At 48.4% G+C, this 69,420-nt stretch overlaps 3 protein-coding genes across 10 annotated transcripts; all 3 read right to left on the bottom strand.

Moving 5' to 3' along the window:
• Positions 1 to 2,819: 2,819 nt before the first annotated feature.
• C5AR1 (complement C5a receptor 1) lies at positions 2,820 to 13,061 on the bottom strand. The gene is made up of 2 exons (XM_066371883.1): positions 12,957 to 13,061; positions 2,820 to 4,523 (listed from the first exon to the last, which is right to left on the bottom strand). The coding sequence occupies exons 1-2, from the start codon at positions 12,972 to 12,974 to the stop codon at positions 3,477 to 3,479; spliced, it is 1,065 nt and encodes a 354-aa protein (XP_066227980.1). The 5' UTR covers positions 12,975 to 13,061; the 3' UTR covers positions 2,820 to 3,476.
• A 21,953-nt stretch (positions 13,062 to 35,014) lies between these two features.
• Positions 35,015 to 35,794, bottom strand: INAFM1 (InaF motif containing 1). The gene has a single exon (XM_066373840.1). It carries the CDS (start codon positions 35,783 to 35,785, stop codon positions 35,354 to 35,356), a length of 432 nt encoding a protein of 143 aa, XP_066229937.1. The 5' UTR covers positions 35,786 to 35,794; the 3' UTR covers positions 35,015 to 35,353.
• A 904-nt stretch (positions 35,795 to 36,698) lies between these two features.
• CCDC9 (coiled-coil domain containing 9) lies at positions 36,699 to 53,020 on the bottom strand. Of its 8 annotated transcripts, XM_066373837.1 has the most exons (15): positions 52,911 to 53,020; positions 51,183 to 51,256; positions 50,948 to 51,052; positions 49,090 to 49,191; positions 48,659 to 48,907; positions 47,103 to 47,186; positions 46,849 to 47,022; positions 46,123 to 46,304; positions 40,164 to 40,210; positions 39,925 to 40,057; positions 39,390 to 39,480; positions 38,874 to 39,303; positions 38,392 to 38,484; positions 37,346 to 37,395; positions 36,699 to 36,834 (listed from the first exon to the last, which is right to left on the bottom strand). In XM_066373837.1, exons 2-15 carry the CDS (start codon positions 51,183 to 51,185, stop codon positions 36,817 to 36,819), a joined length of 1,761 nt encoding a protein of 586 aa, XP_066229934.1. In that variant the 5' UTR covers positions 51,186 to 51,256; positions 52,911 to 53,020; the 3' UTR covers positions 36,699 to 36,816. The 8 variants fall into 8 exon arrangements, with proteins under 8 accessions (XP_066229934.1, XP_066229936.1, XP_066229929.1 ...); XM_066373839.1 differs by lacking the exon at positions 38,392 to 38,484; XM_066373832.1 differs by lacking the exon at positions 36,699 to 36,834 and having other exon boundaries at positions 36,973 to 37,395.
• Positions 53,021 to 69,420: the final 16,400 nt, after the last annotated feature.

Genomic DNA, 69,420 nt, shown 5'->3' with positions numbered 1-69,420 from the left:
ACCCAGGTTCAAGAACCTGAGGTCGCCAGCTTAAGCGCGGGCTCATCTGGTTTGAACAAAGCTCACCAGCTTGGACCCAAGGTCGCTGGCTCAAGCAAGGGGTTACTCGGTCTGCTGTAGCCCCTTGGTCAAGGCACATATGAGAAAGCAATCAATGAACAACTAAGGTGTTGCAGTATCGCCACGAAAAACTGATGATTGATGCTTCTCATCTCTTCGTTCCTGTCTATCTGTCCCTATCTATCCCTCTCTCTGACTCTGTCTCTGTCTCTGTAAAAAAAAAAAGAAGAGTCAACCAATGTGCTGACCAGTAGTGGTGCAGTGGATAGAGCGTCAACCTGGAGTGCTGAAGTTTTCAGCTTGAGCCCAAGGTCATCAGTTTGATCCTTAATATAATTATATATTATATTGATGTTCATATAATATACAGTGTGTCCGTAAAGTCATGGTGCACTTTTGACCGGTCACAGGAAAGCAACAAAAGACAACAGAAATGTGAAATCTGCACCAAATAAAAGGAAAACTCTCCCAGTTTCAAACCTATTCAGTGCAATTCGATGTGGACTCACACACAGATTTTTTAGGGCTCCTTAGGTAGCTATTCCGTATAGCCTACAGACTTGTCACTGACTGATGGCCTACCAGACCGGGGTTTCTCCACCAAACTGCTGGTTTCCTTCAACTACTTATCCCACCGAGTAATGTTATTCCTATGTGGTGATGCTTCGTTATAAATGCGCCGATATTCATGTTGCACTTTGGTCACAGATTTGAATTTAGCGAGCCACAGAACACATTAAACTTTCCTCTGTACCGTCCACATCTCGACTGGCATGGCCGTGGGCTGCTCCGCTGTATACACAGTGTTATGTCATCATCTGAGCATGCGCACATGCTGCCACATCATCCTACAGAAACTGGGAGGGTTTTCCTTTAATTTGGTGTAGATTTCACATTTCTATCGTCTTTTGTTGCTTTCCTGTGACCGGTCAAAAGTGCACCATGACTTTACAGACACACTGTATAATCACATAATATACAATATCCATATATATATAATGAATACAGCATTTGTCATTGTTAATATAACATATAATTATATTACATTATTCAGTCTATTACTATTATTTCAATCAGTTTTTAATTTTTAATTAAATTTAAAACTACCTACTTAGTTCACATCATATTTCTGTTGGCCAGTGCATGTCTGTACAGAATTTCTAGCCAACACACACTTGCACACACACACAAAATACTAAACAGATTATGTTTTTGTTGTTGTTGTTGTTGTTGTTGTTTTTAAGTAAGAAGAGGAGAGATAGAGAAATAGACTCCCACGTTTTCCCTGACTAAGATCCACCCAGGAACTCTCATCTAAAGTCAGTGCTTGCAACTGAGCTATTTTTAGTGCCAGAGGCAGAGGTTTGACAGAGCCATCCTCAGTGCCCGAGCTGACATGCTCAAATCAACTGAGCCATGGTTGCAGAAGGGAGAAAGAGAGAGAGAGAGAAGGAGAAGTAGGGGAGAAGTAGGTAGTCACCTCCCCTGTGTACCCTGACCAGGAATTGAATCTGTGACTTCCACACTCCGGTCGTTGCTCTACCACTGAGCCAACTAGCTGGGGCCACAGACATGTTTTAAAGTCAATTATACATAACATTTCAACATTTATTTTATTTTCATTATTCAAGTGATGCATCCTAGCTTTTACATGCTGTATGACTCCATTAATAGAACATTCACAAAAGGAAAAAATTATAGAGATAGAGGTGGATCAGCCCTGGCCAGTTGGCTCAGCAGTAGAGCATTGGTCTGGTGTGTGGAAGTCCCAGGTTTGATTTCTGGTCAGGACACACATGAGAAACAACCATCTGCTTTTCTACCCCTCTCCCTCCTCTTTCTCTTCCTCCTCTCTCTCTCTTCCCCTCTCCTGCAGCCATGGCTCAAATGGTTCAAGCAAGTTGGCCCCGGGCACTGAGGATGGCTCCATGGCCTCACCATAGGCACTAAAATAGCTCAGTTGCTGAGTAATGGAGCAGCAGCCCCAAATGGACAGAGCATCAGCCCCAGACAGGGGTTGCTGGGTAGACCCCGGTTGGGGCACATGCAGGAACCTGTCTCTCTGTCTCCCTACCTCTCACTTAAAAAAGAAAGAAAGAAAGAAAGAAAGAAAGAAAGAAAGAAAGAAAGAAAGAAAGAAAGAAAGAAAGAAAGAAAGAAAGAAAGAAAGGAAGGAAGGAAGGAAGGAAGGAAGAAAGGAAGAAGGGAAGAAAGAAAGAAAGAAAGAAAGAAAGAAAGAAAGAAAGAAAGAAAAATGACGTCTGCTTCTCTCCCTCTCCCTCTTCCCCTCCTGCAGCCAATGGCTTAATTGCTTTGAGCATCACCCCAGGCACTGAGGATAGCTCAGTTGGTCCTAGCATGTCAGCCTCAGGTGCTAAAAATAGCTTGATTGATTCCAGCATTGACTTCAGTCAGGGATTGCTGGGTGGATTCTAGTCAGGGTGCATGTGGGAGTCTGCCTCACTATCTCCCCTCCTCTCACCTAGAAAAAAAAAAGAAAGATAGAGGCGAATCTGTGGTTACCAGGGGTTCAGGACAGGCTGAGGAGGGTGGAGGGAAGTGGGGGTAGCTAGGAAAGGGAGTGACAAGGGATCCTAGTGATGAAAGCATCCTGTACATGGACTGTATCGATGTCAACACCCTGGGTTTTGTAATGTCATTTTACAAGATGTTTCTACTGAAGGAAACAGGTTAAAGGGACACAGGACCCCTCTGTCTTATTACTTAATAACTGCACGGGAGTCTGCAATGATGTCAAAATAAAAAGTTTAATCTTTTTAAAGTGGAAACAGACAGTAATTTACAAACTAAATGTCAAATTCCTCTGTGATCCCGTAGCCGGAGGTACCCAAACAGCAATTCTCACCCTCGGCCTTCAAGAGGCCTTCCTCACTCTTCTCTCCACAATCACATGCCATCTTTTTACTTAAAACTGTTTTTAAAAACCCATTTAAGGGACATTTTAACTTATTGTTTTTCTTGAAACCACCTCACTTACAAAAGCTTAATAGGTCCATCTACTTTTTATTTGTTCTAAATAAAAAGCCAGTTATATTATTTTTTCCAATTCTCCATAAAATAAATACATTCCTATTTTTGAAAGTTTAGAAGGCTTCCATTCCTCTGTATTCTGTGTCTCTAACGTCCTCTCTTCACACCTTCTCTGCCTGCACCAACATGCTGCTGTCTGGGCGTTCTCCTGGTGTGTTGGTGTCTCTTTGTTTTTCAAAGTCCTTAGATGAAGAGAAAGGTGTGTGGCCCCAGGAGGAAGTGTTTGTTGATCTTGGAAATGAGAAAGGATGGAGGAGAAATCACTAAAACACCAGCTCCCCCAAGGAGGAGTTAAAATAAGCAGAAGAGAGTGGACCAGAAGGAAGGTGGAGCAGCAGGCAGAAGGTGGCCTGGGAGTCCTCCCCTCACACCATATGGCTCTTCTGGGCATTGGTGTCCCCCGTGGAGAGCGTGAAGGACTTGGACTCCCTGACCGTGGACTCCTCGGACAAAATATTCTGGAGCCTGGCAGGGAGGGACTTGAGGAACCGGGCATGGAAGCCCCGGGCGGCGACCACATAAATGATGGGGTTGATACAGCAGTTGATATAAGCGAAGGAGACAAACAGGGGATCCCATTTGGACAAGGCTTTGAACCTGCTATCCTTCCTGTCGAAGTAGGCCAGCAGCATCCCTGTCACCTGATAGGGCAGCCAGAAGACAAAGAAGCTGGTCACTACGGCCACCACCACCTTGAGCGTCTTGATGGAGCGCGTGGCGCTGCGGCTCCACGCCCGGATCAGAAGGAACGTGTAACAGATGCCAAGTGTGACCAGCGGGCACAGGAAGCCCACGACCAGCCGGAGGACAGCCACCACCCTCTCTTTGTAGATACCACCGCTACCATAGTCAGTGACGCACTTTACCTTGTCTGAAAAGGCGTCTACGTGCACCTTACGCAACATGAAGGAGGGTATGGTCAGCAGCAGGGCCATGCTCCAGGCCACACCACAGGCCGCCCAGGCCATGCAGGGCCTTCGGTAGCTCTGGCACCAGATGGGTTTATACACCAGCAGAAAGCGGTCGGCGCTGATGGTGGCCAGAAGCAAGATGCTAGTGTACATGTTGAGCAGGATGACCGAGGGGAAGATGTGGCAGGCAGCATTCCCAAAGATCCAGGAGTTATCCTGGAGGTTACTCACAAACAGGATGGGCAGGGCCAGGCAGGAGAGGAGGTCGGCCAGTGCCAGGTTGAGAAACCAGATGGCATTGATGGTTCGTCTGGCCTCCAACCCTGTCACCCAGACCACCAGGCCGTTTCCTGGTACTCCCACCAGGAAGACAGCTGCAAAGATCACCAGAGAAATCACATTTGGAGCACTCAGCTTTTTGGCGGGGGAATAATCCACTGGGGTGTCAGGCTCCATGCTGCCATAGGAACTGTAGTCGGGGGTGTTGTTACTCATGAGGTCCTGGTGGAATCAGAGAGGCAAGGAGAATTTGAGTCTGCACACAGGTGCCAGGGGGTCCATCAGAGCCACGGGGCTTTGAGCCCATCACCCCACTTCTCTCAGCCTCAGGTTTTTTCCCAGGAAATGGGGGACTGCTGAGGGCTGAGAGTCAGCAGGGGTGTCATACCACTTATTAAAATATTGGAAAGCCTTCCATGCTGATTGGACTCCCTGCCACCCTGCTGCCTCCCCATGAAGTCTCTGGACTTCCCCATGATTCAGCAATCAAATGATTAAAGCCTACATTTGCTGCAAGTTGTGGTCACTATCTGCCCCAAAGGGGCAGTACCTGCCTGTGTGATTTTTTTTTATTTTTTTTTCCTGAAGCTGGAAACGGGGAGAGACAGTCAGACAGACTCCCGCATGCGCCCAACCGGGATCCACCCGGCACGCCCACCAGGGGGCGATGCTCTGCCCCTCCGGGGCGTTATTGCGACCAGAGCCACTCCAGCGCCTGGGGCAGAGGCCAAGGAGCCATCCCCAGCGCCCGGGTCATCTCCGCTCCAATGGAGCCTCGCCGCGGGAGGGGAAGAGAGAGACAGAGAGGAAGGAGAGGGGGAGGGGTGGAGAAGCAGATGGGCGCCTCTCCTGTGGTGCCCTGGCCGGGAATCGAACCCAGGACTCCTGCACGCCAGGCCGACGCTCTACCACTGAGCCAACCGGCCAGGGCCCCTGTGTGATATTTTTAATATCACCAACAAACTGAGATGCTATAACTAGAGTTACCCCACCACCACCGTCACCCCCTTCCTTTCTTTCCTAGTTAACTTCTTTTTTTTTTAAAAGACTTTATTTATTTATTCATTTTAGAGAGGAGAGAGAGAGAGAGAGAGAGAGAGAGAGAGAGAGAAGGGAGGAGCAGGAAGCATCAACTCCCATATGTGCCTTGACCAGGTAAGCCCAGGGTTTTGAACCAGCAGCCTCAGCATTCCAGGTCGAAGCTTTATCCACTGCGCCACCACAGGTCAGGTCCTAGTTAACTTCTTGAAGCCCATTCCAAACCCTCGGTCTCAGAGCAGAGAAAAAATATTTGGGAACAAGAGGAAGAATAAATAATAGGCAAAAGAAATAGATCTTTACCTTGCTAGAGGGAGGACGAAAAGGATGAAAGGAATAGAGAAGGGTATGAGTTCAAGTTCAAGAACAAAGATTATGGTCATTACCATTGGTCATTCAAAGGAACCAGGATTCCTTGAAGAAGGGTTGACTCTTGTTCTGGGACAGGAAATAGATAAGATGAGCTCAGAACATTTCAGATTAGAAATTAAGAAAAATGTTAAGGGGAACAGGTCAAAGAAACACAAGAAACAGCCTGAAAGGGCTTCCACTAGTCAAAGATGGGACAATTTGAGGTTCTGATAAAAATAAGAATTACGATGGAATGAAACACTAATATATAAAGAGCTGAGTTCATAATGATAATAAAAACAAGCTAACCCATTAGTCACCATTTTGTTCTGGAAAGGGAAAGAGTCAAGCATTTATCCTGCCATCTCTATACAGAGTATATTTCGGAGAAATAAAGAGCCAGTGTGAGGGCCCTGGCCGAGTAGCTCAGTTGGTTAGAGCCTCATTCTGACAGGATAAGTTTGTGGGTTTGATCCCTGGTCAGGGCACGTACAAGAATCAACCAATGGTAAATAAGTGAAATAGCAAATTAATGTTTATCTCTCTCTTCTTTCCTCTCTTTCTAAAAACATCAGTTTAAAAAAAAAATTTTAAACCCTCCAGCCAAAGAAAAGTGGGAGGGGAGGGAGGAAAGTTTCAAGGAGGGAGGGAGACTCTGGATGACTGAGAATTGTAGAATATTGATGACTGTTGAAGCTGGGGGATAGGTACCCTCAGAATTCATAATATCAGTCTCTCTGCATTTGTATGTTTGAACTTTTCCATAACAAAATAAAGAACAGAGGGGTCCTGAGCACTTCTTCTCAGACAGAGCTCCCGGCAATTGTCAGCCCCCCAAGACAGAAAAGGTGCTGAGGTGGCAGCCCAGCTGGAGTGAGCCTTGCAGTCCATGCAAGGAAGGGAATGATCAAACTAAAGCAGCCAGTATTTACTGAGCACCTAGTATGTGCCAGGCATGGCATTAACTCTTTCATTCCTGACCATCACCCTACAAGTGGGCACTAGTCATATGACCATGTTATTGATGAAGAAACAGAGGCCAGAGGGGAAGTAGTGTGTTCTGGGTCAAGTAGATAGGAAGTCAAACCTGGACAGGTGGGCTGCAAATCCAGGCAGACTGCCCCCAACCATCTCCAATGGGGGCTGTGGATGGGGTGCTTCCCCACAGGGGTGAGCTCTGTGGTCCTTGAAGCTAGTCCATCACTGGAGGCCACTTTTGTCACAAAGCCAGGGAAGGAGACAGACATAGAAGTCACCCTTACAGAAATACTCAGAGCTGGATTTTTAGTGCACCTGAACTTGTGGGCTGAGGTTTATACCCACTGAAACACCCACCTCATGGATTAAATAACATAAAAAATGTTCAAGCAGGTGGCAGAGTGCCTGGCGTACTGTAGGGGACCAAGAAAGGGCAGCCAATGCTATTATTATTTATCAATATTATGATTACTGAAGAACTGAGCTCTTTCTCTGAACCAACAGTTTTTTATTTTTAGTCCCTTTGCACTACCCTAAAGTCAGGCAGGCTGATGGCCACGGGTACTTGCTGGTAGAGCCATACCAATGATTAAATAATTCAAGGAAGGATGCTAATGTCAGCAGATGAGCAGGGATGGAATATCTGTGCAATGGAATATTACTCAGCCATGAAAAAGAATGAAGTACTAATGCAAGCTTTGATGTGCTGTAGCTTGAAAACATTTGCTGAGTGAAAGAAGCCAGACACAGAAGGTCACATACATTATAGGACACCATGAATATGAAATGTCCAGAAAAGTAAACCAATACAAACGGGACAGGTTAATCGTTTCAGGAGCTGGAGGAGGGAGACATGGGGAATGACTGCTAATGGATACAGGGTTTCTTTTTTATTTACTTTGGGTTTTTTTAGTGAGAGAAAGAGACAGACAGACTGGAAGGGAGAAAGATGAGAAGTATCAACTCATAGTTGTGTGAACTTAGTTGTTCATTGATTGCTTTCTCATACATGCCTTGACCGGGGGCTCCAGCTGAGCAGTGACCCCTTGCTCAAGCCAGCAACCTTGGGCTCAAGCCAGCGACCATGGGGTCATTTTAATGATCTTACACTCAAGCCAGATGAGCCTGCCTTCCAGTCAGCAATCTCAAGATTTTGAACCTGGGTCCTTAGCATTCCAGGTTGAAGCTCTATCCACTGTGCCACCACTAGTCAGGCTTTATTGCCTTTGAAAAGAGAGAGGAAGGGGGAGAGAGAGAGAGAGAGAGAGAGAGAGAGAGAGAGAGATCAATTAGTTGTTTCACTTATTTATGCATTCACTGGTTCATTCTTGTATGTGCCCAGACTGGGGATTGAACCCTTAACCTTGGTGTATTGGACAACACTCTAACCAACAGAATACCCAGCCTGAGCCTACAGGGTTTCTTTTGAGGGTGTTGAAATGTTCCGGAACTAGCTAGAGGTGATGATTGCACAATATCATGAATGCACTAAATGCCACTGAAATGCAGACATTAAAAAGGCAAATTACAGCCTAGCCTGTGATACCACAGTGGATAAAGTGGTAAACCTGAAGCACTGAGGTTGCAGGTTCGAAACCCTAGGCTTGCCAAATCAAGGCACACATGACAAGCAATTAAAGTGAAACAACTATGAGTCAATACTTCTTGCTACCCCCCTTCTGTAAAATCAATAAACAAAATCTTTTAAAAAATGGCAAATTACATATTATGTGAATTTTATTCAATTCAAAAAAAATGCCACTGCCATAAAGACAATAAAGGGCTAAGGGACTGTTCCAGATGAATGGGGACTAAAGAGCCAAGACCATGTCATATCACATCCTGGTCTGAAGCCTGAAGCAGGAATAATGATTCACTCTAGCGGGCACTAGTCGGACAATTGAGCATTATTCGGACATTGAGTTTGAATGTGGTCTGTAGATGAGATAATTGTACTGCATTGGCTGTTAAGTTTCTGACATTGATCATTGTGCTGTGCTCACATAGGTGAATTTCCTTGGTCTTGAGAAAAGACAAATTTACTCTCAAATGGTTCAGGAAAAAAAATGATAGACAGATGATTGATAGATAGATAGATAGATAGATAGATAGATAGATAGATAGATAGATAAATAGACAGATAGACAGGCAGATAGATAGACGGGGCAAGCAAATTTGGAGAATCTAAGTTAAGAGTATAGGGGAGTTTTTTATATTATTCTTGTAATTTTTTGAAAAGTGTGAAAATATTTCAAAATAGAAGTTTAAAATTGCTGAAATATTTCCATTGGTAAGTAGCCCTGCCCTGAGCCATCCACACTCCCCAGCCCCTGTACCCCCAGCACCCTGGCTTCCCATTCTCTACTCGGGGACCCTACCCTTCCAGGTCCCCACGCTCCCATCATGGAAGGGTTAATGCCACACACAGCAGGAGGCCGACACCCTGCTCAAGGGGACCCTGCAGGTTGTTAAATATGTTGAATGTCCCCATGGGACACAATCCACAAAGCTAACATTTTCTCTCCCGGTTTCACAGACTATCTGTGATCCTTGGCTGCAGAATGAGTCAGACCCCAAAAAGGGAGCCTTCCTGCATGCTGACATCATCCTTCTTCTCATCAGCTGACAAAGTTCACTCGTGAATGTAGAAAAAAGATGCTGATTCAAACACCCTGTGGTTTCTATCCGGGACCTTGCACAGGGCTCACAAAGTTTGGCCATAACTGAAGTGTCCAGCAACAGGGGTCTGGCGAAATTAATGATGGCCCTACAGGATGTGCTGTAGGCTTGGGAGCCTGACACTTGTATAATTACGTTAACCAGTGTCACTCTAATAAAGTCAATTGTGAAAAAGTAAGTCATATTAAATTTTAAAAAATTAAATGAATTAATAATGGCTCATCCAAGCAACAGAGTATTATGCAACTGCTAAAAACAATGAGGAAGTTTGTGCAATGATGTGGAAAGTGCTCCATGGTGTAGGTTAAATAGAAAAGGCAAGGACCACACCATGTGTAAAGCTACCAATAAAAGAGGAAACTAACTCTCTCTCTCTGCCCCTCTGCCCCTCCCTCCTCTATCTCTGTCTATCTATCTATCTATCTATCTATCTATCTATCTATCTATCTGTGTGTGGGTGTGTGCGCACAGTCTAGCAAACAGAGGACTCCCATAACAGTCGTCCCCTGGAAGGGGCAGTACTGGCCGGGGGCAGGCATCTGAAGGAAGCTTTTCACCTATAGTCTTTGTTCTTCTTGCATGTACAACCATACCAGTGAGTGCACTGCCCATTCCAATAAATGGACATTATATAGAATCTATGAACTAATTCATGATTCTAGGCCCTGACTGGGTAGCTCAGTTGGTTAGTGTTGTCCCGACATGCCGAGGTTGCAGGTTTGATCCCAGGTCATGGCACATATGAGAATTAAGCATGCCTGACCTGTGGTGGCGCAGTGGATAAAGCATCAACCTGGAAATGCTGAAGTCGCCAGTTCGAAATCCCGGGCTTGCCTGGTCAAGGCATATATGGGAGTTGATGCTTCCTGCTCCTCCCCTCCTTCTCTCTCTCTCTCCCTCTCTCTCTCCTTTCTAAAATGAATAAATAAAATAAAATAAAAAAGGCTTATCTTTAAAAAAAGAGAGAATTAAGCATGATGGCATGAAAAAGTGAAAAAACAAATCAATGTTTCTCTCTCTCCTCCTTCCTTTCTCTCTAAAATCAATTTTTTAAAGACTTTTTAAGGAAGAATTAGTGGTTCTACATTCTAGGAATTTCAGAAGATTCTAAGAATATGTCTTCACTGCATAAATATTAGCTGACACACCTGGCACCTGTCCCCAGAGAGCTTTCAGTCTGCTTGGGAGAGAAACTAATCCCAGGTGGCGAGAACTGGGGGTGTTCAATAGAGAAATAACATGACAGCGCCATCCATAGAACTTTCTGTGCTGATAGGGATGTTCCAGATGGGTGCTGCCCAAGATGGTAGCCTCCCATATGTAGCTGCGGAGTGTGTGAAATGTGGCCAATGTGTCTGAGGAACTGAACCTTTAATTTTGTTATTTTAATTAAATTTCAGGAGCCATATGTGTCTTGTGGCTGCTGTATCAATTGGTGCAAGTCTAGGGGCTACTGAGACATTCCTAAGTGCCAGGTACTGTTCTAAGCACTTTCCAGGTGTTAGTTCATTCATTAACTAATTACAATATTTATGTCACATTGACCAGAAGGACAGGGTACCGTTATCGTTTCTAAGTTCCCAGGCTCATTTTAAGAGCTCTTGTCTGTTGTGTAGAGAAAGGGTTCCAAAACAGTAACCAGGGAGAGGGGCTGTCAGGTGAGGTGAGGGACGGCGGTGGCCTGCCCTAGGGTGGTGGCAGTGAGAAGACAGGGACGGATCGGAGGACAGGGTGAAGGAGGGACACTATTTATAAGAAGAACAATTATAACTAACAAGATGTGTCCTAAGCCCTTTTCATGTATTAGCTCACCTAATCCACAGAACAACCCTCTGAATATTGTTGCTATTGCCACACCCATTTCACAGATGAGAAAACTGAGGCGACAGAGAGCTTAAGAGACCTTTCCAAGTCTTCGCAGTGAGCGGGTGGCAGAGAACTTCTGAGAGTCGAACACCACAACCTTCTCTGAGTGGCCACCAGATCTAAATTGTGATGGGAACGGGGATCATGGGTTCAAGGTTAGAGGGAGGGATTGGGCTACAGCGGAAATATGAAAAGTCCGCGTGGCTGGCAGGTGGCCAAGATGAGGTTGGAAGACCCACAGACACCATGTTAAAGACTTTGCCTTTATCCTGGGGTGATGAGCAGCGTGAGTGGTCTTGGGGCTGCAGAGGAACTCAGCGTTCAGTTTAGAAAGCTCCCTCCGGCTGCTGTGAGCAGGGGAGACTAGAGGCTGGAGGACCAGAGAGGAGGCTGATGCAGGGATCCAGGCCAGCAAAGATGGCAGCTTGGAGTAGGGGTAATGGCCGGGAAGAGAAAGAAAAATGGGAAGACTTAAGAGCACAGGGAAGAGTTAGGACTTGGCTTCTGTCCTTGAGCACCTGTGGGCTGTTTCTGGAAGGATCTACCTTGAACTAGTGTTCACTGTTGCCTTGAGGGTCAGTGATAAGGAGCCTGAGGCTCTGGGGAGGGCACATGACCTTTCACTCTATACTCTCTGGTGTTTCGACTATTTTGTAGAAAGAAAAAGAACTTGAAGCTAATGGCGGGCCTTGTTCTGAAGTCCTGTTGCCCAAGCCGGGTCTCACAAGTGGGATGAGAGGGATAAAGCAACAGCAGACCCTTCCATGGTCCAGCCAGGGCGCTGTCCCCATTCCCCTTTGCCCAAGGTGAAGCAAGAGGAGACTGTTTAGCATAGCAGGTGCTAAATCACAGCCCTGCCTCAGCCTCCCGGGGCCTCGGGGCACAAGGGTGCCCCTCAGGTAGCCTGGACAAGGTCTCCCTCTGACGCTCACAGAATCCATGGGATAGCCTGCTTCGGCCACTAACCACTGAAGGATCTGGGCGCTTAAATAGGACAAAGGTCTCACTGTCTAGGCAGTGCTTTCTAAATATTATTTTTGCTAATAATGTTAGAGAACAGCATTTTGAAGACTGGCTGTTAACAGGGAAGCTTGACAGGAACCCCACCTGTTAAGTGGAGCCAGCTGCAAAGAATAAATCAACATGCAATTGACCAAATAGTGTAGATAAGCCGCCCTTCCCAGAGGAAGAGCTTTGGATATAAATCGCATCTCCTTTACTTGCTGTAAGTAAATAAAACTACCTTGTGACAACCACATCTTGTTCTTGAATAGAGTACTCCCAAGCAGCAAACCCCTTGAGTTCAGTAACAGGGCCATCTCCACTCCTGCCTCAGTTTTCTCATCTCTGCAGTTTAGAAGCCCTGAATGTCCAGCTGAGTAACTTAGCCATTCTCCCAAACTGGCTCTTTTCAGCTCCCTACCTTCGCTCCTGCCATTCTTGTTGCCCAGAAGGCCTCTCCTGGATTCTCCACTGGAGGAAGAAAGTCACCTTATGAGACCCAAGGCACAAATTTCCTGCCTCGGGGACTTTTGGATCCCAGCCTCATGCATGGCCTTGAGGTGGCTCCTTGACAAACCCTTGACAGTCTCCTGAGCGCATCCCAGCCCAGGAGTGGGACAGATTGAGCTGAGGACAATAGAAGGGAGGAGATGGAAGACAGGGAGAAGGGGAGAGTTGAGGGGGGGGGTCCCAGAAAGGAGAGAGCAAAGGGTCTAGTACCCACTCCCCTTCTAGACTCACCATATTTAGGTCTCCCATGAGTTCTCCTCTGCTGATTGAAGGTCCTCCTGCCTGAGGGCTGTGGTTTTTAAAGCCCAAAGGGAGGGTGCAGATAGCCACGGAGGAAATGACCTGTGTTCTCCCTTAAGCTTCTCATTGGTCTGTACACTGGGCACCCTGGCTGGGGTTCCTTCTGTGGGACAGAGACAGGAATCAGAGGAGGGAGATCAGGGCTCAGAAAACTGAGGAAGTTCCCTCCTGTCCAAGGTGGGAGAAAGCCAGATGAAAGAGATATCTGTCCCGATCTAGATTTGGCTCCTCTCGGCCTAAATTTCCCCATTTGAGACCATCTCCCTCCTTCCAGGGCCCCTGAGGGGAAAAGCTCAGGGATCCTACTGGCTTAAACTCCCCTGGGGTCCTGGAAAGTGGGGATGGTGAGCCCCAGCTTCCCAAATAGGTTGCTTTGAGGCCCAAAGAGGCTAAGCAGGTGTGTGGAGGTGGTCCAGTGCTTGGAGATAGTTATATCTCCCTCCCTGGGGCTTTGAACTAAGTATCCCCCTCTCCCCGAGGGCCATACCTTCCTATCCAGCCTCATTCTGGGCCCTCCTGGAACCGTGGGTTGAGGAAGGAGCCTACATTAGTGTCCCATTGCTGCTGACACAAACTCAGTGGCTCTTAAAACAACAGAAATGTAATCTCTCCCCGTCTGGAGGTGGCATTCCAAACTCAGGCGGCCAGCAGGACCATGCTCCTCCCCCTGCAGGCTCCCAAGAGGCTGTTTCTGCCTCTTCCACTTTCTGGTGACTGTCAGCGTGCCATGGCTGGTGGCCATTACTCCAATCTCTGCCTCTGTGGTCACATCTTCTCTCCTGCTGTGTGTCACAAACCTCCCTCTGCTCCCCTCATATAAGGACCCTTGTGATGACATTTAGGGTGCCCTGAGAACCCAGGATTAGCTATCATTTCAAGATCCTTAACTTATCTGCCAAATCCCTTCTGCTGTATAAGTTCATGCTACAGGGTCTAGCAATTAAGTGTGGACATCAGTGGGAAATCCTATCCAGCCCACCACAGAGAGTATGGTCACAATGATGAGGACAGATACAGGCTCCTTTTCCCCACATTCTTCTGCAACTCAACAACCTGTCACCCACATCTTTCCAACACAAATAGTATTTTTCTACAGCAACCTCCAACTTTTCAAGATCTAGCTTTCCTTTTATAGCAAAGATAATTCATGCACCTCGCAAATTTGAACAATCAGAAATGCACTTCCCCTCATCAAAAAAAAAAACCCCTTCTGAAACTCCTCCCATTAGCAGTTTGGAGTGTATTCATCCAGACTTTTTAAAATGTGGTGTTTGTGTTTGGGAATGTTCATGCAGTTTTACAGTGTACAGCAAAGTTTAGGTCCACTAAATGAAGCCATGTAAGGACTTTGAAAGCTCATTTGTGGGGATTTGGTGCTGGTAGGAATGCAGTGTTGTTATACTGATCCTAACCTCAAGGGGGCGCTTGACTAGAAAGAGACTCAAGGGGCCAGGCCACATCCGGGCTTTTTTGTTTGTTTGTTTTTAAGATTTTATTTATTCATTTTAGAGAGGGGAGAGGGAGAGAGAGAAGAGGGGAGGAACAGGAAGCATCAACTCCCATATGTGCCTTGACCGGGCAAGCCCACGGTTTTGAACTGGCGACCTCAGCATTCCAGGTCATCACTTTCTCCACTGCACTACCACAGGTCAGACCAGGCCACACCCACCTTGATATATATTTTAGGATTTGGGATCAAAGTTGAGTATTGCATTAATCATGGTTTCTTAACATTTGAACTGCTCTGGACTGTTGGTAAAGTTATGAATCGCTTCTCAGAATAATTTTTTTTGCAACTTCTTATTTTTATGTAATTTCAAACTTAAAGGAAAGTGGCAAGGATAGTGAAAGCGACTCCTGCATACTCTTCACCTAGAGTCCTTCATTGTTGCCTGTTTGCTTTAGTATTCTCCCACTGTATACTTGTGGGGGGCAAGGCTTTTTCAGAGAAACATAATCAATGGAGGATTGGAGGAGAGAGACAGAGAAAAATTTGTGGTAAGGAATTGGATCACGAAATTGTGGGGACTGGCAACACCTAGGAAGCTAACACAGGAGCTCTATAGCTACATATCTATGTATCTATTGGCATTGTCCCCTGAAACATTTGAGAGTAAATTGGAAACATCATACCCCTTTCCCATAAACTCCTCAGTGTGTATCTCTTAAGGCCAAGGCTATTATTGTCTGTCATAACCTCTCTGCAATTTTGAAATAAGGAAATGTAATACTAATACAACACTTTTATGCAATTTGTAGTCCTTATTCAAACTTCATCGAGTGTTCTGATAATGCAATTCTATCACTATTTTTTTTTCAGAGTAATATTCTTTTGTAAATATATTTCAGAAACACCTTGTTTTGTATTAACAGTATAATAAAAACCATCATTCATTTGACAGCCATTTATTTAATCCCTGCCCTGCTGGTGGAATTTTAGGTGGTTTCCAATGTTTCTTTTCAGACCACACTGAGCACCCTCGGACATACGTCCCGGTGCCTGTGTACAGCAGTTATGGCCGCAGACTCTCTAGAGATGGGATTATAGCCTTTATGTTGATGTCTCTTCATTCTCTTTGTCAAGACCCAGCCCACACTAGCCACCGCAGCAGCCACGAGTCGCTGTGGCTACCGAGGAGATGAAATGTGGTGAGTCCAAAATGCGATCTGCCATGAGTATAACACACAGATTTAAAAGACAAGCCAAAAAAAAAACATTGTAAAAGATATCAATAATTTTTATATTGTATTACATGTTAAAATAATATTTTGGATAAATCAGGTTAAGCAAAATATATTATCAATCATATTGTTATTATTACATATGTATATGTCACTGTATGTAACAATATAATATAAATATGTAACATTAAAATTATTAATGACTATAATATACTAATATGTCATTAATATTGATATTAATCAAATATATAACAATACTATTATTAAGTATGTTACTATTATTATTTAATATTTCCTTTTACCTTTTTTTTTTTTTTTTTTTTTTTGTATTTTTCTGAAGCTGGAAACGGGGAGAGACAGTCAGACAGACTCCGGCATGCGCCCGACCGGGATCCACCCGGCACGCCCACCAGGGGAGACGCTCTGCCCGCTCTGCCGCGACCAGAGCCACTCTAGCGCCTGGGGCAGAGGCCAAGGAGCCATCCCCAGCGCCCGGGCCATCTTTGCTCCAATGGAGCCTTGGCTGCGGGAGGGGAAGAGAGAGACAGGGAGGAAGGAGGGAGGGGCGTGGAGAAGCAAATGGGCGCTTCTCCTATGTGCCCTGGCCGGGAATCGAACCCAGGTCCCCCGCACGCCAGGCCGACGCTCTACCGCTGAGCCAACCGGCCAGGGCCTCCTTTTACCTTTTTAATTCAGCAATTAGAAAAAAAATTTAGGATTTTATTTATTCATTTTTATAAAGAGAGAGAAAGGGGTAGGAGCAGGAAGCATCAACTCCCATATGTGCTTTGACTGGGCAAGCCCAGGGATTTGAACCAGCGACCTCAGTGTTCCAGGTCAACACTTTATCCACTGCGCCACCACAGATCAGGCAGAAAAAAATTTTTTTTAATTTATTGATTTGAGGGAGAGAGAGAGAGAGAGAGAGAAACATCAATGTGCTCCTCCTGTATGTGCCCTGACCAGGGATCAAACCAGCAACCCCTGCCTTGAGACGTTACTCTAACCAACAGAGCTATCCAGCCAGGGCCACTACTAGAAAATTTTAAATTGCACAGGAAGTTCACATTTGTGGCTTACATTAAATTTTTGTAGCACAGCACTGCCCTAGAGCTGCCACATGCCCAGCCAGAGCCTTTGTGTGAATTAAAAAGAAGTGCCCTTTCTAGGCAGTTGAGTGTCTGAGCCAGGACACACATCATCATTAGACAAGGAGACTCATTTCTGACTGTTACCCTTAAGTTCATTTTTCTCTCACATACCATGTGCAACTCATGGGTTCCCCTTTAGAGTTTAAAGTGGCTGTTTGAGGTCTCACCACATGCCAATATAAGGGGGAAAGGTGTAAGAAGTACAGATGTCCAGCGTTTCAAGGGTGAAACTCAGAAGTGGCACACTTTGCTTCCCACTAACAGCCCATTGACTAGAATATAGTCACTGGGCTGCCCAGCTGCAAGGGAGGCTGGAGAAACTAGTCCTGAGCTGGGTGTTCTTATGTCCTATTAAAACTCTATTCCAAAAATTACCATGTGAGCCAGCAATTCCGGTCAGGTGCAAAGATTTTTAAAGTAGTTTTAGTAGCTGAATTTCTGGGCATTTTGGGAGCATATATTTTGTTTAATAAGATGAATATAGCCTGACCAAGTAGTGGTGCAGTGGATAGAGCGTTGGACTGGGATGCGGAGGACCCAGGTTTGAGACCCCGAGGTCACCAGCTTGAGCGCGGGCTCATCTGGTTTGAGGAAAAGCTCACCAGCTTGGACCCAAGGTCTCTGGCTTGAGCAACGGGTTACTCAGTCTGCTGAAGGCCCATTCACGGTCAAGGCACATATGAGAAAGCAATCAATGGACAACTAAGGTGTCGCAACAAAAAACTAATGATTGATGCTTCTCATCTCTCTCCATTCTTGTCTGTCTGTCCCTATCTGTCCCTCTCTCTGACTCTCTCTCTGTCTCCGTAAAAAAAAAAAAAAAAAAAAAAGGATGAATACAAGCTAGGATTTCAGGCAAACAAAAGCAAGAAGTTTCCATCCATCTTGGAAGTTTATTACAAATCCATGGAATATTCTGGAATGCATGGAGTCAGACAGCAAGATCAAGAAAAATGGTTGAACAGCAAAAGTTAAGCATTTGGCCACTGATCAAGGTTTATCTTATTTTTTAGTATCAGGCAAGGTAAAATTCCAAAGGTGACACAGATGGATTTTGGTATATTTAAGGCAACATGTAAATTCTAATTATGCCAGAGGTTTTATTCAGACTAATTGTGAAGAAATTTATAGAAAGGTATGTTGATTATGTTACAAATAAATTTTTGTTTATACTACTCAAAAAAGAAAAGAAAAAAAAGAATAGGGATTAAAACCAGCCAAGGGAAGAGAGGCGTGGAGCAGGGGCCGGGAGAGCTCCGTACCACGGCTTCAGTGTCCTCGCCCAGGTGTCAGGCACAGCTCTTTCTCACAGCAGTGTGCGACAGCACAGACGGGGCACTGCCGCTCAGGAAGCTCACCCCGGCTTCTGGCCCAGTCTCGGCTATGATTTGGTCACATAGACCTGGTTAGGTCACCAACAGGGCTGGTCTTGGTCGCCAGCCCCCTCTGGAGGTCTAGCTAATACCATATGACCCAAAGTCCTCACTTTAAGTCACAGGAGCGGAGGGCAAAGGACAGAGCTCTCTTTGGGTAAAGTTAAATTTTTTACTACACAACAATCATAATGACAGCCTTTTCAGTGGTTAAAAAGTTACTTACAGCCCTAGCCAGGTAACTCAGTTGGTTAGAGAGTCATCCCCATACACCAAGGTTGCGCAATTCCTGGTCAGGGCACACACAAGAATCAAACAAGGAATGTGTAAATAAGTGGAACAACAAATCAATGTTTCTGTTTTCTCTCTTTCTCTCTCTCTCTCTCTCTCCCTTCCTCTCTCTCTCTAAAAAAAAATCCCTAATAATATATACAGGGGCATTTTTATGATGCAGAATCATGTCTGCTTTCCTAATATCATGGAGGAAGAAGGAAACTCTTTTTCTTCTTATCTTACTAAAAATATTTTCACCAGAACCTAGAAAGACCCACAGCTCCAAAGTAATTGAAATGGAGCTCTTAGCTAGCACTAAGAGAAAAAAATCAATCAGCCTGACAACCCACAGGATGGGAGGAGATACATTACATGTCTCCAGAAGAGAATTTGTACCTAAACTATAAAGAATTCTTACAGGCCCTGGCCATTTTGCTCAGTGGTAGAGCGTCAGCCCAGGGTGTAGATGTCCCAGGCTGAATTCCTGGTCAGGGCACACAAGAGAAGCGACCATCTGCTTCTCCACTCCTCTTTCTTCCCCTTCTCTCTCTCTCTTTCTCTCTTCCTTTCCCACAGCCATAGCTCAAGCAATTTGAGCGAGTTAGCCCCAGGGAACCGAGGATGGCTCCATGGCCTCTGCCTCTGGTGCTAAAAAATGGCTCTGGGCCCTGGCCGGTTGGCTCAGTGGTAGAACGTCGGCCTGGCGTGCAGGGGTCCCGGGTTCAATTCCCGGCCAGGGCACACAGGAGAAGCACCCATCTGCTTCTCCACCCCTCCCCCTCTCCTTCCTCTCTGTCTCTCTCTTCCCCTCCTACAGCCAAGGCTCCATTGGAGTAAGGATGGCCCGGGCGCTGGGGATGGCTCCTTGGCCTCTGCCCCAGGCGCTAGAGTGGCTCTGGTCGCAACAGAGCGACGCCCCGGAGGGGCAGAGCATCGCCCCCTGGTGGGCAGAGCGCCCCCCCCCCCCGTGGGCGTGCCGGGTGGATCCCGGTCGGGTGCATGCGGGAGTCTGTCTAACTGTCTCTCCCCGTTTCCAGCTTCAGGAAAATTAAAAAATAATAATAATAAAAAAATAAAAAATAAAAAATGGCTCTGGTTGCAACAGAGCAAGGGCCCCAGATGAGCAGAGCATTGCCCCCTAGTGGGCTTGCTGGGTAGAACCCGGTTGGGGCGCATGCAGGAGTCTGTCTCTGCCTCCCCACCTCTCACATAATGAAAAAGGAAGGAAAGAAAGAAAGAAAGAAAGAAAGAGAGAGAGGGAGGGAGGGAGGGAGGGAGGGAGGGAGGGAGGAAGGAAGGAAGGAAGGAAGGAAGGAAGGAAGGAAGGAAGGAAGGAAGGAAGGAAGGAAAAGAAAGAAAGAAAGAAAAGAGGGAGAGAGGGAAGGAAAAGAAAGAAACTGAGTGTAACAAAGGACCACAAACAGGGTGGCTTAAAACAGCAGTGATTTATTTTATTTATTTCCTCAGAGCTCTGGAGGCCAGAAGCCATGAAATTGAGGCATTGGGGAGGGCCGTACTCCCTTTGAAGACAAGAGGATCACACAGTGTGCCCTGACCAGGAATCCATTCTGGTCTCCTCCAGCTTCTGGTGGTCGCAGGCGTTCCTTGACTTGTGGCTGCATCACTCCAATCTCTGCCTTCATCTTCACATGCCTACTCTTTTGTGTGCCTGTGTCTCCTCTTCTGTTTCTGACAAGGACACTTGTCATTGGCTTTAGGACCCACCTGGGTAATTCAAGATAATATCATTGCAAGAACCTTAATTATATCTTCAAAGATTGTTTTTCCAAATAAATTCTCATTCACAGGTTCTGGATGAATATATCTTTTGTCGAATGTATCATTCAACTTATTACAGTTTTCCAAAATGCCTGCACCAGCAGATTCTCTTATTTTATTTTATTTATTTATTTTTATTTATTTATTTTTTTTTTTTACAGAGACAGAGAGAGAGTCAGAGAGAGGGATTGGTAGGAACAGACAGACATGGAGAGAGATGAGAAGCATCAATCATCAGTTTTTTGTTGCGACACCTTAGTTGTTTATTCATTGATTGCTTTCTCATATGTGCCTTGACTGTGGGCCTTCAGCAGACCGAGTAACCTGTTGCTCAAGCCGGCAACCTTGGTTCCAATCTGGTGAGCTTTGCTCAAACCAGATGAGCCCGCGCTCAAGCTGGCAACCTCGGGGTCTCGAACCTGGGTCCTCCACATCCAGTCCGACGCTCTATCCACTGTTCCACCGCCTGGTCAGGCAGATTCTCTTATTTTAAAGATCTTAAACAGAACTGGGTTGGGGAAATGGGTCAGGATTAGCCATCTTTCAGGCTACCTTTAGCCTCTTGGCCCTAAAGTGCAATCCCCCGTCCCCAACATAGGCATCTCCTTGATATGCAAGCAATGCAGGATCTCAGTTCCCGCCCCTGCCCTGCTGAATTAGATCCTGCATTCTAACCAGAGGCCCAGGTGATTCTGAGCACCTTAATGGCTAAGATGCGCATTGGAGTACGGCTGCAAGAGGTCAGAGGCCTCCTGTGTGGATGTTTTAAGGCCTCTCCTATTCAGGGTCTATACGGTCTGCCTCTTCTGTCATTTGGTCATGAGTACGTACATCTGCAATCAGATTTCATATACTTCTCTAATTTTAAACTGTTTAGTATCCCCTCCAAGAAGAAGACAGTCTAAAATAAAATGCGTGAGGCCATGGCCAGTTGGTTCAGTGGTAGAGCATGAGCCCAGCATGTGGACATCCCAGGTTTAATTCCCTGTCAGGGCACACAGAAGCAACCATCTGCATCTCCACCCCTCCCCTCTCACTTTTCTCTCTCTCTCTCTTTCTTTCTCTCCCTCCCCCTCCTGCAGCCTTGACTCTATTGGAGCAAGTTGGCCCCTGGCACTAAGGATGGCTCTATGACCTCCTCCTCAGGCACTAGGAAGAGCTTGGTTGTTGAGCAATGCCCCAGATGCATCACCCCCTAGTGGGCTTGCCAGGTGGATCCCAGTTGGGCCACATGAGGGAGTCTGTCTCTGCCTCCCCTCTTCTCACTGAAATTTTTTTTAAATGCATGAGAAAAACTAAAATAGAACAAGATCTAGAGAGAAGTGGCAGTTTTACTTGACTTTCCCAAAAACAGACTCTTAGAAAAAGTTTTGGGTAATGGTCATTTATTTAGGAGGTGGTCTCGAGTCTCAGGATTGAAGAGGGAGAGAACTGCCTGACCAGGCAGTGGCACAGCAGATAGAGCATTGGACCAGGAAGCAGAGGACCCAGGTTCAAAACCCCGAGGTCGTCGCCAGCTTGAGCATGGGCTCATCTGGCTTGAGCATGGGGTCACTGGCTTGAGCATGGGATCATAGACATGACCCCATGGTCACTGGCTTGAGCCCAAGGTCGCTGACTTGAGCAAGGGGTCACTCGCTCTGCTGTAGTTCCCCTGGTCAAGGCACATATGAGAAAGCAATCCCTGGTCAAGGCACAACTAAGGAGCTGCAACGAAGAATTGATGCTTCTCATCTCTCTCCCTTCCTGTCTATCTGTCCCTATCTGTCCCTCTCTCTGACTCTCTGTCTGTCTCTGTCAAAAAAAAAAAAAAAGGAGAGAACTGAGTCAGATTAGGGAGGAAAGTCAGTGATAGGTGTGTCTGTCAATGGGGTACCGCTGGGCACAACTGGGCTCAGTCCTGCTGGGGACCTACTGAGGAACCAGCAAAACATGCCTCCACTTTGGGGGCTGTGCCGAGAGTCCAAGTAAGCTGAGTGGTACCAGAGAAAGCCGCGAGGAGAGACATGGGTGCTGAGCCCAAAGGCTGCGCATGTGCCAGACTGCCAGCCCCAGTGGCAGATGAGTCTAGCTTGGTGCCCGGGGGGGGGGGTCGGTCCGGGGGGGGGGTGTCCACAGTGTTTACTATACACAGGGATGATCCTTGACAATTTCTTTTTTAACCAGAAAATCGCCTTTACTCTGGCCAGAAGCAGTAATTCTCTTTCTGTCTTTTTTCTTTTTCTTTTTTTTTATGAATAGAAATCAGTTTCTCGGCCCTGGCCGGTTGGCTCAGTGGTAGAGCGTTGGCCTGGCGTGCAGAAGTCCCGGGTTCGATTGCCGGCCAGGGCACACAGGAGAAGCGCCCATCTGCTTCTCCACCCCTCCCCCTCTCCTTCCTCTCTGTCTCTCTCTTCCCCTCCCGCAGCGAGGCTCCATTGGAGCAAGGATGGCCAGAGCACTGGGGATGGCTCCTTGGCCTCTGCCCCAGGCGCTAGAGTGGCTCTGGTCGCAACAGAGCGACGCCCCGGAGGGGCAGACCATCGCCCCCTGGTGGGCAGAGCGTCGCCCCTGGTGGGCTTGCCAGGTGGATCCCGGTCGGGCGCATGTGGGAGTCTGTCTGACTGTCTCTCCCGTTTCCAGCTTCAGAAAAATTAAAAAAAAAAAAAAAAAAGCAGTTGCTCTAGACTTTTCAATCAATGCTCAAAGAAAAATAATGTAATACTATCAGGCTTAAGAAGCACTGAATTGTTACCTTTTCTGAAGTATAAAATTGTCGGCATGCCCAGGAGGCTCAGCCCACTCAGTCAGGCTGGGAAGAAACTTGACCCGGTGAAGTGGAGCTAATAAGACATGTAAAACAAGCATAATAAATGCCCTTCTAGAAATAAGGAAGGATATTGAAAACTTGAAGCAAGGAAGGGATGTTATGAAGAAGAACATAACTGGAGATAAGAAATATGAACAGGGCCCTGGCTGGTTAGCTCAATCAGTTACAGCATCATCCCAAAACAACAAGGTTGGGGGTTAGATCCCTGGTCAGGGGAGCAACCAATGAGTGCACAACTGAGTGGAACAACCAACGACTGCTTCCCTTCCCCCTCCCTTCTCTCTTGCTTCCTCTTTCTGTCTCTAAAAAAAGAAAAAATTAAACCCTGGCCACATAGCTAGGTTGGATGGAGCTTCATTCCTGAGCGTGGAGGTTGCCAGTTAGATTCCCTGGTCCAGGTACAAACAGGAGCGCTCAATGTTCCTTCCTGTCTCTCTCCTTCCCTGCTTCTCTCAAAAAAAAAAAAAAAAAAAAAAAAAAAAAAAAAAGAATAAAAGAGTGAAAAAAAAATTCTTACATATTGATTTTAGAGAGAGGAAGGAGAGAGAAAGAGAGAAACATCAATTTGTTTTTCTGTTTATTTGTGCATTCATTAGTTTATTCTTGTATGTGCCTTACCTGGGATGGAACTCACAACTTTGGCATATCAGGATGACGCACTACCCAACAAAGCTACCCAGACAGGGTGAAAAAATTTTTTTCTTAAGAATGACCTAATAAGGCCCTGGCTGGTTGGCTCAGCGGTAGAGCGTCGGCCTGGCATGCGGGGGACCCGGGTTCGATTCCCGGCCAGGGCACATAGGAGAAGCGCCCATTTGCTTCTCCACCCCCCCCCTTCCTCTCTGTCTCTCCCTTCCCCTCCCGCAGCCAAGGCTCCATTGGAGCAAGGATGGCCCGGGCGCTAGGCATGGCTCCTTGGCCTCTGCCCCAGGCGCTAGAGTGGCTCTGGTCACAACAGAGCGACGCCCCGGATGGGCAGAGCATCGCCCCCTGGTGGGCGTGCCAGGTGGATCCGGTCGGGCGCATGCAGGAGTCTGTCTGACTGTCTCTCCCCGTTTCCAGCTTCAGAAAAATACAAAAAAAGAAAACTACAAAAAAAGAAAAAAAAAAAAAAAAAGAATGACCTAATAAGAGATGATGACATCGGATCACTTACGGCAAAATGGTGGGATCTTGATAACATTATACGGAGTGAAATAAGTAAATCAGAAAAAAACGAGATCTGCAGGATTCCATACATTGGTGGGACATAAAAACGAGACTAAGAGACATGGACAAGAATGTGGTGGTTAGGGGGGGCGGGGGGGGGGAAGGATGGAGGGAGAGGGGGAGGGGGAGGGGTACAAAGAAAACTAGATAGAAGGTGACAGAGGACAATCTCTCTTTGGGTGATGGGTATGCAACAGAGTTGAATGACAAGATAACCTGGACATGTTTTCTTTGAATATATGTACCCTGATATATTGATGTCACCCCATTAAAATAAAAATTTATTTATTAAAAAAAAAAAGAATTTTTTTGTAATCAGATCAAAAAAAAAAAAAAGAATGACCTGACAAGTGGCGGCACAATAGATAGAGCATCGAACAGAGATGCTAAAGTACCCAGTTAGAAACACCAAGGTCTCTGGCTTGAGCAAGGGGTCACTGGCTCAGCTAAAGCCCCCCTCTCCTGTCAAGCACATATAAGAAGCACATAAAGTGAAGCAACTACGAGTTGTTGCTTCTCATCTGTCTCCCTTCCTGTTGCTCTCTCTCTCTGTGTCTCTGTCTTTCTTGCTAAATAAATAAATCAAAATTAAAACTAAATAAATATTTGTTGTTTAAGTCAATGGTTTTCTTGTGTGTGTGTGTGTGTGTGTGTGTGTGTGTGTGTGTGTGTGATAGAGACAGAGAGAGGGACAGATAGGGACAGACAGGCAGGAAGGGAGAGAGAAGAGAAGCATGAGTTCTTCATTGAAGCACCTTAGTTGTTCATTGATTGCTTTCTCATATGTGCCTTGACCGGGGTGACTCAACCTGAGCCAGTGACCCCTTGCTCAAGCCAGCAACCTTGGGCTCAAACCAAAATTTTAGGCTCAAGCTAGCGGCCTTTGGGCTCAAGCCAGTGACCATGGAGTCATATCTATGATCCCACGCTCAAGCCGGCAACCTCAGGTTTTTGAACCTGGGTCCTCTGCATCCCAGTCTGATGCTTTACCCACTGTGCCACCACCTGGTCAGGCTTAAGTCAGTGGATTTTCAACTGCCATTCCACAGAAATTTCATTCCAGTTCAGGAAAGAATTAACTACCCTGATGTTGTATGAAGATTATAAAGTCTATAATCACTAGGTCTATGATCTTCATACAATATCAAGGTGGTTAACTCTTTCATAGATCAGCACAATATTTCTGGTGGACCAGCGATTGAAAAGCACTGGTTTAAAGCTACCCAGTGTTATTTGTTACAGCAGCCCAAATTAGAGTAAGACCACTGGGTCTCATCCCCAAGTACTAATAGCTTAAAGTAGTACCTTGTGTTGTTGCTCATGAGTCTACAGGTCAGTTGGATGGTTCTTTGGTCCTGGATGAGCTCAGCCATACATCCCCCATCAGCTGTTGGCTGGGCAGGTGGCTCTGCTCCTGGGAATTAACTAGGTACCAGGTGGGAGCTTTAGATGAACTTGGTGCCATCCCTCAGCCTCCAGCAGGCTAGCCTGGGCTGTTTCCCACGGTCGTGGGTACTTTCCAAGAGAGCGAACAGAAGATACAAAGACTTTTGAGACCTAGACTCACAACTACACAAGGTCACTTCTGCCATATTCTATTGGTCAAGGCCAGCCAGACTGACTCCATCCCTGGAGAGAAGGAACTACAAAGTCACAAATGAAAGGGCATAGGTGGAGGGACTATGGCCACTCTTGTTTTATTTTTCACCCTAATGGGCAACTGTGACCCTATTGTTTTATATAAATATAAAATTAAAAAGCAAGCCCAGTTTCTAGTCCAAATTGGTGTCTTTCACAGGAGATCTGTAGAATGAGTGACTTGTGTTCCACACCCAGGAAACAACCCACCTGACACCATCATTAGAGATGTCCTCAAACATTCAGCTCTCCTGGGCACACAGTAGAGATGTACACCCCTGCCTGTTTGAAGTTGAGCAGAGCCAGGTGACTAACTTGCCTGGTAAAATGTGAGAAGAAATATGCACCCCTTCAGTGTGGGAATTTTAAGAACTAGTACATGCTTGACTATATTTTGAATTTTCCCTTGGCCAGGGCAATGATAGTGGCCACTTTATTTCAAATCTTTACTCCATCCACTTCATCGCCTTGGAAGGAATGGGCTTGGTCATGTGACTTGATTGGCCAATAGGATGATGGCACACAACACACACACACACACACACACACACACACACACACACACATTCACACAGACTTGAAATGTACCTGTGCAGTTGGGCTCACACCTCTGTCTTCACCATAAAAAGAATATTCCTGGGACAGCCCTCTAGTCCCAAGCGTTGGATGCACCTGCCAAGGCCAGTCAAGATTCAGCCACCCACAAACAGTCAAGGGAGCCCAATCAAGATCAGGGAGCCACCCATTTATGACCAGCCCCAGTCAAGCCCTAGCTGACCTCAGACATACGGGAGAGCCCAGCCGAGATCAACAGAGCCACCCAGCCACAATCAGCTAACCCTCAGTCAAACCCCCAGATGCACAAGCTAGGAAGTGTCCATAGGTGCACATCACATAGGCTTTGGTTGTTTATTCCCAAAGACGGTTAACTAACCCATGGCCAGCGGAATAGCCGCAGACTTCATCATTATTACACACTTGCAATGTGAGTGTATGACCGCCAGATAATTTTTTATTTTCTTTATGATCCAGGGATCACATAGCAAGATGGTGCTGGCAAAATATTAAGAAATTATACCCAGAACAAGATGTTAAATGCAGATGGCTTAAAAGACAAAAGTCAGTTTTGCAACTACAGAATTTTCATGGTGATGTGGTTGAGGGTAATCATGCTTGAAAACTCCATATCAGGACTTCTCGTGACTTGGTTGGACTTCACCCAAATTTTTTTGGAAGCTAGATAACTTCTAATATTGCAGCAGAGCAAATGCAGAAGCAGCTCTGAGAACCCCATTGTCTTCTATTGAACAGATGTTAAATATTCTCAAAAATGTAAAACAATGTCATTTTTCTCATGATTTTTCTTATTTTGGAAAATATAGCATTTCTAAGTGTTAATTATGTTCAAATGCAAGGTGTTTCCAAATGTGCATCAATAGATGAATGAATAAACAAAACGTGGCATCCATGGAATGGAATATTAGTGTTAAAAAGGAAGAAAATTCTGACCTGGCCGGGTAATTCAGTTGGTTTGAGCATCGTCCCCATACACCAAGATAGTGAGTTCAATCCCTAGTCAGGGGACATACAAGAGTCGGCCAGTGAATAAATAAGTAAGTGGAACAAAAAATTGATGTCTCTCTCTCTCTCTCTCTCTCACCCTCTCTCTATCTAAAATCAATAATTTTTTTTACAGGAAGGAAATCCTGACACATGCTACAATACAGATGAACCTTAAAAACTTTGTGCTAACAGCCTGACCTGTGGTGACGCAGTGGATAAAGCGTCAACCTGGAGATGCTGAGGTTGCCGGTTCAAAACCCTGGGCTTGCCTGGTCAAGGCATATATGGGAGTTGATGCTTCCTGCTCCTCCCCCCTTTTCTCTCTCTCTCTCCCCTCTCTATAATGAATAAATAAAATCTTAAAAAAAAACAAAACTTTGTGCTAAGTGAAATGAGGTAGATGCAAAAAGACAAATACTGTATGATTCCATTTGTGTGAGATAAGCAAAATAGGCAAATTCATAAGGGCAGAAAGTAGAATAGAGAATACCTAGGTGTGGGAGGTGGGAAAATGGGGAGTTATTGCTTAATGGGTACAGAGTTTCAGTTTGGGAAGATGAAAAAGTTCTTGAGTCAAATGGTGGTGATGGTTGCAGAACACTGTAAATTTACTTAATGCCACTGAATTGCACGCTTAAAAATGATTCAAATGATGGCCTGGCCAATCGTGCCACAGTGAATAGAGCATCGACCCAAAAGCCGAGGTCGCCAGCTTGAATTCAATGTTGCCAGTTCAATCCCCAGTCAAGGCACATATGAAATGCAATTATTGCCCAACACATCAGCCTCAGACGCTAAAAATAGCTTGGTTGATTAGAGCATCTGCCCAAGACAGGTTTTCCAGGTAGGTCCCAGTCAGGGTGCATGCGGACTCTGTCTCTCTATCTCCCCACTTCTTACTTTAAAAAAAAAGCAATCAATGCACACCTATGTAGAGCAACAAATTGACGCTTCTTTCTCTCTCTCTCACTCTCTCTCTTTGAAAAAAAGAAGTGGTTCAAATGGTAAATTTTATGTTATGTATATTTTACCACGATAAAATAATTACCCAAATGCCATGAATTTTAATGGTTATTTTTAAATGAAATAAATAGTTTTTAAATTTATCAATCTTAATTTAATACATAAATATTAATAGAGATAACCTGCCAACACCAAACTCTTTGGGGTCCCTCAATAATTTTTAAAGGTGTAAAAGAATCCTGAGACCAACAAGTCTGATAACCGCTGCTCTATGTACAGCTGAGGTGAGCCTGAGCTAGCTGCTCTGGGCACTTAACTGCAAGGAGCGGCAAACTCTCAGGAATTAAATGGCAAAAACATGTAGTTTAAGTCTTTTCTGGCCAAGGTAGATAGGCGACCTCTAGTGGAAATACAGGATATTGCTTGACAGTGAAAAATTTCTCCACTGAAAGTACAGTAATTGACATTGTCGAGTCCACTAAGATTCTCAAACGAAGTCCAAAATAGTCACCTGAAATGAGGACTTTATTTCAGCATATGAACTTTAAACCATGAACATGCCATCTCTCATGCACATTCACACACAAACACACAGACCCACCATCATATTCACACATACAATTATGCACAACTACATGCCAGAAACACACAGTCACACAGACATAATCAATCGCACCCATTCAATCTTTCACACAGACCCACATATATGAAATGCAATTGCACACACATAAAAATACTGTCACACACTGGTCGGATACTCAGTTGGTTAGAGCGTTGATCCAAAGCACAGATGTTGCCAGTTCAATCCCTGGTCAGGGCACCTACAGACAGGAACAGTGATCACTGTTCCTGTCTCTCTCTAAAATCAATAAATTAAAAATATATATATTATCACACATACAGAGACACAACTTCACACATGGACACACCTTCATACAGTCACACACACAGACACTTTCAAATATAGACACACACAACACTACAAATAATATAGCATTAACAAATGGGACCTAGCCTGGCCTGTGGTGGCTCAGTGGATAGGGCGTGGACCTGGAACGCTGAGGTCACTTGTTGGAAATCCTGGGCTTGCCTGGTCAGGGCACAGATCACAAGCAGTCAGTGAACAACTAAAGCGAAGCAAGTTTCCCCCAACCTCTCTTCTCTCTGTAAAATCAATAAATGAAATCTTTAAAAAGAAAACAAAGGGGACTTAGTAAATTAACGTCATTTTCTATTTTTAAAATACTGTAATGGAAAATTAGTTTCTGCCCAAAGCCATTAAATAAATGTTGAACAAATAATTAAGATGAATCTAGGTTTGGAAGCATGCCCAACTGGAGGTCCGTAATCCCTCAGTTGATGTCCTTGGAGACAGATGCATCTCAGAATTTAGAATTGTTCCAATTTAAGAAACATAATTCTGAGCAAATGCCATATATTATGTAACACTCCCAAGGGCTGAAGCAGCCTCCTCTCCATCAGACATGTTAATATATTTGCAGCAAAAGGTGTGAAAATGCACACCAAAGAAGATAAATAATTCATATTAGTTGATATGCCACCTCATGAAGCTGGGCCAAAATTATCCCTCTTAAAAATATTGTTTGGTTGTCAGAGCTTTTTGGAATTTGGAACTGCAGCTAAAGGTTGTGTAATTCTAGTAGCAGGCCCCTCACAGGTGCATATATTCCTGCTCTAATTGTAAATCTTCAATTCCAGGGGTGGGCGTGGGAGAGAACAGCAGGCACCAGTAGGAAGGCTACTCTCTACCGCCCCCTCCTCGCAGTCCCAGGCCTTGCAGTTCCATTGCAGAGTTAAGTAAGACGCCTATTATCTTTGGCCAGATCCAGCGACTGATTCTAATTGGTCCCTTCAAAAATCCCGCCTTCACTTGCTAGTGAGGGGTTCAGGTTAGCCTTAACCAACCAGCACCTGACATCCTCCTGGCACAGGCACTGGTTCCAAGGTTGTCATGTGACCCAGGCTGATCCAATCAAATTAAAGGAAAGCCCCTTGGCTCACCCATTGAAGCCAAGCCTCCTTATACCCATCCAATGAATGGGAATGAGGAGTTCACAGGTGTCTGGATCTGTGGGCACCTAGAGAAGCTGCTTGGGAATGAGGTTTGTCTTGTGCACAGAAAGAACTGGAAATACTTTAGGTTCCTGTGGTGGCCTTGGAAGGGTGCTGCTCAGATCCCTCATTAAAAGATCCTACTGCCTGACCTGTGGTGGCGCAGTGGATCAAGCGTAGACCTGGAACACTGAGGTTGCCCCATCAAGGCACGTATGGGAGTTGACTGCAAACCCAACTGTCTGACAGCCCCATGTCATTGGTGCCAAAACCATGCCTTCCTCGGGCTGCTCCCAATGACAAAACACAGTCGGGGCCCTGGCCAGTTGGCTCAGTGGTAGAGTGTCAGCTTCTTCTCCACCCTTTCCCCTCTCCTTCCTCTCTGTCTCTCTCTTCCCCTCCTGCAGCCAAGGCTCCATTGGAGCAAAAGTTGGCCCAAGTGCTGAGGAGGGCTCCGTGGCCTCCGCCTCAGGCATTAGAATGGCTCCGGTTGTAATGGAACAACAGCCCAGATGAGCAGAGTATCGCCCCATGGTGGACTTGCCAGGTGGATCCCAGTCGGGTATATGTTAGTCTGTCTGCCTCCCCGCTTCTCACTTTGGAAAAATACAAAAAAAAAAAAAAAAAAAATACACACACACAGTGGGTACTAGTGCCAACCCATTAATGCCTGACCTAGGACTCCTCTGAGGGGCAACCTTTGCCTAAGGACCACTGCTTTCATGGTCACACACACCTCCAGATGCTCTCAGAACTATATTACCACCTGAGACTCCTCTCACCCAGTCCCTCCTTCCCTCTAATCCAGTGGTTCTCAAAGTATGTGCCAGGGCACACTGGTGCACCCTAAAAGATTTCCAGGTGCACCCTATGGTATTCCAGAGAAATATGTGCCTGTTGGGGACCAAAAAACCAACAGGGTTTTGGAGTTTAGATTTTTGGGGGACAGAGGTGTGGGAAATTGGCTGTAAGCTGACAGTCTGCCCAACCCCCCACCTCACTTGCCTGATTAGGTTGCAAAAGACTGTTAAGCTGTGGTGCTGGATTGTTTACACTACCCCCTATGTTCCCGGGAAAGACTGGAGGTAAGTTTCTTCTATCCTTTGTTTAGTGTAAAGTTAAGATGATATGTATGGTGGGGGTTTTTCAAGACCCCGAGGTCATCAGCTTGAGCGCGGGCTCATCTGGTTTGAGCAGAAGCTCACCAGCTTTGACCCAAGGTCGCTGGCTCGAGAAAGGGGTTACTTGGTCTGCTAAAGGCCCACGGTCAAGGCACATATGAGAAAGCAATTAATGAACAACTAAGGTGTTGCAAGGATAAATTGATGATTGATGCTTCTCATCTCTCTCTGTTCCTGTCTGATTGTCTGTTCCTATCTCTCTGACTCTCTGTCTCTTAAAAAAAAAAAAAAGTGTAACATAAAAATGTTTTTTGGCCCTGGCCGGTTGGCTCAGCGGTAGAGCATCAGCCTGGCATGCGGGGGACCCGGGTTTGATTCCCCGCCAGGGCACATAGGAGAAGCGCCCATTTGCTTCCCCACCCCCACCCCTCCTTCCTCTCTGTCTCTCTCTTCCCCTCCCGCAGCCAAGGCTCCATTGGAGCAAAGATGGCCTGGGTGCTGGGGATGGCTCCTTGGCCTCTGCCCCAGGCGCTAGAGTTGCTCTGGTCGCGGCAGAGCATCGCCCCCTGGTGGGCAGAGTATCGCCCATCCCGGTCGGGCGCATGCGGGAGTCTGTCTGACTGTCTCTCCCCGTTTCCAGCTTCAGAGAAAATACAAAAAAAAAAAAAAAATGTTTTTTAATGTCAGAATAAATTTAATTTTGTTGTATTTATTTCATTTAATTACCATAAAAGCACGCTTGGACTTTATTTTTTTTTCTTTAATATTTGACTTATTATAACATATTTATCAGAAATTTGTATATAGTGTGCCTACAATTATTTGTAGGATTTTAAATGCGCCCCAACTTTAAAAAGTTTGAGAACCACTGTTCTAACCTTTCACAGATCTCGGACGGATCAATGGTGGTGATGGTAGCCCAACATTGTGAATCTACTTAGTGCCTTGAACTGAATGCTTTAAAATGGTAAATTTTATGCTATGTGTGTTTTACACACACACACAGATTTTGACCACCCACTTCCCTCCTCTCTGGGAACCACCCTGGTCTAGCCAACATTGTGCCTCACCCGAACCATGGCAGTACCCTCCTCACTGGGCTCCCAGCTTCCACCCTTGCCCCCTACAGTTCACTTCCCACCTGGCAAGCAGAGGGCCTGTTAATAACTAAATTGGTTAACTTCCCTCCTCAACTCAGAAGCCTCCCATGGCTCCACCTCACTCAGAGAAAAAGCCAAGTCCTCACCATGGCCCATGAGGCTCCGTACGATCTCCCCTATTCCCTCCCACACCTCCTCCAGCTCTCCCCCTCAGTCACTCAGCTCCAGCCATACTGACCTCTTTGCTGTTCTTCCAACAGGCCAAGTACCTCCAGCCTCAGGGCCTTTGCACTTGCTGTTCCCACTTCCTAGAGCACTCTTCCTCCTCACTTCTCTTAGGCTTTTTCCCAATAATCAGCAACTCCAGCACTCCCTATCACCTTTTCTCTGATTAGTTTTCTCCTTTGTGCTTATTACTACCTGAGAGAACATATATTTAAGTTATTCATCATATTTCTTGTGTGTATCCCCACTCGTGTCATCTCCATTGAGAGCAGGAACTTTTTTCCTGTTGCTTCACTGCTGTGTCCCCAGTGCTTAAAATAAAGCCTGGCACATAGTAAATGCTCAATAAATATTTGTTAAATAAAAGATTAAAGAGAGTGTGAGAAACAGGAGAGAAGGGAAGAGGGACAAAGAAAGGGGAGGAGATAGAGCGGTGGGGGAGGCTGAACCAGGAGAGAAAGGGGAAAAGGAAAAAGGAAAACATGGTGGGGTATTGGGGCGAGATGGGGGAGAGAAGTGGGGAAGGGAAAAGAAAGGAGAGAGAGCTGGGGTGGAGCAACAGAGATAAGAGAATGTGTCAGAGTAAGGGATAGAGAGACAATGTTGGGAGACATCAGGAAGAGACACAGAGACACACAAAGGTTGTGAGACACAAACAAACACAGACAGAAAGAGAAAAGGTGGAGAGAGGAGGGCAGAGAGGGAGACACAGACAAGAAGAGAAGCTGAGAGATCAGGAGTAATGGCGCTGGAAGAAAAAGAGCTGGGACATAGAAATGGCAGCAGGGCAGTGGGAACGAAGATGAGGTCCCCTCTTCTAAACTCCTTTTGCTGATGGCTAATGTCCAGAGCTCTGGGCTGAGGACATGCTGGGTGGGATCCACGCTTTAGTTTTTGAAGCCCTGAGTAGTAGAGGTGGGTGGAGAGAAAGAATGTGATTCTGTTCTAAGATCACTAGCCTATTTAATCCCAGAGACAATGAGTATTATCACCTTCACTTTACAAGACCAGAGGTTGAGAGACCTGCACAAAGTGACACACAGCTAGAGAGAAAAAGGTGGGATTTGAATCTGAGCATCTTGGCCCCAAAGTCAGCCCCCCCCCCAACCACCATCTATGCTAACCATAGAGGGGTGCTGGCTTCCTGAGTCCCCCTTTCTTCTGGAGACAATCTCTGGGAAGTGATAGTGGAGGGGTAGAGGAGAGGGAGGAGGTAAAGAGAATGACATTCGCAACACAGTCGGTATCCACAGATATGGATATCAGAGAGCAGGCTCAGCGTCGCACTCCTGGGAAAGTCTCTAGTTCCAAGGAGGCTGGACAGGAAAACCACTTCCTGTATGTAGGGTCCTGTGCCTTGCCCAGAGCCAGGCCTCAGTCGTCCACGTAGGAAAATGGACTCAACTACCTCTGACTCTTTCAGCAGGACCCGAGTCTCTCTGCTCTGGTTTACCAGCAGCATTGCAGCCCAAGGAGGTTGTGCTAATCTCCAAAGGCAGCATATTGCTTTGAGAACTTCCTCTGTGATTTCCAGGGAGGCAGAGCAGCCCCAACTTCAACACTATGCGCTGTCATCTCTCAGACCTCAGGAAGAAGGCTTCATTCCCTCCCAGCAGCATCCTGACATTTCAGGGTGATCTAGCCTCCCACTCTGACATTGTAATAATACTAAGTACAAATCTTAGAACCCCAGTTATTGCTTGAAATCACCCCAACTCTCCTCTTGTCTCCTGTGCTGTGACAGGAGGGCAGACCCTCTGTTTCTCTTCTTGGCCTCTGCACTTGTCCTCTGCCCCAAGCATGCAAAAAACTGTGAAATCCTTCACACAGTCTGACCTTCAACTGCCCTGCTGCAGATAAGCCTCTTTTTCCCATCCCATCCCAAAAATTACATGAAGAGGCTGGAAGAACTAGGAAAAGGAAGAACACACCCAACGCACCCCGGCGCGAGACAAAAATCAGATGCCAGGAAAGACTTCCCCTCACAAGCTTGAGAGAGGCACCTCTGCAGACAAGACAAACAGCACAAGGCAGTTGGGTCTGGAGTTTATTGCAAGTGGACGTAAGGACATCGAGATTCAGGGAGGAGGGGGACGGGCTGTGGGCTCTGTGCTCAGAATCCTATGGAAGGAGGGTCCGGAGAAAGAGACCACAATGTGGTCTGCCAGAGGTGGAGGACCCAGCCGGACGGTGAAGGAGCTGCGAAGGGCGAGGCCCCAACCCAGCTCCTTTTCACCCCACATTCTTCAGGATGACAGCTCCGGAGACGCTAGGTGATTTCACAAAGAAGGAGTCCTGGCCCAGCCGGGAACGGGCATCCACAGTGGGGGCGCAGGCTCTCGAGGGCTAGCTTGAGGTGGAAGGGATGGCTACCCCGGTCCTCGCCCCCTCGCGACCTCCGGCATCTCTCTGGTCTTCTGATGGCTCGGGCGGCGGCTGGGGTCGCTGTGGCGGCGGCGGCGGCGGCTGCGCGGCAGCTCGAGCTGGGGTCGCGGCCCGCCAGGGACTCCCAGGAAGCAGGAGACCGAGGCAGGGGCGGGCGCCGGGACAGGCGGCGCACCCGGGTGGGCAGCGCATGGTGGGGACGGTGCGATTGGCGGCAGGCCAGCAGGGGCCGCGGGGGGCCGCGTGGGAACCCAGATGAGACCGTAGTAGACGGCAAGCAGCACCGCAGCCAACGAGACGCAGAGGAAGTAGGCGCAGACAGGAGCCAGGCGCAGCCAGCGACCCCGCGGGCCTTCGCTCAGCGCGGAGCCACCAGGGCTCTCGGCGCCGCTGCCCACGCAACTCGTACCCCGCATCTCCGCAGCCTAGTCGGCCCCGCGCTGCCGCCCCCACAGGCCCCACCCCCACATCCTAGGCCCTGCCCCCTCGGAGGACAGCCTCCATGCTCTAAATCTCCCTGGTCCAACCACGACCCGCTGGCACGGTCACGCCTCCGCGCGGACCTGCATCCTCCGCCTTATAGAGTCACCCCTCCGGCCAACCATTAACAAGCCCAGGTTTAACCTCGCTGTCCTGGCCCCGCCCCAGGAGAGCAATACCCGTTTTATGCTCAAAAGCGGGTCTCGGTCCAGCCGACTCCTGCCAGGCTTCGGTGTTATATCCACGTTTCTTAAATGCAAGCCCGCCCCAGCACTTAGCTCCTCTCTGCTCTCTTCGAGGCCTCGTCCCCGCACCCTAATCCTGTCCTCTTTCGGGACTTAAGACCTCTTCCAGGCCAACAGTCACGCCAACCAAGCCCTGCCAGCTTGCCAGGCTCAGGCCTCGCAGGCCCCGCCCCGGTTCCAGCTTGATTTTTCTCTGAACCAGACTGTATATACGCCAGCTTTTGATTCCGTCCTCTTCTCCCCCTGGCTTCACCCCTCTCTAGTCCAGGCTCTACCCCTTTCCCCCTCCGCACTCCACTCGTTCCGCACCAAATTATAACCACTCCCTCCACCGGTGGCTGCGCCCAACACCAGCGTCAGGAATTCTCAACTAAGCAGGCCCCACCCCATATCCTAACGCTATCCCAGGTTTAGCCCCGCCCACCAGGATTCTAGCAGGCCCAAAAACCTTAACCATGCCCCTCACGGGACCAGCCTCCCCCTCCTCCTCCATTATTTTTGTCCCGAGGTCTAAACTCAGGCCCAGAAGTTGCAGCTGCATCACACACCCTAATCTTGTCCCTTTCCCAGCCACCATCCTCAATTTCTCCTTCTCCCTAAGCATGGGGTCCAGAGTGGGCTCCAGGGAGGAAAGAGCACAGCCCGGAGAGCCAAACTAACCCCCTCCTGCCGCCCCCTCCCCATCAAGGCCAGGAAGCTTCAGTGCCCTCCCAGCAGCGTCTTCAGGAGTTCGGGGAGGCCTGCAGGAGGGGGGGGGGGGGGAGACGTATCAGGGAAGTGGAGGAAAGTAGACCCCCTTCCTCCCGCTTCTTCCGCCATGGAAAAGCCTGCCAAGCACAGCAACCCAATCTGCCCGGGCCAGAAACATTGTTCAAAGGTTAGCGAAAGCGCTGCGTTTAATAGAGACAACTGGTGGCCGTGTAATTCAAGTCCTTCGGAAGAGTCACCGGCTAGTCGCCATGCTTTAGATATAACCTGGAGGCGGGAAACTCATCCCGGAGACTAGCACCTACCCTCCATGGCCTCCATAAGTGGGTAACAGCCATCTAGATGCCACAACGCCCCCATATGTGAGACTGGACTACGACCCTGGCTCCTCCCTCCCTTACTTTTAACCCTCTCCTGGCTGGAGTGTGGCAGAAGCAGAGGACAGAGGAGCGAGGCTGCGGGAAGTTAGTGCAGAGTCGGTGGGCGCGGTCAGCGGGCGGCCCCCGGTGGTGAGGCAGCCGCCACCACCTTGCAGAAACGCACCCTCTGGAAGCTGGTGATCTCCGCAGTCTCCTGGCCCTCGGGGCCTGCCTCTGGGGAGAGAAGGGGGGGTCAACAGAGGGGAACGGACCCCAACTCACCTCCTCCCAGACCCAAGACACCCCCCACCTACCTAGCTTGGCTCATCATCCCGATTAAGCCTGGCTACCATCACACACACACACACACACACACACACACACACCCGCGCTAAATGGTTTTAGGGCCTCAGGCTCTTTTAATCCTCACAGTGGATCCACGAGGCAGCAGGACCCTGTTTACATCGAGAAAATAAACTGGTATTGCGAGATCACAGTCACTAAACCAACACGTGACCCAAAGACAAAGTACTAGAGCACCCTGGCCTCACCCACCACCCTACACTCTGTTCTCTCCGACCACCGCCCACCCTCACCTCACAGGTTTAAAGCTACTGTGCCCTACTGCGCCTGCGCTCCTTTGCCCTTGCCTGCATCCTGAGTTCCAAACTTTCCTTGGTTCCATCCCCAAATCCTAATCCCATTCCTGGAGGAAGGAGCTTGGTCGCAACCTGGTTTCCACCGGGTGGAGGTGGTGAAACGGGGTTCGGGCTCTCGCTCCTCCTCCCTTGCACTTAACATTCCAATAAGGTCCGCATTCCTATTTTAATTTACCCCACTGGGCTACATCTCAAAAATCTAATCCTGCTCACAGTTTAAATCCATTTTACACTGCCCCTCCCCATTCTTTATTTAAATTTCTAATCCTGCCTTTAGCCCCACCCACTAGACCTAGCCACGCCCCTTACCTTTAAATTCCTTTGGGAAATTCCTGAGGTCCACCTTTAAATCCTAATCCCGTCATGATTCCACCTCCATACCCCTGGGCCTCTCATACACTCGATTCCCAGTCGCTCGTCGCCATAAATCCTTTCCTTGGCTCCATTTCCTATGCTATCCCAGCATTCTACGGTCACCCCCAGGTCCAGAGCTACCCCACAGCAGTGATGGAACCCAGCTCCACTCCATCCTCCTTCCGCCAAGTCCTCCAGGGCCCATCAGCTCCCGCACCTGGAGCTGCCTCAGACCCCTCCTCTTCAGTTTCCTGGGTTCCTGGGAAGCTGGGCCCACTCTCCAGGGAGGTCGGGGCTGGCTGATCACCTCCTGGGGAAGGGGGAGGCCCAGTCAAGCCCCTCCCCCTCCAGGCAGTCTCCCACCCCAAGACAGAAGGCCCTCAAGGAATGCCAGGGGATTCAAGGACACAGGTGGGGAATGTTATTTGAATGTAAATGTCATTGCATGTGAATTCTTTATTGGGGATGGAGCTCTGGAATGGCCCAGAGCAGGGGCAGTATCTGAGAGTGGGCATTCCAGAGATGTGTGGGGCCAGCACACAAAGGGACATGGACTGTCCTCCCTAGCTGCCAGGGCAGCGGGGCACATGAGGTTCCAGGGCCCAGCCCGAACCCCCCCTTCCCCCCCCCCCCTGCCATGCACCGTGAACACACACACAAGCAGCCAGCTTCATGCATTTCCAAACGGCCAGGCCTCACCCGGAGAGAGGACATCAGCCGGGTGGGTGGTCCGGGGAGAATTCAGCTCCATCTCTTCACCCCAGTCAGACACAGGCTGGTGGCCTCCAGGGGGTGAGAAGGGGCTGGTGGGTGTGGCAGGAGCCTGGGGAAGAGGCAGGGCCTCCTCTGGCCTGGATGGCTCTTTGTTGGCCTGCTCACTGCTGGGGCTCCCGATGGGCTCCTGCTCTTGGGCTGGTTCTTCTTCCTCTTCCTCTTCTTCTTCCTCCTCCTCCTCCTCCTCCTCCTCCTGGTCCGCCTCTTCTGCCTCCTCAATCTCTTCCTCATCCTCACTCACATCTTCCCATTCCTCATCATCCCCTTCATCCTCCTCCCCTTCGTCTTCCTCCCCCTTGTCCTCCTCCCCCTGATCTTCAGGAGGCTGGTGGGCAGGGGCTAGGGTCTCAGGCAGCTGTGGGAACACAGGGCAGGTGGAGGAGAGGGTGCTGGCCCTGAGCAGCCCCGCACCCCCTGCCCAGAGATGACAGTCCACCTAACCTGTGTGGGCATCTCCTTGCGGGGGGTGGGCTGTGGGGCCTCAGGGGCAGGGGACACTACCTCCTTCGTCTCCCAGCGGTCATCGTGGTCACTGGAGAGGTCAGAGGAAAGGGTCATGAGGCCTCAGGGAGACAGGAGGAAGGAGCTTCCACTTCCTACGCCCCCCCTTCCAGAAGAGGTACAAAATTCAACTTGGGGAGAGAAATAGGTTGCAGAATTTCCTAAGAGGATTAGCATGCTGGAGCACCCAGAAGGAAATGGCAGGTGTGTCTCTTCAGGTGTCCAAGACAGACAGATGGAGAGAGGACCAGGTTGCAGAAGAGGAGATGGGTACGAGAAAAGGAGGGGACAGATGAGGGTAAAGTGGAGAGACAGGCCCCAACCCCCCCCCAAACCAAGCACCTGACCCCACAGAGAGACAAGGCTCAGAGAGAGACAGACAAAACCACAAATACACAAGTCCAAGAACAACTGGGTATAGGGCCACATAGCCCCACCGGGAATGCACACATGCCCATGGAAGCGGTGCCCCCACCTGTAGGCACGGGGGACTGCCTTGGCCTGGGGTCGGCTGCTCCTCTTCTTCCTGCGGCTAACCTCAGCTTTGTGCTGAGACAGGAATTCCCTGAAAGTGGGGGGCTTGGGGGGCCGGGCCCAGGCCTGGTCATCTGCAACAGAACCCCGGAGGGGTCAAGGGTGGGGAACACAGCACAAACCACTGCCCAACATGTGGCCCAGCCAGCAACCTCACCCCATTCAGGGACACCCACTCACCATAGCGATGGGATGGTTCAAGGGCAGCGGCTGGGCCATCCCTGAACCTGGGGAAACGAGAGAAGGGGTGAACAAGAAGCTGGAGGTACAGTGGAAGCAAGAGGGGTAGGAATAGATAAGAGGGAAAGATGGGGGTCAGGGTCAGATATCAAGATCATAGGAGGAGAGATGGTTAAGAAGATGGGGGGGGTCACTGATTAGAAATGGGATAGGATCAGGTGATGGACAAGAGGCAAATTTGGCCTGACCAGGCAGTGGCGCAGTGGATAGAGCATAGAACTGAGATGCGGAGGACCCAGGTTCGAGACCCCAAGGTCACCAGCTTGAGCACAGGCTCATCTGGCTTGAGCAAAAAGCTTGCCAGCTTGGACTCAAGGTCACTGGCTCAAGCAAGGGGTTACTTGGTCTGCTGAAGGCCCACAGTCAAGGCACATATGAGAAAGCAGTCAATGAACAACTAAGGTGTCACAACAAAAAACTGATGATTGATGCTTCTCATCTCTCTCCATTTCTGTCTGTCTGTCCTTGTCTATCCCTCTCTCTGACTCTCTCTCAGTCCCTGTAAAAAAAAAAAAAAAAAAAAAAAAGAGGCAAGTTTGACATCATATGACAAATATAGAAACAAAAATTTCAGCATTTTTGCCCGACCTGTGGTGGCACAGTGGATAAAGCATCGACCTGGAAATGCTGAGGTCGCTGGTTCAAAACCCTGGGTTTGCCTGGTCAAGGCACATATGGCAGTTGATGCTTCCAGCTCCTCCCCCCTTCTCTCTCTCTGTCTCTCCTCTCTCTCTCTCTCTGTCTCTCCCTCTCCTCTCTAAAATGAATAAATAAAAAATTAAAAAAAAAAATTTCAGCATTTGAAACCCCAGAACAAAAATTTGAAAAGTACATGATTCCTAGCTTACTGTCTGGACTCATTTCCTATTACTATCTCTCACCTTCCCAGCTAAATAGGTTCTCCTACCACAAGGAGCTCCTGCCTCAGGGCCTTTGCACCTGCTGCTCCTGGGACACACTTATCCAGATCCTTCAGGAGCCAGTTCCCTCACCTCCTTCAGACCTCAGCTCAGAGGCTTTCCTAAGTCCTCATCTAAAATAATATCTTATGTATATTATTGAAGTCTAAAAGAAGCCTCCATCCCGCGGCACAATCTGCTTCATTATTCTTTACAACTTAATATTAGATCTAGTCATGACCCATCTTTCCCACTAGACTATAAGTTCCATGCAGCGAGAAACGTTTTTTTCACCCCAATTACCTAGAACCTTCCATGATACGCAGGAAGGACTCAAAAAACATCTGCTGCCTGACCTCTGGTGGCACGGTGGATGAAGCGTTGACCTGGAACACTGAGGTCACCGGTTCGAGGCCCCAGGCTTGCCTGGTCAAGGCACATATGGGAGCTGATGCTTCCTACTCCTCCCCTACTTCTCTCTCTCCTCTCTCTCAAAATGAATAAATAAAATTAATTTTTTTAAAAAACCAAACATCTGCTAACAAAGTCAATGCACATGAGACTTGTTGCAGGCTTCTTTAGGGACACAAGAGAAAAACAATTACTTTTTTTTTAGAGAGAGAGAGAGGGACAGGAAGAGGAAGAAAGAATGAGAAGCATCAACTTGTAGTTGCTTTCACTTTAGTTGTTCGTTGATTCCTTCTCATAACTGCATTGATGGGGGGGGGGGGACCTCCAGCTGAACCAGTGACACCTTGCTCAAGCCAGCAACCTTGGAATCATATATTAATGATCCCGTGCTCAACCTAGAGACTTTGGCATTCCAGCCAGCAATCTTTGGGCTCAAGCCAGCAACCCTGGGATCCTGCACTCAAGCCAGCGAACCCATGCTCAAGCTGCCGACCTCAGGGTTTCAAACCAGGGACCTCAGCGTTCTGAGTCAACACTCTATCTACTGTGCCACTACCGGTCAGGGTACTTTCTCATTCTTTAATTATTTATTTATTTTATTTATTTTTTTTTTTTACAGAGACAGAGAGAGAGTCAGAGAGAGGGACAGACAGGGACAGACAGACAAGAATGGAGAGAGATGAGAAGCATCAATCATCAGTTTTTCGTTGCACATTGCAACACCATAGTTGTTCATTGATTGCTTTCTCATATGTGCCTTGACCGCGGGCCTTCAACAGACCAAGTAACCCCTTACTCGAGCCAGCGACCTTGGGTCCAAGCTGGTGAGCTTTTCGCTCAAACCAGATGAGCCCGCGCTCAAGCTGGTGACCTCGGGGTCTCGAACCTGGGTCCTTCCGCATCTGAGTCCGAGGCTCTATCCACTGCACCACTGCCTGGTCAGGCACTTTCTCATTCTTAACCCCTGAGAACATCCCCCCCCCCCCAAGAGCCCAGCTGCCTACACTTTAGAAAGATCAGTGACAATACCTATGCAGATATGTATGTCTCATAGTTGCACAAGCTTAGTTCATAATCCAAAAATAATTGCTCTAACCAGGCACATAAACAAGATCCACCTTTTTCTCAAGCCAGCATCAACAGTAAAACTAGGTGTGAAATCTTCCAAGGCAAGAGGACAGAAGATGGTGTAAAACTACAGCTACCGAGGCCTGGCCAGATGGTTCAGTTGGTTAGAGCATCGTCCCAATATGCTACGGTTGTAAGTTTGATCCCTGCTCAGGGCACATACAAGAATCAACCAATGGCCAGACCAGGCAGTGGCACAATGGATAGAGTGTCGGACTGCGATGCAGAGGACCCAGGTTCGAGACCCCGAGGTCGCCAGCTTGAGCGCGGGCTCATCTGGTTTGAGCAAAAGCTCACCAGCTTGGACCCAAGGTCGCTGGCTCGAGCAAGGGGTTACTCGGTCTGCTGAAGGCCCGCAGTCAAGGCACATATGAGAAAGCAATCAATGAACAAAGGTGTTGCAACACACAATGAAAAACTAATGATTAATGCTTCTCATCTCTCTGTTCCTGTTTGTCTATCCCTGTCTATCCCTCTCTCTGACTCTCTGTCTCTGGAAAAAAAAAAAAAAAAAGAATCAACCAATGAAACCAGTTAGAAGGTGATGGAAGACAATTGGACTTTGGGTGATGAGAATGCAGCATAATCAAATGTCAAAATAACCTAGAGATGTTTTCTCTGAGCATATGTACCCTGATTTGTCAATGTCACCCCATTAAAATAAAAAAAAAATCAACCAATGAATGCATAAATAAATGGAACAAACTGACCTCTCTCTCTCTCTCTTAAATCAATAAATTTTTTTAAACCTAAAAAAAAAACTACAGCTGATCTTAAGACTGCTGTTTGTTGGCTCTTTCAAAAACTTCTCCATCTTTGATATGGAAGCTGGTCCTACTATCAGTGACACAAAGATGCCTTCGCTTAAAGTTTGACTAACTGGGATTTTCCTGGACCTTTTCAGGGACAGAGTCAGATCTGAGGGGTTTGGGTTGGTGAAAACAAATTACACAGATGAAGAGAAGATACAAAGGTCTAATACTGTTAACAATTCTTCCTGCCCTCCCTGTGTGAGAATTTACATCCATGCCTTTAGCCATGAAATCACGGCAGTACTACCCACTAGAACAGGGGGCCCCAAACTAAGGCCCACGGGCCACATGCGGCCCCCTGAGGCCATTTATCCAGCCCCCACCACACTTCCGGAAGGGCACCTCTTTCATTGGTGGTCAGTGAGAGGAGCATAGTTCCCACTGAAATACTGGTCAGTTTGTTGATTTAAATTTACTTGTTCTTTATTTTAAATATTGTATTTGTTCCCATTTTGTTTTTTTACTTTAAAATAAGATATGTGCAGTGTGCATAGGGATTTGTTCATAGTTTTTTTTATAGTCCAGATTTCCAACGGTCTGAGGGACAGTGAACTGGCCCCCTGTGTAAAAAGTTTGGGGACCCCTGCACTAGAACAAGCAGTTTGAGTTCCTACCCAGAGATGCTGGGTCTGTTGGCTAACAGAATAGAACTCTTCCTTTTGTACATCTGCCAATGTGATGACCTGCTCTTTCCCAGGCTGCTGCTCCCCTCAGCCTGATCCCCAGAATGAACAGACATGGAGCAGCACTGAATTCAAGAAGCCAAGCCTGCCTGCCTGCCTTGGTGCAGTGGATAAAGCGTTGGACTGGGACGCGGAAGACCCAGGTTCGAGACCCAGAGGTCGCCAGCTTGAGCGCGGGCTCATCTGGTTTGAAGCAAAAGCTCATCAGCTTGAGCCCAAGGTCGCTGGCTTGAGCAAGAAGTCACTCATCTGCTGTACTCCCCCCCGCCCCCCCCCCCCGTTAAGGCACATATTTATTTATTTTTTATAGAGACAGCGATAGAGTCAGAGAGAGGGATAGACAGGGACAGACAGACAGGAACGGAGAGATGAGAAGCATCAATCATTAGTTTTTCGTTGCAACACCTTAGTTGTTCATTGATTGCTTTCTCATATGTGCCTTGACTACGGGTGGGCCTTCAGCAGACTGAGTAACCCCTTGCTCGAGCCAGCAACCCTGGGTCCAAGCTGGTGAGCTTTTGCTCAAACCAGATGAGCCCACGCTCAAGCTGGCGACCTTGGGGTCTCGAACCTGGGTCCTTCCGCATCCCAGTCCAACGCTCTATCCACTGCGCCACCACCTGGTCAGGCAAGGCACATATGAAAAAACAATCAATGAACAACTAAGGTGCCACAAGGAAGAATTGATGCTTCTCATCTCTCTCCCTTCCTGTCTGTCCCTATATGTCCCTCTGTCTGTCACCAAAAAAAAAAAAAAAAAAAAAAAGCCAAGCCTGCCAGACCCACAGCTGAAAGTCCAGCCTGGCCCTGGCCATGTAGCTCAGTTGGAAGAGCGTCATTCCAATGCACCAAGGTTGCAAGTTCGATCCCTGGTCAGCGCACATACAAGAATCAATGAATGCATAAATACGTGGAACAACAAATTAATGTTTCTCTCTCTTTCTCTCTCCCACTTCCTCTCTAAAATTAATTAATTAATTAAATATCTGTGTTGAACAAATAACTGCATTCATTTTTTTTTCATCTATTTTTTTTTTTTTTGAGAGGAGAGGAGATAGTGAGACAGATTCCCACTTGTGCCCTGACCGGGATCCACCTGGCAACCCCCCATCTGGGACTGATACTCAAAATCAACCAAGCTATTTTTAGCACCTGAGATTGATCCTCTAACCAACCGAGCCATCCTCAGTTCCCAGGGCCAATGCTCAAACCACCTGAGCCACTGGCTATGGGAAGGGAAGAGGGAGAGAAGGGGGAAAGGGAGAGAGGGAGAGAAGGGAGAGAAGGAGAGGAGGTGGAGAGGGAGATACAGGGGAGAGGGAGAGAAGGGGGAGAGGAAGAGAAAGGGGAGAGGAAGGAGAAGCAGATGGTTGCTTCTCCTGTGTGCTCTGCCCGGGAATCGAACCCAGGAGACCCACACACCAGGCTGACGCTCTATCCATTGAGATAGCCAGCTAGGGCCTACTTTCATTTATTTTTTTTAAATGTCTTCCCTGACCTGTGGTGGTGCTATGGATAAAGTGTCAACCTGGAATGCTGAGATTACCAGTTTAAAACCCATACAAGAAGCAACTAGTACAAGTTGATGTTCCCGTTCCTCCCCCTCTCTTTTCTCTCTCTTCTCTCTGTAAAATAAATAAATAAAGTGTTAAAATTAAAAATGCCTCAGCTGGGTGTCTAAGTGGATAGAGCATCTCCCCAGAACACTAAGGTCGTGGGTTCAATCCCTCGTCAGGGCACAAAGAGAAATAATCAATGAGTGCACAAGTAAATGCAACAACTAAGTGGACAACGAGTTGATGCCTCTCTTCCTCCCCCACTTCAAATCAATGAAAAAAAATGTTTTTAGATGCTTTTTTGTGACACTGAGATCTGGTGGTTACACAGCATTGCCGTAGTGATTGCTGATACACAGGATGAGAAAGTCAGGTCCAAGATCACAGAGCCAAACAGGGGCGAGACTCACATCCCATCGGTCTTCTCAGCATCCCACTCCCGCCGCCACTGGCCGGTGGGCTTGCGGTGTCTCTGCAGCCGCTCCTGGTCGATCTTCTCCCTCTCCTGCTTCCAACGCAGGTACTCGGACCGTTCCCGGCCCGTCATGGAAAGTGTCATGTCGCTGGCACCACCCAGGCCAGCCCGGCGGCCCTGCTCCACAGCAGATAGCCAGTCAGGGCCCCATCCCGCTGCCCACCCCACCCAACCCCATGTCCTCCAAGCTCAGAGGGAGAGTCACCTGCTCAAGGTCACAAGGTCTGTTCACGTGGCACCTTCTCAGAGAGGCCATCCCAGATCTCTCTGTCCCACTCCCCCTGCTGGATTTTTCTTCACATTTGGTATTACCTGACATCTCATTACATATCCATTCATTTAGCTCCCACCAGAATAGACTTCATTAGGGGAGGAGCTTTGCCTTATTAAAAACCCTTAGCCCCAGTATCTAGGAAAGCGCCAGGCATCCAGGTGGGCAGTAACCATTATTAACATTAAGAACTAGAAGAAGCCATTGCCAAAAGGCAGTGTGGCCCTGGCACTGGAACCAACAAGTCATCTGGGGCAAAAGCCCGGGGCAGGCTGCCTCCCCTCAGGGCTACGCCTGGTGCTCGGCACACACCTAGGAACATCGGCTGCCGAAGGGAGATTCTGGCTGAAGCAGGCACGTGGCCCAGCATGCCCCGCCGCCAGCACCCACCTGCCGCTCCTGCTCAAGGCCACAGCGCACACGCTCAAAGTCGGGACCCCCCCAGTTGCGCCCATGCCTGCGGCTGCCTTCCCGGCGGTCCCGCTCAGGCTCCTCCAGGGGCCTGCCGCGCCGTCGCGGGTCGTCCAGGAAGTTGCGCACAGGGTTAGGCTCCAGCACACCTTCCTGAGGGCATGGAGATCGGGGTTGGCACACTCACCCGGCCCAGGTGGCTCTGCCCCGCAGCGGGACACCCTGGCACTGACCCGCTGATTACGCTCATACTCTGCAATCTTCTCCATCTCTTCGTTCATCTTCTCGATGTTCTGCCTGCGCCGCTCCTCCCACTCCTTGAGGGGGGGACAGAGACACCAGGTGTCAGGGGGAACCACTCAACTCTTCTGTGCTCAAGAGTTAACATGACAGCCCTGAGTGTCTCCTCAGACAGACCCGCTTTAAAAGCCAGCCCTTGGCTGGCATCTGGAAATCTGGCTCCAGCCTGTTCCCGGTCAACAGTTAGTTGATAAGGGGGATGCTCATCACACCTCAACTGTGCATGCCATCAATATGGTGTATGCTGAATGCCCACTTTCCCTCTGGGGTCGGGGTTTTGGATATCTACCAAGCAGAAGGGACCTACATGGCCAGCCACCAATAAAAATTCTGGGCACTAGGTCTCTAATGAGCCCCTGGAAGACAGCCTTTCATGTATGTTGTCACGACTCTGCTTGAGGAAGTAAATGCAGCCCATATGACCCCACTGAGCGAGCTGGTCACCTCCAGATCTCAGCCCAGGCGCCTTTCTACTGTGATTTTGCTTTGAGTTCTTTCACTGTAATAAATCTTGGCCAGGGGAATTTCTAGGAAAACAGTGAATTTGAGAGAGGGGTTGGGGACCCAGACACACCAGGGTCGCCACCATAATAATGTCAGTTTAACAGTAATAACTTGGCAGTTGACTTGGTCAATCCATTCTCCTTTCCTCTGTGGTAACAGAATTTTATATGAGCACATAGCCAAGCTGCTGAGATGACGTTTTCATTCCCAGGAATCAGCATACAAGAGAAAAATAAACTTCCATTGGATTTAAGTGGAGTGTTTTCATTACACGCTTTAGTGTGTACAAATGATAAACATCCACAAGTCACACTCTCTGAGCACTTACTCTGGAGAGTTTATGTCACAGAATGTTTATAATAACCTTTAAACCAGATATTCTTCCCACTTAAGAGTGAGAACTCAGGCTGACCAATGGTGGTGCAATGGACAGAGCATCGACCTGGGATGGTGAGAACCCAGGTTTGAAACTCCGAGGCTGCCAGCTTGAGTGCGGGCTCTTCCAGCTTGAGTATGGGATCATCAACATGATCCCATGATTGCTGGCTTGAAGCCCAAGGTTACTGGCTTGAGCCCAAGGTCACTGACTTGAACAAGGGGTCACTGGCTTGGCTGCAGCCCGTCAAGGCATGTTATGAGAAGCAATCAATGAACAACTAAAGTGTCACAACTATGAGTTGATGCTTCACATCTCTCTCCCTTCCTGACTCTCTCTCTCTAAAAAAAAGAAAGAGGAAGGGAGAAAGGGAAGGAGGGAAGAAGGAAAGGAAAGAAAAAAGGAAGGAGAGAGGGAGAAAGGTGCAGGGAAAGTACACACAGCACTGGTCAGCATGGGGAGAGAGGAAAGAGCTAGATGGAGGGACTGAAACAAAGACAGAGACACAGAAAATTGGACAAATAGGCCAACGGTCCATCTGAGCAGAAAGAGAAAGAAATGACAATGGAGAGCTCAGCCAGAGGCCTCTAACCCCTTCCCGACTCCTACCTTGGATCTGCGGTCAGCAGTTGAGGCATCTCCAGTTCCAGGGAGATGAGGGGACCCTCTGCCCCGGCCTCTCCGGCCACGGCCACCAGCTCCTCCTCGAGGCTGCTCCCCAGGACTGTCCTCCCAGGTGCGGGATGCTCGGCCCATCCCTGCACGGCCTCCCTGCTGGGGGGGAGTCCGACCTCCCCTGCTGGCCCCTTGGGGCCGAGGGGTCCCAGGAGACCTCCTGGAAGGACCTTGGTTCTTCTCCTGGAAGTAGGGAGGAAGGAGAAGTCCAGTCACTGGGGCTGGGAGACTAGGACAGCCCAGGCCCAGGAGCAGCTGCCAGGATGGAGGCCACCCACCAGTCTAGGGCCGCTGGGAGGGCTCTCAGGCCTCAGCTCTTTCCCCTCCCTGTCTTCAGGTGTCCCCCACCCCAGTGTGGGGCTCACCATCTCAACTGCTACATTTTCCTTCTCCAGGGAGCGGCCCTTCCGGGGAGCTGTCACAGCCACACCCTCAAGTTCAGCTTTTTTACGGTCTTCCTCAATCTCCTAGGACCAAACATCAGAGGTAGGTGAGTGTCAGGGGTCCTGTGTGTGTCTGGACTCCCACAGCCCCCTAAATCTCTCCCAAGTCTGGCTGCAGCCCAGGTCTCTCTCATGAGCTCTAGATAGAAAGCCAGTCACCTCAGCATCTTCCCCCAAACTGCAGCAGGCTGCTCCCCAGCTAAGAACCCTCCTATGTTGTCCTTAGCAAAGAAAGAGCCAGAGGCTCCCCCACAGCCCACGGTCTAACCTGCTTACCATCCAGACCTCATCTCCCACCCTCACTCCCTTCACTAACTCTAGTCTCTCACTGCTCCTAGAAAATACAAGACTCAGACCTGCCTCAGGGCCTTTGTACCTGCTGTATCAGTCCCTCACTTCCTTCAGGTCTCTGCTCATAGGTTCCCCTTATAGAAACTGGCTCTCCTGCCATCCTTCTGCCCCTTCCCCTGTTCACACCTGGCATTACATATATTTTATCTACTGTCTGCTTCCTCCTGCCAAAGAATCTGCCTGAAGACAAAGACATCTCTCTGTTTTGTTCACTGATGTATTTCCCAAGCCTAGAACACTTCCTGGCACACACACAAAATATTCAATATGCTTTTTCTTTTAAGAAATGAATGAAGAATGAATAAATGAAACCCCATCCTCCTCCTAGCTCGCATCTCTGGAATAGCCCCACCACCTACTCTGTTACCTTTAGAAGGGACCTGGGCCTTGTCCTGAACTATCCCCCACTCTTTCCCACCTCCCACCGCTGCCCATCAGACACTGAATCCCTCCAAGCAGCCCTCTCCTAAGCCAAGCACCTCCTCTCTCCCCAAGGTTTCTGCCTCAGCTTCCTCTGTGGGGTCTTTGGTGTCCAGTGTCACCTCCTCCCATATACCACTACACAGCAGTCAGAGGTGTCTTCCTAAAAAGCTATTCTAACAAGGCCTCACTCCTCTCAAAACCTTCCATGGCTCCTCAGTGCCCTCAAGAAAAAGTCCAAACTTTCAGCCTGGCCCCTACTGATCTCTCCAGGTCAATATTCCCCAAATGACCCTCTAATTTTAAGCTCCAAGTATTTATACAAACTGTTTCCTTGCCTGACCTGTGGTGGCGCAGTGGATAGAGCGTCGACCTGGAACGCTGAGGTCACTGGTTCAAAACCCTACACTTGTCTGGTCAAGGAATATATAGGAGTTGATGCTTCCTGCTCCTCCCCCCTTTCTCTCTCTCCTAAAATAATGATTAATTAAAAAAAAAAAAAAAAACTGTTTCCTCTGCTTGAAACATATTCTGCTCTCCTTTTGAATTAGCTAATTACCATAATACCTAATCACCCTTCATATCCCAGAATCCCCTCTTCCAGGAAGTCTTCCCTAATATCCTCCAGGTAGGGGGAAGAGCCTGCTCTGGGGTCCCAAACACCCTCTCAACTCCCTGATACCAGCCTTGCCCACTCTGGGTCATCAATGACTGACAACAGCGCTATAGCCCCAATAGACCGTCAACCCTGCATGGGCAGGTCCAGGGCTGTCTCAGTCACAGCTGTTTTCCCAGTACCACTCAGCACAGGTCCTGGTACAGTGAAGACCTTGGTAAATATTTGTGAATGAATGATGTGATAATGGCATGAAGTAAAGAATGCCAGGCTTTTGGCTTTTATCCTAACAGTGAAGGGTAACCATGAAAAGGATTTAAGGAAGGGAGAGGTGAGGGAAACTCACTGCGGGGAGGAGAGGGGGTGGGATCTCCCAGGGCAGGGCTAGGGCACCTGGTAGCGCCGGATGAGAGCCTCATTCTTCCGTCGTAGAGCCTCGATTCTCTTGTCCAACTCAGCATCCTTCTCTTCCTTCGATTTCAGATCCAGCGTGGCTGACTGAAATAGGGAGACAGAGAGCAAGAAAAACCTATACCCACCTCAGTGCCTTCAATCCAGGGTCTAAGTCTGGCATCCCTCCTCCCAAGCCCCCTGCACCAAAGCTCAGATTCCAAACTTGCCACCTCACCATTCTGCTGGCTGGGTGGGGCAAGGGTCCCAGCAAACCTTCCCTGCAGAATTTGGACACAGCACTAAGGGTTCCTGAGGGCAGAAGGAACAGAAGTAAGACCAATGCCCTCCTCCCATCTGCTTCCTCCTCTCCCATCCCAGGCCCTCCTATTTCACATACGCATACACGAACACACAACCCTGCACCCCAAGAGAATTCTAGTCCTCACTCTCAAGTTCTCTTGAAATATTATCCCGCCCCTTACCTGGAAAACTTTAGGCTCCGCGCCCTGTGCACATTTGGACCCACCCATTTCCATGTAAACACTGGAGTCAAACCTCCCTTGGAAAGGTCTGGCCCCACTGCACTGCTTAAGAAATCATCTAACACAGCTTCCCTCCAAACTAAGTTCTCTAGTCCAGACTCCACACTCGTGCTGAGAGTTTTAGCCGGGCCTCCATCTCAAGTAAACTTTAGCTACAGCCTGTACCCCCAACCTGTACAAGAAAGTTCTAGGCCCACCTCCCTTTGCCCATTCAGATGCCGCTCACATCCCTGTGAACATTCTAGATCTGACTCTTACCCAGGAAAGTTTCAGAAACAGCCCATAACCCCATATTCAAAGAAAAAAGCTCGAAACCCAACCCTCAGAGCGCACTCTAAACCCACGCCTCTTTCAGGGTTGTCCTAGCTGCGACCCCGCCATCCCGAGAAAGGTGCTCCTGCCTTCCCGCAAAGATTCCAAAACAGGCACGGTACCCACTGGAGAGGCTTCTTGGGCCTGGCCCGGCCTCTCCAGTGAACACTATCCCCGCCCTGACACGGACAAAACTTCCCGACCTGCCCGCGGCTTTCCAGGGAAAAGCTCTAGCTTCGACCCGGTCCGGGACTTCCAGCACCCGCCCCAAACCAGGACGAACTTTCTAGCCCCGCCCACACACTCACGTCATTGATCAGGCCCGGCTTCGGACGTTCCCAGCTAACCCCCCTGGTCACGCCCCCCGGGTTTCAAAGCAACAGCTGAAACCTGCCCTCTCCTCGAGCTTGAGACCGACCCCGCCCCGGGCTCGCCAGCGCACACCCTGGCCACGCCTTCGGCTTGCCCAACCAACCCTTTAGCCACGCCCCTTGGTTCCCGCCCCGCCCCGTCCCGTCAATATCTGGCCTCGCCCCGGGCACATCCAGCCAAGGTTCTGGCTGTGTAGCCGGCTTCCGGGCCAATGTTCTAACGTTGCCCTTAGCTCTAGCAAAACTATCAGGCGTCACCCCAGCATTCCCCCGGAGGATTATGGCCCCGCCCGTGTAACCGCCGTAACCTTTTTACCCCTCCTCCGCCCTCGCCTTCACGTCAGAGTATGGGTCCGCCCCTGACTTCCTCGCCAACAATCTGGACCCACTTGCAGATAAGGCAAAACTTTCGGCCCCGCCCCCAGCGTTTTCGGCCAAGGTTTCGGCCCCGTCCCCCAGCTCTCAGCGCCACACTTTGGCACCGCCCCCAGCGCGGGCACAACTTTTCGGTCCCACCCCCAACTGCCCACCCACGTCCTGGCCCTGCCCACCAGCCGACGTCCCGCCCTGCCAGCGCCCCTCTAGTTTCCCATGTGGGCGTCCAGTCCCCGCCCCCTGCAGAGTACTCTGACCCCGCCCCCACGGGCTGCTCGCTTCCCTGATCACGCTCGCTCCCCCTACGTGGGGCGTCAGGCCCCGCCTTCTCCGGGCGCGCTCCCGGCCCCCTCTCCCGGTCACCTGTCACGGAGACCCCGCGGCGTCCGCGACTCCCGCTCCGTCGGCCTTCGCGTCCGCAGCTCCCGGGCCGCGTGCGTCACTTCCTGCCTGCACCACGTGAAGAGGGGAAATAAAGAGGGCCACTTCCGGCCCTGTCGCCCCGTTTCCGGGATCCTTAAAGGCGCCGCGCCCCTACGGGTGGGTGCTGGAGCGGACCGAGCTGGTTTCTTCAAACTTGTTCAACTTCCTTCTGCCTGGATTGCCTTCTTCCCGGGAAAGGAGACACCATATCCTCTCTCTGGCCTGTACATGCCCCCTTTATTTCCTGGTTCCAATAAATAGGTGCGTGCCAGGCGCTGGTCAGTGACTCCAGGAAACCGAACCTGCTAGGCTTGTCCTGGGGGAAATGGGGGGGGGGGGGGGACGTCAAAGCGATGCTGGAGGTAGACCTCATGCCTGTTCTCATTAAGTCACAGGTGAATGTGAACCAACCAAAAACAGTATCAGAAATGGAGAGGCCTTGTTAGAGGAGCAGGAGAGGACACACACAGCCTGTGACAAAGGCCTGTGGTGAGTGAGCTTGGCTTATTCCAGAAACTGGAAAAAGCTCAGAAGAGGATCAGCTGGATTTGGCTATAGAGTCCAGGAGGTTATGCATTAACCAAAACTGAGAGATAATCAACCAATAAGCAGTGATAAATACTATAAAATACCCTTACAGGAGGTATAAGTGGGCAGACCAGATTCCCTGAGGTTGCCAATAATTTTATTTTGTGATTTAAAACGGGAACCGGAAGTACCTAGTACTGTAGTCCCTTGCCCTTTTTATATGGCTACTCAACAGCTTTTCAGAGTCTTTCTCTACACATACAACTTAATTCTCATAATTCCCCAAATACCTGCCAAATTCACTGCAGCACTTTCTGCAGCTCCTTTTATTTATTTTTTTTAGTGAGAGAGACAGGAAGGGAGATAAGCATCAACTTGTAGTTGCGGCCCTTTAGTTATCGATTGCTTCTCACATGCCTTGATGGGGGGGGGGGGGCCTGCAGCTGAGCCAGTGACCCCTTGCTCAAGCCAGCGACCTTGAGCTTCAAGCCAGCGACTATGGAATCACGTCAGTGATCCCACACTCAAGCCAGTGACTTCAGGGCTTGAACCTGGCACCTCAGCGTCCAAGGTCAACACTTTATCCACTGCACGCACCATCATTAGTCAGGCTGATTTTGAGAGAGAGAAACATTTGCCTGTTGCTGTATGTGCCCTGACTGGGGATCAAACCCACAACCTTTGTGTACGTAAACGATGCTCTACCAACCGAGCTATCTAGCCAGGGTGCTTCTGCTTCTTATGTAACCTCCTCATAGGGGTGCTCCTTGACACCATTCATTTAAAATTTGCAAAACCTACCATCCCTTTTCCTCTTCCAATCCTATTTTTCTATTTATTGTTCACCTTCTAAACTAACATATCTCTTACTTATCTTGTTAACAGTTGGCTTCTGTATTACATCATCTGTTTTATACTGTGCTGTGTCCCCAGGGCCTCCAACGGTGCCTTGTACCTAGTAGGCTCTCAAAAAATAGTTGTTGAATGAGTAAGTCTTTATAACTACTTTTTCTTGCCTTTTTATAAAACAAAAGGTATACTGCACTGAAATTCTATATCTTTAACTTAAAGAGGTCTAGTTCACAACCTCTTAAACTGCTGGGTAATCTTCCATCCTATCAATGGGCCTTAATTTACCAAACTTGGTCTCCTGGATGTTTGAGTAGTTTCAATGCAGCCCACAATGCTTTGTGGGTACATGATCTGTAACTTTGCTCAGAAAAGACTCATAATGTTGTGGTTAAGACTGTGGACTCTAGCGCTGACCAGTTAGACCATCGTCCCAAAGTACAGAGGTTGTTGGTTCGATTCCTGGTCAGGGCACATACAGAAACAGATTGATGTCCCCCTGCCACCTCTCTCTGTCCCTCTCTCTTAAGTCAATAAAATAAACATTTTTGTGTGTGTGTATTTTTCTGAAGTTGGGAACGGGGAGGCAGTCAGACAGACTCCCACATGTGCCTGACCGGGATTCACCCGGCATGCCCACCAGGGGGTGATGCTCTGCCCATCTGGGGCATTGCTCTGTTGCAACCAGGGCCATTCTAGCGCCTGAGGCAGAGGCCATGGAGCCATCCTCAGCGCCCAGGCCAACTTTGCTCCAATGGAGCTTTGGCTGCGGGAGGGGAGGAGAGAGACAGAGAGGAAGGAGAGGGGGAGGGGTAGAGAAGCAGATGGGCGCTTCTCCTGTGTGCCCTGGCCGGGAATCGAACCCGGGACTCCTGCACACCAGGCCGACGCTCTACCACTGAGCCAACCGGCCAGGGCCTAAAATAAACATTTTTTTTTAATTTTTTTACAGAGGCAGAGATAGACAGGGACAGACAGACAGGAACAGAGAGAGATGAGAAGCATCAATCATCAGTTTCTCATTGCACGTTGCGACTTCTTAGTTGTTCATTGATTGCTTTCTCACATGTGCCTTGACCACAGGCCTTCAGCAGACCAAGTAACTCCCTGCTGGAGCCAGCGACCTTGGGTCCAAGCTGGTGAGCTCTTTGCTCAAGCCAGATAAGCCCGTGCTCAAGCTGGCGACCTCGGGGTCTCGAACCTGGGTCCTTCCGCATCCCAGTCCGACGCTCTATCCACTGCGCCACCACCTGGTCAGGCTAAAATAAACATTTTTAAAAATTAAAAAAATAAAAGACTGTGAACTCTAAACCCAGAAAGCATGGGTTTGAATCCTGGCTCTGTCACTTACCAACTGTGTGACCTTGGGACTTCCCTAGATTTCAGCATCTTCACCTGTAAAATAGAGACTGACACCTCCCTAGGTTTATTTTGCAGAATTCAATGGATCGATGAGTTAATACTTATAAAGTGCTTGGCACAAGGCCTGAAATACTGTAAGTTCTCAGTAAATGGAGATCACTTACGACTTCTAAAAAGACAAATTGCTGGATCAAAGATTAATTTACTATAAAGTAAAAATGGCCTGACCAGTGGTGGCGCAGTGGATCAAGCATTGACCTGGAATGCTGAGGTCACTTGTTCGAAACCCTGGGCTTGCCTGGACAAGGCACATATGGGAGTTGATGCTTCCTGCTCCTCCCCCTCTTCTCTCTCTCTCATCTCTAAAATGAATAATTAAATAAAAATAATTTTTAAAAAATAGCCCTGGCCGGTTGGCTCAGCAGTAGAGCGTCAGCCTGGCGTGCGGGGGACCCGGGTTCGATTCCCGGCCAGGGCACATAGGAGAAGCGCCCATTTGCTTCTCCACCCCCCCCCCCTTCCTCTCTGTCTCTCTCTTCCCCTCCCGCAGCCAAGGCTCCATTGGAGCAAAGATGGCCCGGGCGCTGGGGATGGCTCCTTGGCCTCTGCCCCAGGCGCTAGAGTGGCTCTGGTTGCGGCAGAGCGACGCCCCGGAGGGGCAGAGCATCGCCCCCTGGTGGGCAGAGCGTCGCCCCTGGTGGGCGTGCCGGGTGGATCCCGGTCGGGCGCATGCGGGAGTCTGTCTGACTGTCTCTCCCCGTTTCCAGCTTCAGAAAAAAAAAAAAAATGAACAGAGGTGGCCCACGGTTCTGTAGGGCCTGAAGTCTACACAAATTGGAAGCCCTCTTGAAGAAAACAAATTTAAAAAATGCAAGACTTCCAGGGCACCTCCCAGGGTGTCAGGCAGAGCCATGGAAGTGAGGGGCCTGGAAGCTGACACATCCCCTGCCTCCCTGTAAAGTCACCATTTTATTTTTTGTTTTATTTTTTATTTTATCTTATTTTATTTTTTTACAGAGACAGAGAGAGAGTCAGAGAGAGGCATAGACAGGGACAGACAGAAACAGAGAGAGATGAGAAGCATCAATCATCAGTTTTTTGTTGCTAGACCTTAGTTGTTCATTGATTGCTTTCTCATGTGTGCCTTGACTGTGGGCCTTCAGCAGACCGAGTAACCCCTTGCTCGAGCCAGTGACCTTGGGTCCAAGCTAGCGAGCTTTTGCTCAAACCAGATGAGCCCACGTTCAAGCTGGTGACCTCGGGGTCTCGAACCTGGGTCCTCTGCATCCCAGTCCAATGCTCTATCCACTGCGCCACCGCCTGGTCAGGCATCTTTTGTATTTTTCTGAAGTGAGAAGTGGGGAGACAGAGAGACAGACTCCCACATATACTCGACCAGGATCCACCTGGCATACCCACCAAGGTGCGATGCTCTGCCCATCTGGGGCATTGCTCCGTTGCAACCGGAGCCATTCTAGTGCCTGAGGCAGAGGCCATGGAGCCATCCTTAGCGCCTGGGCCAACTTTGCTCCAATAGAGCCTTGACAGCGGGAGAGGAAGAGAGAGAAAGGAGAGGAGGAGGGGTGGAGAAGCAGATGGGCACTTCTCTTGTGTGCCCTGGCCGGGAATTGAACTTGGGATTTCCACACGCCAGACCAGTGCTCTACCACTGAGCCAACCAGCCAGGGTCTAAAGCCACCACTTTAGACAGAAAGAGGCTACCTGGGGCACAACAGAGCCAACGTGAGAAACCCTGCTTTAGCCACACCGAACAATATTTTTGGTTCCTTGAAGACAACATTCTTCCTTGTCTGGGCCTTCACACAGCCTGTGCCTCCTGCTTGGTACAGCCTTCCCAGCCTTTTATCTAGTTAAGTTCTCATCCTTCTGACTCAAATATCACCTCTTCCAGGAAGCCCTCTCTGACCCCATGCTAGGGTAGGTGGCCCTCTGTCTTACTATCCCCAAATTCCTTCATCCCAGCCCAGGCCCTTCAGGGTTCTCCCTGTGCAGGAACAGGTTTGTATCCCCCAGACTCTGAGCCCTGTAGGAGCAAGGCTGGGTTGTCTCTGTCACTACTGCATCCCCAGCATTGTCCAGCCCACGGCCATGTACACAGTAGCTCTCATTACATATTGAAACTAAAGCAGCCCGGTTCTCCTGGAGCCTTCACAATCTCCCCAACCCATTGGACCAGGAAGTCCCAACCTGGTCCCTTATGACTAAACTATTTTTATAGCAGTTTCCCAAATGCCCCTTATGACTAAACTATTTTTAAAACATCCATCTTACTATACTGAAATAAAATGCATAGATAGTATGTTCTACCTGTATACAATTTTTAAGTAAGAGGAGGGGAGGGGAAATAGACTCCTGCATGAACCCCAACTGGGATGTACCTGGCAGGCCCCGTCTGGGGCCGATGCTCAAATAAACCAAGCTATCCTCAGTGCCTGGGGCAACTATCAAACCAATAGAGCCACTGGCTGTGAGAGGGGACAAGGGAGAGAAGGGGAAGAGGGAGGAGGAAAGAAGCAGATGGTCACTTCTCATGTGTGCCCTGACTGGGAATCGAACCCAGACGTTCACATTCCAGGTGGACGCTCTATCCACTGAGCAAACAGGCCAGGACCCATTTATTTTTTGTTTTTAATCAATGTAATAACCTAATTGTAACATAAAGGAGAAATAAAAGTAAATTATAATAAGGAAAACGTGAAAAATGCATTAGTACAACTACACTGGAAAAAATGATTGAATGCTTTCACCTATTTATAATGAATATGTTTGAGTATAAGATAATTTGAAAAATTGCTGATGGAATATTGACACTACTCTTGTTATACTTGAAATTTTGAGAAAGGGGTGTGTGTGTGTGTGAGAGAGAGAGAGAGAGAGCAGCAGCTGGGACAGTAGATTGACACAAGATACTGTAGTGAAATATTAATACTTCGATGTGACTTTGAAATCAGAAGTGGTGTTGCAGTGGGCATGTGATTATCAGAAATAGTGCATAACCCCTGGTTGATTTCCTAACAAAACATGGTACAATTTTCCCTAGAAAGAAGTAGTTGCATCCCTGGAAAAATTCAAACTGTATTAAAATCATGCAAATATTATTCTGTGTTTGCCAACTACAGAATGTCTCAAATTCAAGGGACTGACATTATCAAGTGCTGCCGAGGATGTGGGGCAGCCGGAATGCTCGTCCACACTGGAGACGGGGTGGAAAGTGCTCCAGCTGCTTTAAGAACTGCGTGGCAAGTTCTACTCCAGTTCACCCAAACTCATACCCTATGAGCCAGCCAACCCAGTCTAAGGGAGATGCCCTGCAGAAATGCATACGTGTCCACCGAGTGACATGTCACACATGAGAATATTCATAAAAGCTTTAACATGACAGCCCCTCTTATGGCCTGATTTGTGCCCCCCCCCAATTTATATGTTGAAGTCATAAGCCCCCATACTTCAGGATATGACCATATTTGGACACAAGCCTTTTACAGGGGGAATTAAGTGAAAATAAGGTTACCAGGGTGGGCCCGAATCCAGTATTACTGGTATCCTTATTAGAAGAGATTACCCCTGGCCGGTTGGCTCAGTGGGAGAGTGTTGGCCCGGCATGTGGAAGTCCCAGGTTCGAATCCCGGTCAGGGCACACAGGAGAGTCGACCATCTGCTTCTCCACCCTCCCCTTCTCTCTCTCTCTCTCTCTCTCTTTCTCTCTTTCTTTTTCTCTGAAATAAGTAGATATATGGATGGATGGATAGATGGACAGACAGACAGATAGATAAAAGAAGAGCCCTTGCCAGATAGCTCGGCTGGTTGGAGCATCATCCCAAACCACTGAGGTTGCCCGTTCAATCTCTGGTAGGGGGTAGGAGCAATACAGGAACAGATCGGTTTCTCTCTCTCTCTCTCTCTCTCTCTCTCTCTCTCTCTCCCTAACATCAGTAAATGCCTGACCTGTGGTGGCACAGCAGATAAAGCATCAACCTGGAACCTGAGGTCACCAGTTCGAAACCCTGGTCTTGCCTGGTCAAGGCACATAATGGGAGTTGATGCTTTCTGCTCCTCCCTCCCTTCTCTCTCTCTCTCTCTCTCTCTCCCCCCCCTTTCTAAAAGAAAGAAATAAAACCTTTAAATAAATAAATAAAATTTTAAAGAGAAGAAGAGATTAGGACACAGACCCACACAGGGAAGGACCCTGTGAGGTCACATGAGGAAGAAGGCAGCCATCTACAAGCCAAGGAGAGAAGCCTTGGAAGAAACCAACACCAACACTAAAATTATGAGAAAATAAATTTCTGTTCATAATGGCAGCCCTACCAGACTAATGCAGCACCAAACTGGAAACAGCTGGAATGCCCATCAACAGCAGAATGAATATTGACACCGTCCGTGGTGCCTGCACACCACGAAATACTATAGAGCAACAAAAATTAAGCCTGTACCTGCATACAACATAGACAAATCTCACAAACATGCTAAGTGATAAAAGCCAGACAGACATGAAGGAGCACACACTGTGTGGTTCCGTTTATATAAAATTCTAGAGCAGGCAAAACCAATCTCTGCTGTTAGATTCCAGGGTGATTATCCAGGGAAATAGTGACTAAAAGGTGCCTGAGTAGAGGTCCTGGGGACTTGTAGGTTCTATTTCTTCCCCGGGATGCTGTTTACATGGAGTTTTTCACTTAGAATTTTTAAAAAGTTTTATTTATTGATTTTAGAGAGAGAAGGAAGGGAGAAAGAGAGTAAAAAAACCTAATTTGTTTTTCCACTTATCTATGCATTCATTGGTTGATTGTTGCATGTGCCCTGATGCAGGATCAAACCCACAATCTTGGGTCATGGGGTAGATGCTCCAACCAGCTCAGCTACCTGGCCAGGGCTTCACTTGGGATTTGTGAGTTTTAAAAAGTATGGCAGTTATGCCCCCATTTAAACATTAAATTTTTTGTGTGTGTGGGAGAGACAGAGAGAGTAAGAGAGAGGGACAGATAGGGACAGATAGACAGAAAGGGAGAGAGATGAGAAACACCAATTCTTCATTGTTCATTGATTAATTTCTCATATGTGCCTTGAGCGTGGGGCTACAGCAGATCGAGTAACCCCTTGCTCGAGCCAGCGACCTTGGGCTCAAGCTGGTGAGCCTTGCTCAAACCAGATGAGCCTGCGTTCAACCTGGCAACCTCAGAGTCTCGAACCGGGGTCCTCCGCATCCCAGTCCGATGTGCTATTCACTGCGCCACCGCCTGGTCAGGCTAAAAAAATTTTTTTAATAAAATTTGCCTGACCAGGTGGTGGTGCAGTGGATAGAGCGTTGGCCTGAGATTCTGAGGACCTGTACAAAATCCGAAGGTAAAAGAAAAAGAAACCCCAAGGTTCCCAGCTTGAGCACGGCTCATCCGGCTTCAGTGCAGGGTTGCCAGCTTGAGCGTGGGATCATAAACATGACCCCAAAGTCACTGGCTTGAGCCCAAGGTCGCTGGCTTGAGCAAGGAGTCACTGGCTTGGCTAGAGACACTCCCCTCACTCTCACATCAAGGCACATATGAGAAAGCAATCAATGAACAATTAAGGGACCACAGCTGTGAGTTGATGCTTCCCATCTCTCTCCCTTCCTGTCTGTCTCTCTATATCGCTAATAATAATAATAATAATAATAATAATAATAAAATTTGACCTGGTCAGGTAGCTCAGTTGGTTAGAGAATCACCCTGATACACCAAGATTGGGGGTTCAATCCTCAGTCAGGGCACATACAAGAAGAAAGCAATGAATGCACAACTGAGCAGAACAACAAATGGATAAATGGATGCTTCTCTCTGTCTCTACCCCTCTCCCTCTCTAAAATCAATTTAAAAAAAAAAAAAAAAAGAAAAAGTTGAAATTTCAGAAAATAAAATATTTGTGTGTACAGTTAGTGCTCGACTTACAACCACGATTGGTTCCAACAGACCGGTTGTAACACGATTTGGTCATAAGTTGAGTAGGCTATATGTACAGTACTGTAAAATGATGTTATAAAAATCTCTAAGTCATATTTTATCATAATTTTCTTTCATTATTGTTATATATCATAATTTTCTTTGTTCATTTTATGCCATTTGTATCATCTCTACACCATTTTGTTTCTTATTTTTACATTCGTCAGGTTTAAGTAAAACACTGCATTACCAGTACAACTGGTTTGATATTTACAAAGACAATTTCCTCTTGGGAGGGGTTTGATGAAAAATATCCAAGACACAAAACACAAATTGCTATATCGAGTCTGGGATAACAGTTGAAATGGTGTAGGCGGAGATGGTAGTGCTGCCGGAAGCTGGTCTGCACTGTCGCACGCCCAGCTGGGCAACTCTTGCGCTGCCAGACGCAGAGCAGTCGTGACTAGCGATTGTGGTCATAAAGTTGAATGGTCGTAAGTTGCATAGGTCGTAAGTCGATCAATATTTGTATATGTGAAATGGAGTTAAAATATCGGATTAGTCCATAACTATCAGGACACATGAAGAAGATCTGGTAGAACTTGGATAGCCAAGCAGGCCACCTTTCCCAGTGCAAGTTTTCCATTTGCCACTAGAGGGCGGCGTGGCACACTTCTTGCCGCTTTATGGGACAAGCATTCATTCAACAAATAGTCCCTCAAGATAAGACCTACTTTGTGCCGGGATGCGTTCTAGTTTTTAGATTGTGAAGTGGATATTTGAATGTACAACTGTGCTGGAAACACGTCCCTGATGCCATAGAGCTCATTTTCTCCAAGAGGAGACAAACAATAAACAGCTAAACAAATTAATATGTTATAGGAGTGCTGTGGAGCAAAATGACGTCCGGGAAAGCTTCTTTGAGGAGGTAACATTTGAGCAGAGACCGGGGTGAAACACAGGAGCACGCTAGGTGAATATGGGGGCTCCATTCACCAGCTGTAAGGTAGAAAGTGAGACTGAGGCAGGCCAACCCAACCCCTATAGGAGGCAAAGGGTAGCACATTTTCTGAGGCAAGCTGCACAGTCAGATGTATAGACAAGATAACCTCCCATGCCTGGGGGAGACCGGGAGGCAATCAGGGAACCCTTCCAGAGGAGGCAGCACAGGTATCAAATGCTGAGTGATAAGTAAAGTGCTGAGAACAGTACCAGACACACATTATATGTGTTTGTTATTATTGCTATTATCCATCGAATTCACAACTAGCTACTGAGCAGTCATGTAGATTTTACTTTCAAAATAAATAAATCCAGCCTGACCAGGCGGTGGCGCAGTGGATAGAGCGTCGGACTGGGATGTAGAGGACCCAGGTTCAAGACCCCGAGTCACCAGCTTGAGAGCGGGCTCATCTGGCTTGAGCAAAAAGCTCACCAGCTTGGACCCAAGGTCGCTGGCTCGGGCAAGGGGTCACTCAGTCTGCTGAAGGCCCGCGATCAAGGCACATATGAGAAAGCAATCAATGAACAACTAAGATGTCGCAACAAAACACTGATGGTTGATGCTTCTCATCTCTCTCCGTTCCTGTCTGTCTGTCCCTATCTCTCTCTCTCTCTCTCTCTCTGTCCCTGTAAAAAATAAATAAATAAATAAAAATAAATAAATTAAAAATAAATAAATCCAAACTCTGACCACATATCCCACCTCCACCTCCCACCTCTCAGGATAGTCATAAGGATTTTCTTTTTTTTACAGAGACAAATAGATAAGGACAGATAGACAGGAACAGAGAGAGATGAGAAGCATCAATCATTAGTTTTTCTTTGCGACACCTTAGTTGTTCATTGATTGCTTTCTCATATGTGCCTTGACCGCGGGCCTTCAGCAAACCGAGTAACCCCTTTCTCAAGCCAGAGACCTTGGGTCCAAGCTGGTGAGCTTTGCTCAAACCAGATGAACCTGCACTCAAACTGGCGACCTCGGGGTCTCAAACCTGGGTCCTCCGCGTCCCAGTCCAACGCTCTATCCACTGCACCACCACCTGGTCAGGCTAGTCATAAGGATTTAATGAAGTCAGGCACAGAATAGGTACACAGAATGTGAGAGCTGCCATTATTATTATTACCTCGGCTCCTTCATTCTTCCAGCTGCTCAGGCCAAACCCTGGAGTTCCCCAAACTCTTCCCCCACATCCACATGCAGTGCCTCAGCTAATCCCATTCACTCCACCTTGGTGCAGTGGCCACCACTGAAGCCTGAGTTATTACTCTCTCCTCTGGCTCTCTGCTCTTTGCTCACAGCCTGTTTCTCACTTGGCCGCCAGAAGGCGCCTGTTAGAACTAAATTAGCTCATGTTCCTCCTTGGCATGGAAACTTCCTGTGGCTTCCATTTCACTCAAAGTAAAAGTTCAAGTCCTCACCGTGATCTAACATCCTCAACACCTCCTCTCTTTCCTTACTCATTCACTGCCAGCTTTTCCAAGCTGGCCAATAGCTTCTCATATTTTTGAACACACAACCACTCTGGTCTCAGGGCCTTTGCACCTGCCCTTCCCTCTATCTGGGCACTCTGTTCCTTCACCTCCTTTAAATCCTTTAAACCTTTACTTAATGATCACTTTCTCAGGAAGAGCTTCTCTGGCCATCCTGGAGAGTAAGATCACCTTCATCACTCTCCAGCCCCCTTCCCTGCTTCTCTATACTTTTTACTTTGAGACTCACTTTGAGTTTTTTTGTTTTTAACTTTTTTTATTTTAGAGAGAAGGGAATGGGGAGAGAGACAGAGAAACATCAATTAGCTGTTCCACCCATTTATGCATTCACTGGTTGATTCTTTTTTTTTTTTTTTTACAGAGACAGAGAGAGAGTCAGAGAGAGGGATAGATAGGGACAGACAGACAGGAACGGAGAGAGATGAGAAGCATCAATTATTAGTTTTCCATTGCGACACCTTAGTTGTTCATTGATTGCTTTCTCATATGTGCCTTGACCACGGGGCTACAGCAGACCAAGTAATCCCTTGCTCAAGCCAGTGACCTTGGGTCCAAGATGGTGAGCTTTGCTCAAACCAGATGAGCCCGCACTCAAGGTGGCAACCTTGGGGTCTCAAACTTGGGTCCTCCGTATCCCAGTCCGATGCTCTATCCACTGCACCACCGCCTGGTCAGGTCACGGGTTGATTCTTGTATGTGCCTTCACCGAGGATTGAACCTGCAACATTAGCATATTGGGACAACACTCTAACCAACGGCTACCTGACCAGGGCTTGAGACTCACTTTGGGTTTTTTTGTTTGTTTTTAGCAAGAATGAAAGAGATTGAGAGAGAGAGAAAAAGACAGGGAGAGAGATGAGAAGCATCAATTCATTATTGCATCACTTTAGTTGTTCATTGATTGCTTCTCATACATGCTTTGATGGGGGAGGCTCTAGCAGAGCCAGTGACCCCTTGCTTAAGCCAACAACCTTGGACTTAAGCAAGCAACCTTAAGCTTCAAGCCAGGGACCTTTGGGTTTAAGCCAGCAATCATAGAATCATATCAATGATCCTACACTCAAGCTGGTGACCCCACGCTCAAACTCAAGCTAGTGAGCCTGTGCTCAAGCCAGCGACCTCAGAGTTTTGAACCTGGTAGGTACCTCAGCGCCTTAGGTCAATGCTCTCTTCACTGTGCCACCACCAGTCAGGCTTACTTTGTATATTTTAAATTTTTTTATTTATTGATTTTAGAGAAAAGAAAGAGAAAAAGGGGAGGGGAGCGGGAAGCATCAATTCATGGCAATTGCTTCTCTTATGTGCCTAGACTCGGCAAGCTGGGTTTCCAAACTGGCCACCTCACCATTGCAGGTCAACACTTTATCCACTAGGCTACCATAGGTCAAGTGAGACTCACTTTGTATTGTTGCATGTGTTTTCCTTTTTCTTTTTTTAACTGAATGGTTTTAGAGAAACAGAGAGGAATGGAGAGAGAGGGAGAGGGAGAGAGAAAGAGAAGCATTTATTTGTTGTTATATTTAGTTGTAGGTTCATTGGTCTCTTCCCATATGTGCTCTGACCCAGGATCGAGCCTGCAACCTTGGTGTTTCAGGAGGACGCTCTAACCAACTGAGCTAACCAGCCATGGTTGTTGCTTGTGTTTTCCATTGTTCATCTCCCCAGACAAGAGTATCAGCCCCACAAGGGCAGGGATTTCGCCTGTTTTATTCACTGCTGTATCCCCACTGCCCACAACAGTGCCTGGCATGGAGGACCCCTGGTAAGTCTTTACTGAATGAATGAATGAATGAATGAATGACCACTGGCATCTTGTTGGTTCCAAGCATCCCCTTCTCCTCCATTTACCCACTATGTGACCTTAGGAGGCTGATCTCAATTCTCTGACCTCAGTTTCCTTATTGTAAACGGGATTTAAAATAGTCTCTGTCTCATGGGATTGTTGTGAGGATTAAATGTATTCAGATGTGCAGCATTCCTGAGTTGGTGACACCCTAAGTAGCAAAGGTGGGCCTTTTTTTGTGGCGCCTGCGCTTCCGCCTTCGGCCACTCGGGGGCAGCAGGCGTCCAGCGGATTCGCCCGAGCGGCCCGCGCAGGCTGAGAGCGGGGGTAACTCAGGCAGAGGAAGCTGATGAAATCCTAGCCAACTCGCAGTGAGCTCATCCCGCCCGGGCGCCTCCGGAAGCCACGAGGCCGCCCGGCCTCCGCCTGGCCCGAGTGATAAAGCCCGGGTGCTGAGCCAAGGCGGGAAGTCCTTCCTGAAGTCTGTCCTGCGTGGGGCCTGCTGCCAGAAGCCGGTGCCTGCAGGAAGGGGCGAAAATGAAGTAGAGAGGGTTCCCCTGGCTATCTCTGCAGATTGAAAAGTGAATTCTGAGCATGGAAGTGGGAGTGAGAGTGAAAGGGGATGGGGGAAGGAAGGGAAGGAGAAACAGAGACAAGAAGTGGGAGAGACAAAGAGAAGGAGAGACAAAGATGGGGAGACTGAGGTAGAGGAGAGGGAGACAGACACAGAGAAGAGACAGCCAGGGAAAGTAGATGGAGGGACAGAGATGGAGAGAGACAGAGAGAGTTGGTGGAGACTAGGAGAGATAGAGATGGTGGGGACAGAGACATGGGAGAGAGAAAGATCGGAGGTGGAAGACAGGAACAAAGATAGAGGGACAGGCACGCAGAAATAGGGAGAGGCATACATGGGGAGACAGAGAAACCTAGCCGAGTGGCAGAGATGGGGGAAGCAGGGGCAGAGAGGCAAAAGTGACAGAGATGGCATCAAGGGGACAGAGTTGTAGGTTGGGGAGCCAGTGGGAAGAGGGGGAGCCAGGGGAGAACGCCCAGAGTTGGGGTCGCCTGCAGAAGTGCGCCCTGCAGAGAATGGGGAGTGGCCTGCATCTCCCCCGCCGTTCCCCCCTCCCAGTCCCCAGCCCCCAGCCCCGAGGTGGCGGCGGCGGCGGCGGCGGCCGCGACTGCGGCCGAGTCCTGAGTTACCAAGTTACCGCAGGATTCGCTAGCTTCTCACTGGCGAGGCCGCAGCCAATCAGAGCGCAGCGCCGCTGTTCTTGGGCAGGAGGCCTGGAGACGCGTGCACCTTCCCCCCGACACCGGCGCAGCACGCTGACACACAATCGCGGTGACGCGCGCGCGCACGCGCGCACACACACACACACACACACACACACACATACACACACTGTCCCAGACACTTAGTATCGTCCCCCCCCCCCCATGCAATTACAGTGAATAAACACGGTCCCGGGAACACGCAAAGACACACAGCGTCACACAGACACCTAAAATTTCGGGGACACACATGCAGTCTCAGGACACACAGCACTGCCCAGACCCACAATCACAATGACACACAGCATTACCCTAACACCTAACCGCACTGACACCAGCATCAACCAGACACATGCAGTTTTGATTACTTTAACCCTAGAACACAATATCAGTAACAAACGTGATCACAGTGACACCCTCATAATCCACAGCCAATTTGTCCCGACACACACTCTATCACAGTGACACACACATTACAACAATGACACGATCATGGTGGCTCAAAACATTTCACGCACAACATCATTAATATATCTGTATATTCGATCCCATGAACATACAACATCACCCTGACAAACACAACCACAGTGGCACATCTTTGCAATGACACACAGTTTCAGTGACACACAGCATTGCAAGATGCTCATACTGTCTGTAACACAGTCCCAAGACACACATTTCAGGTATAAGGACATCACATACACAATCTACTATACAGCATTGTCCAGACACACAATAACAATGGCACACAGGTGCACCTCCCAACAACACACCGCAAAGCTCATATAGCAGTCATTATCACAGTGACACACAACATGATCACCACATACAATATAAAAATTCCACTGACATGCACAGTGGCACATACACTCCCATGGACATGCAGCATTGTGTGCGCACACACAACCACCCTGGCATACACACTCAATCCCACTAACACAGCATTGCACGAATCATAATGACACAACTACATCAACACAGCATTACACTGATCCATACAACCACACTAACACAATACAGTTTCAGACCATGTTCACAGATTCCCACACTTAAACAATTCCAATGTCACACAAACACAATCACATAGACACACTGTCTCACCGATGCACACCAGCACACTGCATGAAACAGTATGCTGACACAAACTACACACATCAATACACCATCACACTCACACAAGACACCAGAGCATCATACAGCAGCACATGACACACACAATCACATAGTCACAGCTGCCCCATGACACATGGGACAAATGTAACACACTGACACAAAAACACCATCCTACCGACACATACAACCAACTGATATACAATAGCACACTGACACAGTCACACACACCACACCCTGACACAACCACCACCCTCTCATATGCCAAGACCCTGACATACAGCACACTAACTCCACAAACTTACAGAGGACTCTCCAGCACACAAACACACAGCCACACAAACAATCCCCTCATCCCTGCCCTTGTCCCAGTAAGATGTGTGTGATGTGGGATACTGGGGGAGGGGATATTGAGTGGACTTGTGTGTGTTTGTGTGTGTGCACATGCTTCACCCTCTCGGCCTTTCCCCGGGGGCGGGGCCGAGCGGCAGCCGCTGTTACCGGGTAAACTTCCCCGCCCCCCGCCCCCCCCCCCCCCCCCCCCCCCCGCCCAGCGCGCGGCCATTAGTCAACTTCCCCCAAGATGATGTCATCGCCTCATTCTGGAGGCTGAGTAATCCTCGACTCCGCCCCCCCCCCCCCCCCCCAGGTACCAGAGTAGGGGCGGGCCGCACCTGGGCTCACCAGGGTCTGGAGCTGGGGGAGCCGGGCTACTTTGAGTCTCCCTGGGCTGGGAATGAGGAATCTGAGCCTCTCTGGAATGTACTAGGGGTTCACAGCAGGGTCTCTTGAAGCTGGGGGCTCCCAGCTCAGGATCCCTGTTGTCCAACTAAGGGTGCTGGGAGACTGGATCTTTCAGACCTAGAGTCCTAGGTAACCCTGGACACCCCTGGACTACTGTGAGAGGCTGGGTCACCTGGCCAGGTGTCCGGTGGGGAGGGAGAAAGGAGAGGCTCTAAGAGACTCTCTGGTACTTTGAGGCCTGAAACTCTGGAGTCAGATGTGGGTATGAAGTACCAGGCAGTAGGGGAGTGGTTGTGGGTTAGGGTCAGATACCTGGGAGATCAACAAGCTGGAACCTGTGGAAAAGGACTCAGAGCAGAGGGGAGCTGGCAGG

The sequence above is a fragment of the Saccopteryx leptura genome, chromosome 3 (assembly GCF_036850995.1).
Source record: "Saccopteryx leptura isolate mSacLep1 chromosome 3, mSacLep1_pri_phased_curated, whole genome shotgun sequence".
In the NCBI taxonomy this organism is placed as follows: Eukaryota; Metazoa; Chordata; class Mammalia; order Chiroptera; family Emballonuridae; genus Saccopteryx; species Saccopteryx leptura.
The sequence above is the reverse complement of the archived record's forward strand: the minus strand, read 5'-3'. Positions and strand labels throughout refer to the sequence as shown.

Excerpts from the sequence above, each read along its gene's own strand:
- INAFM1 (XM_066373840.1), bottom strand. The coding sequence starts at position 35,785 with ATGCGGGGTACGAGTTGCGTGGGCAGCGGCGCCGAGAGCCCTGGTGGC.
- CCDC9 (XM_066373832.1), bottom strand. Across the intron at positions 47,187-48,658 it reads CTGCTGACCGCAGATCCAAG|GAGTGGGAGGAGCGGCGCAG; the intron begins GTAGGAGTCGGG and ends CCCCCCCTCAAG. Across the intron at positions 37,396-38,391 it reads GGGGTCTGAGGCAGCTCCAG|AGGCAGGCCCCGAGGGCCAG; the intron begins GTGCGGGAGCTG and ends TTCTCTCCCCAG.